The sequence below is a fragment of the Salmo trutta genome, chromosome 30 (genome assembly GCF_901001165.1).
Source record: "Salmo trutta chromosome 30, fSalTru1.1, whole genome shotgun sequence".
NCBI classification, from domain to species: Eukaryota; Metazoa; Chordata; class Actinopteri; order Salmoniformes; family Salmonidae; genus Salmo; species Salmo trutta.
In genome coordinates this window covers 35,494,149-35,565,729 of record NC_042986.1, presented here as the reverse complement: position 1 = coordinate 35,565,729, position 71,581 = coordinate 35,494,149, and the positions used below count along the sequence as shown (strand labels likewise).

General features: G+C 41.4%; 4 protein-coding genes across 9 annotated transcripts; 1 reads left to right on the top strand and 3 right to left on the bottom strand.

Moving 5' to 3' along the window:
- Window positions 1-1,126: 1,126 nt before the first annotated feature.
- On the bottom strand, window positions 1,127-3,031 carry uxt (ubiquitously-expressed, prefoldin-like chaperone). The gene is made up of 7 exons (XM_029723967.1): window positions 2,930-3,031; window positions 2,656-2,795; window positions 2,465-2,546; window positions 2,081-2,148; window positions 1,884-1,991; window positions 1,600-1,663; window positions 1,127-1,425 (listed from the first exon to the last, which is right to left on the bottom strand). The coding sequence occupies exons 2-7, from the start codon at window positions 2,739-2,741 to the stop codon at window positions 1,363-1,365; spliced, it is 471 nt and encodes a 156-aa protein (XP_029579827.1). The 5' UTR covers window positions 2,742-2,795; window positions 2,930-3,031; the 3' UTR covers window positions 1,127-1,362.
- An 8,581-nt stretch (window positions 3,032-11,612) lies between these two features.
- Window positions 11,613-15,286, top strand: zgc:86609 (TMCO1/EMC3 family protein). Its single transcript, XM_029723962.1, has 9 exons — window positions 11,613-11,709; window positions 12,075-12,258; window positions 12,385-12,442; window positions 12,526-12,619; window positions 12,770-12,874; window positions 13,082-13,163; window positions 13,640-13,719; window positions 13,981-14,063; window positions 14,332-15,286. Exons 2-9 carry the CDS (start codon window positions 12,110-12,112, stop codon window positions 14,458-14,460), a joined length of 780 nt encoding a protein of 259 aa, XP_029579822.1. The 5' UTR covers window positions 11,613-11,709; window positions 12,075-12,109; the 3' UTR covers window positions 14,461-15,286.
- Window positions 15,287-15,428: 142 nt separating this feature from the next.
- On the bottom strand, window positions 15,429-29,895 carry usp11 (ubiquitin specific peptidase 11). Its single transcript, XM_029723961.1, has 21 exons — window positions 29,667-29,895; window positions 27,861-27,970; window positions 27,642-27,772; window positions 27,061-27,178; window positions 26,821-26,966; window positions 25,915-25,976; window positions 25,597-25,696; window positions 25,325-25,498; window positions 25,042-25,200; window positions 24,693-24,917; window positions 24,519-24,602; window positions 24,298-24,392; window positions 23,983-24,189; window positions 23,725-23,852; window positions 23,017-23,604; window positions 21,475-21,545; window positions 21,248-21,360; window positions 19,805-19,954; window positions 18,783-18,898; window positions 18,622-18,710; window positions 15,429-18,521 (listed from the first exon to the last, which is right to left on the bottom strand). Exons 1-21 carry the CDS (start codon window positions 29,774-29,776, stop codon window positions 18,351-18,353), a joined length of 3,147 nt encoding a protein of 1,048 aa, XP_029579821.1. The 5' UTR covers window positions 29,777-29,895; the 3' UTR covers window positions 15,429-18,350.
- A 2,144-nt stretch (window positions 29,896-32,039) lies between these two features.
- Window positions 32,040-71,036, bottom strand: grm6a (glutamate receptor, metabotropic 6a). 6 transcript variants are annotated; one of them, XM_029723956.1, is made up of 12 exons: window positions 66,063-66,214; window positions 64,307-64,921; window positions 49,593-49,809; window positions 48,038-48,173; window positions 46,532-46,686; window positions 46,003-46,143; window positions 45,675-45,875; window positions 41,829-41,968; window positions 41,022-41,645; window positions 38,632-38,943; window positions 37,518-37,763; window positions 32,040-34,589 (listed from the first exon to the last, which is right to left on the bottom strand). In XM_029723956.1, the coding sequence occupies exons 2-11, from the start codon at window positions 64,868-64,870 to the stop codon at window positions 37,518-37,520; spliced, it is 2,736 nt and encodes a 911-aa protein (XP_029579816.1). In that variant the 5' UTR covers window positions 64,871-64,921; window positions 66,063-66,214; the 3' UTR covers window positions 32,040-34,589. The 6 variants fall into 6 exon arrangements, with proteins under 6 accessions (XP_029579816.1, XP_029579820.1, XP_029579818.1 ...); XM_029723960.1 differs by having other exon boundaries at window positions 37,522-37,763; XM_029723958.1 differs by lacking the exon at window positions 32,040-34,589 and adding an exon at window positions 36,414-36,483.
- Window positions 71,037-71,581: the final 545 nt, after the last annotated feature.

Genomic DNA, 71,581 nt, shown 5'->3' with positions numbered 1-71,581 from the left:
GGTACTCAGCTCCTGCGCAAGTCAAGCACTGGTAGTATAATTTCTAGCTTTATATAAACATTATGTTCTTTACAACAAGACCATCATTTTAAGATTCAGAGGCCCAGTGATATTATTTATTGAATGTTTAACTATTACACTCTATTAGCTTACATCTTTCTTTTTAACCGTATGTCACATTTTCTTCAATTGTAAATCTTTAAAATGTATTAAGAGTGGGCTAAATATCTTAGCAGCATGAATCTTTCTTGTTCCACATCAAACTAACACCGTTTCGTTTTAAGCAATATGTACCCAGAAAAAATATATCTATTTTGAGAGTCAGGTCTTAACATCCAGTTACCATGGAAACTGTTTCTGGTGTGATGGGGTATCAGTCAAACAGAGATCCGATGAAATTACTTTTAAAAAATACAATTAATTGTGAGTATTCCTAATTTTATGGTCACAAAAGACTTTGGAATAAAAAAAAAAGAGAACAATTTATTTCCCTTATATAATTTATTAATGTGAGTACATGGTAACTTGTCCAAAGGGCCAGAATTAAATGAGCGGTTTTGTAAAGCGATGGTGACTTGATGGCTTCAAAAGTCATAATTTAACAAGTGATAGTTTAAAAATACAGAATTACAAAAATAAATTAAGTGAAAAAGTGGATATGGTTCCTGTGGATTTGGTTCCTGTTGCCGTATAAGTCAAGAGACCAATGTCTCTGATACTGGGAAGTATTAACATTGAACAGGAAAATCCAGTTTCTCAGCATGAGAAACTAATATATAGAGTACTCTGAACGTTCCCTTCACAACAGCACTTCACCATGCTATTTGAAGATGAAAGTGCTGGTGGCTTTGAAGAGATGACATTTATGCGAGATACCATACGAAGATCAGGCATGCATGTTCAACCGCAAGCTTTATTTTCTTCAATATTTAATTGCGTTATTGATGATGACTTCAGGCATTGAAAAGAGAGGTCAGGATACCAAAAATGTGAATATATTTTGGATATATTTTAGATATTATTGGAAAGAGTTGTAGGAATATAGTTTGTCAACATATGGTTTGCTTGATCTAGTAATACAATGCAGAAAAAAATGCATCAAACATAAGCAAGCCACTGAAACTGGTTAACACATTTTGAAACTTCTTTCCCCATTTTATTTTATACAGAATTACAGTTTTAAAGCAACTTCTAAACAGTACAACCTGTTCAGATGCCAAGTTTGTATCAAAGGTTTGGTTTACACACCATTTATATTGCTTCAGATAAACCAAAGAGCAATGGAAATAATACAGCCTTATCACTATTATGAACGTGATAGAAAACTGATAACTAAAGGTCAGAACAGAAGCACTACTGCAGCTAAAGAGCTTCTCTCGTCCTTTTCTCTGGAACATCCGTAAGACTTTGAAGCTCTCTTAATCCCTGTTAGTTAGAAAAACATTTACATCATTAAAAAAAAGAATCTTCCATTACATTTAGTTGTGAAATATTTCCCACATTGTGTAATATTGTACCATGCTCATAATACCATCATAATAGTTTGCAAGTAGTAAATACCACTGTGCGAGCAGGAATACCATCTTTTCAATCACTCACCTCCAACACCATGCGAATGTTGGCTTTGATTTTAGCTGAGTCTTTGGTCAACACTTCAGTGTGTCTGGAAAAGGAAATAGAAATGAATGAATCCTTATAAATTGTAAGGTTTATCCAAGATTTGAGAGCTTGAAACATGGGCCTAAATACAATGCTGTATCACAGTAATGTAATAACAAAACACATGTGCCCTCTAGAAGCAATCATTTTGACAGATGTTTACAAAATACTGTACAAATGACTTATGTGTGTGTGTTTTAATGGATATTGCTGGTGCTACTCACGCTGTAAGCTGATTTGTCTTTTTCTCAATGAACTTCAGAGCTTCTGAGTGCGTTAACTCAACAAAAAAGCCATATCCAACAGCAACAAAGATTTTTGACGAGTCCTCCCTGAAACAAAACAACTCAGTCAAGGCCTCAATCAAATCACAATCAAAATAAAGTAATATGGACAACTTTCAATAAGCCTAATCACTTACACATGTGCCTGGACGTAGAAATTACAGCCAAGATCTATCTCTGTTTTGAGTCCCTTCGTCTCAGATTCCTACGAAGACAATTTGTTAGTACGAACAAATATAAAAATGTATGCACTCACTACTGTAAGTCGCTCTGGATAAGAGCATCTGCTTAAATTACCAACATGTAAATGTTCTAAATAACTGAGGAAAAGCACAACAAAACACATTTTATTATACAACATTTCTGTTATACAATATGTATATGCCACAACATAGCTACATTAATATACATGTATAGAAAATGTAGAAATGTTGATGGCCCACTGTTTGGTCACATCTATTCATCATGGTGTTGGCCCATAGATATCCAATGTAAGTTGGTGCTATGGTGGTAACTTATACCTTTAGGCTTTCAATGGTATTTTTCAGTTGTAGATATTGTGCGATTTTTTCATACACTCCATCTCTTTGCTCCAATACCCTCCTGTCAGAACATAAAAAATAAATAGAAATTGTGCACATGCGCGAAAATGTTGCGCACATCTGAGTTAGCGAATAAAATGACACTAGTCTAAGGAAAATAGACTACTTACTCCAAATCTCGTTTCAACACATCGCTAATAAACGTTTCATACTGCAAGACCTTTTCGTCAATGCTGGGTTTTCCAGCATGTGCCATTATGAGTCGTGAAAGCAATCAGTTTTCGAAAACGAGGCAACTTGATTCTGAATCCTGAAAACAAAATGTTCCAAAGATATTAACCATATGATGTAGTTAACTCTGCATTCGCCTTATTATTGTTAGCTAGCTGACTATCTATGTTTAATAACAACATAGTCCACAATTTTGTTGTAGCTTTGGCTTACCTATCTCAACAGCACAAAAAAACTGCAGCTGTCTTATGTAACCACTGTGTAGCTAGCAGGTATGAATAACTAAGTACTTCCGGGGTCACGGATTTTTGGAATTATTCAGAATAAGAGTTGTGTCTTGTATGCTTTGTAAAGGAATAATTAGGGTGAACATTTGAACAAGTATCGATATATTTTGTGCTAGTTATCATACAAATAATCATTTGAAGTTTTTCAATTAGATATTATGTGATTTTTGGAGAAAAAAATTCAAGCCAAAATGGTCAACAATGGTTTTTGTGTGTCTACTAATATCATTCATTGCGCCGTACACACTTTTCTGTACGTTGTGTCACAGTAAAATGTGGTCAATTCTACTCAGGCGCACTTCTAGTTTCCAAATCCATAGAGTTTACATCAAGAAGAGCTTCACTGCTCATTCTGCGGACTTTAAAGAGTGGCCCATCAGCTTAAATCCAATATGGTTTTCATGTTGAACATACATATTGCACCGTACGCAATTTTATATATGTTTTGTCACAGTAAAAGGGGGTCCATTGTATTTAAGAGCACTTCTAGTTTCCTAATCCACAGAGTTTACACTCCAAGGAGTGTCAGTCATTCTACAGGCAAACAATATGTTTATTCAAAAAGACAAGAGAGATGCAATTTGGTTAAAAAAAGCGTACTATATTCATAACAAATATCACAGTGAAGTTAATCAACTACTTTTTGTGAAATTGATCATAAACAGTATAACAGAAATTTGAAACGATATGCAAGATCCTCTTCATCTCATGGGTAGAGTCAGTCCACCGAGTCAACATTTTTTCCAAATCATTTTAAGCAAAAAATCTATGCAATGATTGGGGTTCCACTAACCTACAGCAACATGATCTTACTAGCATACTGCCTCAAAAATATATATTTTATTTGTCTAGCTAAAACACTAGACCGATGCACGTTTCGGCACCTAAAATGTGTAAAGTCTGTAGCCTTCTCATCATTAGGATAATGTAAGTCATTATCAGGTACAGTGGCTTCAGAAAGTATTCACACCCCTTTACTTTTTCCACATTTTGTTGTGTTACAAAGTGGGATTAAAATGGATTAATTGTAAATTTTTTCAATGATCTACACAAATACTCTGTAATGTCAACATGAAAGAAAAATGCTAACATTTGTAAAAAAAAGAAAGAAAAATAGAACACTAATATATATCTTGATAAGTACTCAACCCCCTGAGTCAATACATGTTAGAATCACATTTGGCAGCGATTACAGCTGTGAGTCTTTCTTGGTAAGTCTCTAAGAGCTTTACACACCTGGATTGTGCAACATTTGCTCATTATTCTTTTCAAAATTCTTCAAGCTCTGTCAAATTGGTTGTTGATCATTGCTGGACAACCATTTTCAGATTTTGTCATAGATTTTCAAGCAGATTTAAGTCAAACTGTAACTCGGCCACTCAGGAACAGATTTGGGCTTGTGTTTTAGGTTATTGTCTTGCTGAAAGGTAAATTCATATCCCAGTGTCTGGTAGAAAGCAGACTGAACAAGGTTTTCCTCTAGGATTTTACCTGTGTTTAGCTCCATTATGTTTATTTTTTATCTTGAAAAACTCACCGGTCCTTAATGATTACAAGCATACCTACAATATGATGCAGCCAACACTATAAATGAAAATTTGGAGAGTGGTATTCAGTAATGTGTTTTATTGGATTTGCCCCAAACATAACACTTTGTATTCAGGCCAAAAAGTTGCAGTCTTTTTTGTTGCAAATAGGATGCATGTGTTGGAATATTGTTTGTTCTGCACATGCTTTCTTCTCTGTCAATTAGGTTAATATTGTGGAGTAACCACTATGTTGTTGATCCATCCTCAGTGTTCTCCTATCACAGCCATTAAACTCTGTAACTGTTTTAAAGTCCCCATTGGACTCATGGTGAAATCCCTGAGCAGTTTCCTTCCTCTCCGTCAACTGAGTTAGGAAGGACGCCTGTATCTTTGTAGTGACTGGGTGTGTTGATACACCATCCAAAGTGTAATTTAAAACTTCCCCATGCTCAAAGGGATATTCAATTTCGGCTTTTTTTTTGTTTTTACCCAACTACTAATAGGTTCCCTTCTTTGTGAGGCATTGGAAAACATTCCTGGCCTTTGTGGTTGAATCTGTGTTTGAAATCCTCTTCTTGACTGAGGGACCTTACAGATAATTGTATGTGTGGGGTACAGATATGGGGTCGTCATTCAAAAATCATGTTAAACAATATTATTGCACAGATAGTGAGTCCATGCAACGAATTATATGATTGTATGGTAAGCCTAAATAAGTTCATGAGTAAAAATGTGCTTAACAAGTCATATAACAAGTCATATAATACGTTTTTAATCCTGAACGTATTTAGGCTTGCCATAGCAAAGGGGTCGAATTCATATTGACTCAAGACATTTCAGCTTTTCATTTTTAATTAATTTGTATACATTTTGAAAGGCATAATTCCACTTTGACTTTATGCGGTATTGTGTGTAGGTCAGTGACAAAACATCTCAATTGAATCTATTTTAAATTCAGGCTGTAACACACCAACATGTGGAAAAAGTCAAGGGGTGTGAATACTTTCTGAAGGCACTGTATGCCAGTCAGTTAACACTCCATCTACTGATCACATTATTTCCATTGTTTCTCTTAAGCAGTTAGCTTCTCACCTAATCACATGCTAATAGTCGGAATTTGTCACCTCCATTATAAGGCAAGCCAATAGTGAAAGTCTGTTATAGAATGGCATTTTATTTTACACTGGAAGCAAACAAGCTAAAATAGTTATTTTATTGTTTTGTAAATAAAATATTGTCCTAAATTAGTCAGTGGGCAGAGAGTTAAAGCGACAGTACAGAAGTCAAAGCTGTGTTCGAATGCCCATACTAACATACTGTAGCATAACATACTGTAGCATAACATAGCATAATGAATGACTAGCTAGACATTTTACGACTTCATTAACAATGTCCACTGAGAATGCACAATGACTATACCACTTAGCTAAGCTAAGAATGACGTGAATAATCAAGTCAATAGGTTGCGTTCGTAAATTCACTCTGGCTATCTACTCCGATTTCAGCTTTTGGCATACTAACTATATCCATACAATGACCAATAAGCATACTACATACTCAATTTACGTCGCAAATAGTATGGTTAGTATAAGTATTCGAACACAGCTAGTTTTTCCTGTAAAGTGCTATATTTGTACCATATAGTGGCCCCATGCAAACCTATTTGACCACAGTAGAAGTCTAGCAATACTTCCTGTGTCCTAGCTTTTTGTTCAAACTCATCTATTTTATAATCTACGGACTCTAGTATGTAGACTGGACCCTGGTTTCATGGACACACAATCGATTGTTTTTCCTGTACAGTGCTATATTTGTGTCCAGACACCCCACATTAAGCTGTTTGACTACAGTAAAAGTCCAGCAACACTTCCAATGATCTATATTTTTGTCCAACTCATCTGTTTTGTACAGATAAAAACATACTCCATTTCAGCTGATGAGCAGCGACTCTCCCCTGGGTGTAAACTCTGTGATTTTACATACTTGGGTTGCGTTCTAAACACTTAAAAGACACACCCTATCCCCTCAGTCCTCAAATTAAGAGGGCACTTCTAATGACTTATTATGTGTTATATGAATTAAGTTATCAATGTTCTTAAACCGAACTTCAATTAAACTACTCAGTCTACCCCACCAGACTGTGTAATATTCTGGTTGAATGAAGCAGACGGATAGGCCAGCCTACAATGGTTAAAACGTTTATTTATGAGAGCTCTGAAAATCCTTAAAATGTACAAAGCCTTTTATATTAACACACAAACACACACACACACACACACACACACACACACACACACACACACACACACACACACACACACACCAGTAGAGAACTCCACCCTGCTTTAGGCGGCTGTATTTTTCCACAGTACCCAGACCACCTGTCTCCTTATCTTTTGCCAGCCTAGCTGTTCCCAGGCCGTTGTTTCTCTCCCTAACTTAAGGAGGCCCCTTCTCCTGTTCCTTTCCCAAGGTCGTCTTATCAACTCTGCCCTGGTCATTTTTTGAAGTGGTTACAGTGTCTTACTCACACACAGTATTGCATTATAGTTTTTAACCCATTATTATAGCCTTATTTCGAATACATTTCAACAGGTTATAAGGTTATAAGGTTTCTGACATAGAGTTTTCCTTGATGGCCAAAAAGCAACATTTTTGTCTCATCTGACCAGAGTACCTTCTTCCATATGTTTGAAAAGTCTCCCACATGCCTTTTGGCCAACACCAAACATGTTTCCTTATTTTTTTCTTTAAGCAGTGGCTTTTTTCTGGACACTCTTCCGTAAAGCCCAGCTCCGTGGAGTGTACGGCTTAAACTGGTCCTATGGACAGATACTCTAATCTCTGCTGTAGAGCTTTGCAGCTCCTTCAGGGTTATCTTTGGTCTCTTTGTTGCCTCTCTGATTAATGCCCTCCTTGCCTGATCTGTGAGTTTTGGTGGGCGGCCTCTCTTGGCAGGTTTGTTGTGGTGCCATATTCTTTCCATTTTTTAATAATGGATTTAATGGTGCTCCATGGGATGTTCAAAGTTTCAGATATTTTTTTATAACCCAACCCTGATCTGTACTTCTCCACAACTTTGTCCCTGACCTGTTTGGAGAGCACCTTGGTCTTCATGGTGCCGCTTGCTTGGTGGTGTCCCTTGCTTAGTGGTGTTGCAGACTCTGGGGCCTTTCAGAATAGGTGTATATATACTGAGATCATATGACAGATCATGTGACACTTAGATTGCATACAAGTGGACTTCATTTAACTAATTATTTATATATTTTTATTTCACCTTTATTTAACCAGGTAGGCTAGTTAACAACAAGTTCTCATTTACAACTGCGACCTGGCCAAGATAAAGTAAAGCAGTTCAACACATACAAGAACACAGAGCTACATATGGAATAAACAAACATACAGTCAATAATACAGTATAAAAAGTCTATATACAGTGTGTGCAAATGAGGTAGGATAAGGGAGGTAAGGCAAGAAATAGGCCATGGTGGCGAAGTAATTACAATATAGCAATTAAACACTGGAATGGTAGATGTGCAGAAGATGAATGTGCAAGTAGAGATACTGGGCTGCAAAGGAGCAAGATAAATAAATAAATACAGTATGGGGATGAGGTAGTTGGATGGGCTATTTACAGATGGGCTGTGTACAGGTGCAGTGATCTGTGAGCTGCTCTGACAGCTGGCGCTTAAAGCTAGTTAGGGAGATATGAGTATCCAGCTTCAGAGATTTTTGCAGTTCGTTCCAGTCATTGGCAGTAGAGAACTGGAAGGAAAGGCGGCCAAAGGAAGAATTGGCTTTGGGGGTGACCAGTGAGATATACCTGCTCGAGCGCGTGCTACAGGTGGGTGCTGCTACGGTGACCAGTGAGCTGAGATAAGGCGGAGTTTTATCTAGCAAAGACTTGTAGATAACCTGGAGCCAGTGGGTTTGGCAACGAGTATGACGCGAGGGCCAACCAACGAGAGCATACAGGTCGCAGTGGTGGGTAGTGTATGGGGCTTTGGTGACAAAATGGATGGCACTGTGATAGACTGCATCCAATTTGTTGAGTAGAGTGTGGGGGCTATTTTGTAAATTACATCGCCGAAGTCGAGGATCGGCAGGATGGTCAGTTTTACGAGGGTATGTTTGAGCAGCATGAGCGAGGGATGCTTTGTTGTGAAATAGGAAGCCGATTCTAGATTTAATTTTGGATTGGAGATGCTTAATGTGAGTCTGGAAGGAGAGTTTACAGTCTAACCAGACACCTAGGTATTTGTCGTTGTCCACATATTCTAAGTCAGAACTGACCAGGGTAGTGATGCTGGACGGGCGGGCAGGTGCGGGCAGCGATCGGTTGAAGAGCATGCATTTAGTTTTACTTGTATTTAAGAGCAGTTGGAGGCCACGTCAGGAGAGTTGTATGGCATTGAAGCTAGTTTGGAGGTTAGTTACCACAGTGTCCAAAGAAGGGCCAGAGGTATACAGAATGGTGTCGTCTGCGTAGAGGTGGATCAGAGAACCACCAGCAGCGAGAGCAAGTATGTGACTTCTGAAGGTAATTGGTTGCACCACATCTTATTTAGGGGCTTCATAGCAAAGGGGGTGAATACATATGCACACACCACTTTTCCATTTATTTATTTATTTTTTTACTTTTTTTTTTCATTTCACTTCACCAATTTGGAGTATTTTGTGTTTGTCCATTACATGAAATTAAAATAAAAATCCATTTAAATTACAGGTTGTAATGCAACAAAATAGTAAAAACGCCAAGGGGGTGAATAATTTTGCAAGGCACTGTATGTCCAATATGAAAAAGCTATTACATTTAAGGTTATTGGCCACTCTTTAAGGAAAGTAAAATGTGCAGTGACACTCCTCTAGGTGTAAACTCTGTGGATTTGGAAACTAAAAGTGCTCTTGAGTAGAATGGACACCTTTTTACTTCAAGACTACTGTACATTCAGGGAATTATGTACGATGGAATATGTATGTACAAAATGAAAAACGTAATAAACATTGTGCAGTACGATGGGATAATTAGCAACGTTATTAATATTGTTACTATAATTTATAATTAATAGTAGCATTATAAATAATGTGTTGTTATTTGTATTATCGTTGTTACTCTGATAACTATCTAGTAATCATTACGTGTATTGCTGTTAACAATAATGTCAACGCTATAATATTATTTGTGTTATAAAGGTGATTCACTTTTTTTCATGTTTCATTAAAGGAAAAACAAATCTATGTCTGCTAAGATTTACTCATAACATGTTACGAATTTCGACCATTTTATTTTTTACAATCTTCATTGTGGGACTTTTAAGGGAAATCACCGAGGTCACGTCCATATTCTTGCTAGGTCTTGCTGGCGGAACGGATTTTCACATGCCCATGCATGTACCGGAAACGGAAGTAGCTAACTCTTCTGAACTTTTCAGTTTTTCGATGGTTAGTGCTATCCGACTTCCTTGGGACGTACCTACCCTAAACCCTAACCTAACCTTATCCCTTACCATTTAAAATGTCAACTTCAACAGAGAGTAAGAGAGAGAGAGAACAAATCCAATTTTGATAAACTCCCATTGGGTGAAATACCCATTAAATGAAATACCTCAGTGTGCCATCACAGCAGCAAGATTTGTGACCTTTTGCCACAAGAAAAGGGCAAACAGTGAAGAACAAACACCATTGTAAATACAACCCATATTTATGTTGATTTATTTTCATTTTTTTACTTTAACTGTTTGCACATCTTTACAACGCTGTATATAGACAGAATATGACATTTGACATATCTCTATTATTTTGGAACTTGTGAGTGTAATATTTACTGTTAACTTTGTTGTTTATTTCACTTTTGTTTATCCATTTCAGTTGCTTTGGCAATATAAACACGTTTCCCATGCCAATAAAGCCCTTGAATTGAATTGAGAGCGAGAGGGCCAACTCAGCGGAAAATCTCCCTCCAGCAGGTTGAGTTTTTACGCACACAAAGCAGGGAGTTTTTGTACAGAGTTCAATGAGAGTGTTGAATTTGGTGAACAAAAACATTTATGGCTTATTTGCTATGTGAGGTTTATTTAATCGAATAGACGTTTCGTAATGCTTAAGTTGTTAAGAGTGTACTGATATAAGTAGGACACGTGACATCGCGGCATCTTTGAGAAAAAACACTTTTTATCGGAGTTGTCTGGAGATGGATATGCACATTCATGGCATGAGGCTAGTAGCATAGCATCACTCTCAATTTAATACATAAGGGATAATCAAAGAGGGGCTATACGTTCTATGGAAAATGAAAGTGGTGGAACTAACCCTCCACGGAGTTGTATTATTTTCCTGAGGATGCATAACCCCAATTTGATTATCCATTTTATACCATGGCTATAATTTGGCCACATTTGCTGATTGAAATGTGTTCAACATCCACTGAAGTAGCTAGCATTTACTAAATAGCTACAGTTGTTGTCTTGGTAACGAAACAAATTTGCTAGTTTAGCTAACCAAAACATCACTCCTAGTTTGCTTTCATGAAAATCGAATTCAACAGTGCCAATAAGGTTTTCAATTCGACTTTTGTTTTCAAATGCAGTTCAAACAACATGTGGGAATGAACTATAGCCATTGAAATTCTACTGTGCTGATATACTGTGTGTTATAGGGAAATAATACACGTTCTAGAGTTCCCTTAAAGCCAATCAGAAACAAGTATTCAACAACGCCGTGGTATACAACCCTCATCATATATTTCAAAAAGGATTACAGTAATGAGATGTATCCACCAATCCAAAGAAAGTATAAGCGGGAGCTAGAAAGCCCAACATACCGCTATGTGGACAACGACTCTCCCATTGCTAAAGGCGTAGAGAGACCTGTATCTTGTCAGTATTTCCATAAATACTTTACTTCAACGGGGTAAGGACGTCTCAAGGATCCCTAATAGCACGCATCGTTTTTCGACAGCTGAAACTACATTAATTAGATAATTAATTGGTTGAACTAAAATTAATTATTGATTATTTAAATGTGGATGCTTTCTATTTTCAGAAAATACATAATATAATTCCGTATAAATGACCGTATTTGATCATACGTCAGGGGTCAAAGCGTTATGGAGTTCAAAGGTTAGAAGAAAGAGTGCTCGCTTCTCTGATGGTCGGAGAATTGGACTTAAAAAAAGGTATAAACGCGTTATTTGAGCTTATCATTCAATTCATATATTAATGTATGTGAAAAATACGGTTGCTGTTTGGATGGCTACACTCACTCCTTTCAATAATATGTGGTTGGAGACGGTCTGGTCTTATTCAATTATTTAAGGAAACCTATTTGGGTAGCATGCTACATGCGAACTAGCAGCTAGCTAAGTTAAGTTACAGGAAGCCCCCTAAGGGCCGTCGTGTCAACTAAAGATCCGAGCCAAAGATAGTAAGCAACGCTTACATGACAGCCTAGAACGAGGAAGTTATTTGTCTAGTGACTTGAGCAGCTCACAATCTATTAGGGTAACGTTATTTGTTCAACTGTCTCTTTTTTCCTTCACAGAATAGTCCTGTAGGTAAGCTAACCAGTTAAAAAACATGGCTGAGTTGCTTCTGGATTCAAGTATCCGAATATGGGTGGTTTTACCAATTGTATTGATTACATTTTGCGTTGGAATTATCCGTCACTATGTCACCCAACTCCTGCAAAGTGACAAAAAAGTTGATCTGGAGCAGGTGTCAGACAGGTGAGTTAACTGACTGAAATACTGTTATCCCATGGTATGAGAAACTTTAGGCAAACTGTTGTAATTATGATTACTAAATATGTAAGCTTATTGCTTACTATAACCTTAAATTGACTTTTTTTGCAGCCAAGTCCTTCTGCGTAGCCGCATATTAAGAGAAAATGGAAAATATATCCCTAAACAAGTAAGATTTGCATAATATTTTTTATATTCTTAAATGTTCTATTCCAAGTGTGTTAGAGACTAAATGTTTATTTTTTTTGGTAGTCATTTAACATGCGAAAGCAATATTTCAATGATGCGGAAACTGGGTTCTTCAAGAAGGTCAAGCGAAAGGTGACTCCCAAAAACCCAATGACTGGTGAGTCAATCTAACTATTTGTGTTCTTTCCATTCTTATAAATGAGATTAGCAACACATTTTCTCACTCTCAGAGATGCATTAAAATGTGGTAATTTTTTTTTTTACCGCTGTGCTAGACACAATTATTCAACAACTCTTCCTTTTTCAGATACCAGCATGCTGACTGACATGATGAAGGGAAATCTGACCAATGTGCTTCCCATGATTGTGATTGGAGGATGGATCAACTGGGCGTTCTCTGGCTTTGTCATCAGTAAGTTCAGCTTGTTAGGGACATTGACTGCCCTGCATAACCTCATGTTAGATGTTGAACTTGCAAAATTGGTCAAATAATTAGATGGGAAATAATGCCTACATAATATACAGTAGCCTGAATTGTTTGCAATATAATTACACCACAGCCACTTACTATTGTATTGAAGTGGTATTGAACACTGTTAATAATAGTTTTCCCCCACAGCTAAGGTTCCCTTTCCTCTGACATTGAGATTCAAACCAATGCTGCAGCGTGGAATTGAACTGCTGTCTCTTGATGCATCTTGGTACAGTATTCCATTCATTCTGTTGTTTTCAACCAGCCTTTTAATTACACCAGCAAAGCAAAAATATAAACATACTTTGGGTAATTCAAGGGTAATAGAATTACGCAGAAAATGTATACCTAACAAAAACCTTTGAAGTTTAACAAACCATAGACCGGAACTCTATGCACAACTTCTAACAATTTCCACTGAACATTTTACAAAAACACATTTACAGGAAGAATTGTGCAGATACAAAGTTTGGCAACAGAATACAACTGAGGGAGATTTTACTGTAATTCTGGTACCAAACTTAGCATCAGCACAGTTAATTTTTTTTACTGTGTAAATTGTTAAAATTAATCATTTTGCATGGAGTTGTACGGTAGGAATTATCCAATTGCATTCTTGTCAAGACAATCTTTAGGATGTGATTCAGTATATTCTTATGTTGAGGATGTGATTCAGTATATTATTTTGTTTGTAATTGTTTCTAGGGTGAGCTCAGCCTCTTGGTATTTCCTTAATGTTTTTGGACTGAGGAGTATGTACAGCCTCATTCTTGGACAGGACAATGGTAAGCTGATAATGCCAAGTCTTTGCCATTTTCATAGTGTATATGTTTAATAAGAATGCAGAAAGACTTGGTACCTTGGTGTTAATGTAGAAAACATGTTGGAACAACTCGTTTTAGAACTCTGTTAACAGAATGCTGTATCTACCTGGTGAATGCATTTCAGAGTTGTTTACTGTACTTGTCCCAGTTGCAACCCAACTGAGGTACGATGTGGGGGGCACATTTTCGTATTACATGATGACTGTTGGTCTTGTGTCCCAGCTGCTGATCAGTCGAGGATCATGCAGGATCAGATGACTGGCGCTGCCATGGCCATGCCGCCTGATCCTAACAAGGCCTTCAAGGTGAGAAACAAGCAGCCTTGATGTCTGTCTCTCAGCATTAGCTAGCTGTACTTCGACGATCACCGTCAATCATTAAGCTTAAATGTCTAATCTCGCTAATATACTTTCATCTAAAGTCATGAGGATATATATGGTTTTGTTCTATCCTGGGGCAGTTAGTTATTGTGTAATGATGTTGGACTTAAATCAAAGACATAGGGGTTGTTGGAGCCAGTTTTCCTACAAGTAGGGGTTTTCTTTTTTACGCCTGTCTCCCATGTTCTTTCAGAGTGAATGGGAGGCGTTGGAGATTGTTGAGCACAAATGGGCCCTGGAGAACGTTGAGGAGGAGCTGATGTCTCGAGACCTGAATTTTTGTGGAATCTTCAGTCAAGAGATAAAAGCCACAATGTTCTAATGAGGTTATTGACTTAACTGCTGCTGTAGAGCCAGCCAGTTTCTGTGATACAGTGTATCATCATGGTTCTCTGAGGCAGTTGTAAAAAAAAAAGTCTTAAATATGATTGTGATACCTAAACAGTATATTTTTGGCTCAAGGCAATAAAAAAACAATAGAAAGGCAAACATATTTAACCTCTGACATTAATTTAATGACAACTAATGCCTATTTGTTTTGTTGTGTGAAAATACTGTAAGTTGAATGTAAATTATGCATGTTCTCAGCTTAGTTTTATTGTTGCCTTGCTAATTTTTCACTGTTACGCCTTACTGTTAATTGATTTCATTCTGCATTCATATAACAGCGCATCACACAGATGTATTATTTGTAGAAAATAGTTTGGTTGTGTTGATTAATTTCAGACATGTTTCTCCTCTGAACATTTCTGAATCAGCTTGTTCTCTTTGTGTGTGAACCAAGGCCTCATCTCTGATATTGTCTGCATTGCTTGTGTTTGTTTTTAAGTTCTAAGGTTCTTAGTAGTAAAAAAAAAAACGTTTTTTCTTCAGCTGTTCTGTGCCCTGGGGTCTCTGTCAGAGGTGCACTGGTGTTACCTGATTAGCTCCCAGTACCATTTAAGCATTTTTTAAAACATAGAAAATCTTGCCTAAACATCCGCTTTGGCTGTACTGTATAATTGAATGAGATGTAGCCTGTCCGTTGGAGCTGATGTTTTTGTATCTGTGCCAGAAGAAGTGATGATATGGGGAGACGAGGATGTATTGGATCTATACCATCTGCTTGGCTGTGGAGATTTAGAAATAAATTATCTGAAGACTTGTAATGTGTGTTTCATCAATCACGTGGAATGCCTGATCTCCGTGTAGAAAAAGCAATGCGTAGCATGTACAGTACATCTGAGGACTGCATAATTAGATGTTTAGCCATGTCATCCTGAGGCAGAAGTATTATACACATACAATGTATAAGAATGAATCAGAATTTTTATTTCACATACTCATCACAAAGTAGCAACTTCACTGCATTGTGTCAAAGCAACATTGGAACAGAAGGGAAGATGATGCAGGTGTGAAATGCCCATTTTCATTAAGGTATATGAAAATGTCACCTTATGTAATAAAGTCTCTCATATAAGAAAGTGGGTACAGTATACAGTGCACTGCAACATCCTAAATGTGGACATTCATGTACTGGATGTTAAGTAGTTTTGGAGGACCAAGGAATGCGTTTGGGATGGCAGCTTGGCCTCTTCCAGATCACTCAGAAAACACTAAACTACATTGGAGAGTGCCTCTGTTTCCACTAAAAGCCCAGACATTTACTGCAACATCACCAATCGTGTGTTGATACAAGAATATAATCATTGCGGTCACTCCATTGTACAAAATGGCTTTTATGTTTTGAACAGCAATTTCAGACCAAACGGGTGTTGGTGAATAAGATAATTGTGTAGTCAGGCTGGCTGGCATTAACCTTGTGTGTGCTGACCTTCTGTGCCTGAACATATTGTACCAATGTGATTCTGACAAACAAAAATATGAAGATTGACCTTTTACAGGTTTTTAGGCAGTATAAATGGCCTTCCGCTTCTGTTTCTATAAACTGCATATTGACAACTACATACTGCATATTGCTCTCAGGGAAATAATGAACATCCCAAACTAAGCAGGCCTTGCCATTCAGAGCATGGCCACAGCCCAATCTAAACTACATCTCTAAAGAAGGGCTCGAGTTAACCAGCTCTTACAGCCACCTTAGATTGGATTATAAATCCTGATCATTTACAGGTAAAAAAAGATAAGGAAAGCCAGGATGTCATGTAAAAGTGTAAAATCTACCTCATGCCTACTGGCTATAGTCGTCATTATCATTTATTAATATCAAAAGATGAGTATACAATAAAATATTTAATCTATTAACAAAGTAAATTAATTCACCCTGCCCCTGTATCTGAATCAGATGACCAAAGACAATACATTTATTACAATAGAAAAATACTGTACAGATGCGCTTTAAAAAATCATTTAAGAGCTCTCTATCCATTTCTCGTCATTAAGAAATTGGACAGAATAAAACTAATATCTAATTTTAAAGATGTAGCCATTTATTTGCTTCTACTAAGAGAGTACAAATTATATTTGAATCCGAAAAATATGCATCTGTTTATGTCCTGCACCAGAGAGTCTATCTCAAAATCACTGTTGATAGTGGAAAACTAATCCTAACCAGAAATGAAATATCTCCCCGAGCACCAAGATGCCCAATTTATGTGTGTCTGATAATTCAATGAAAAACAAATAATGGATCACAAGAGAAAATGTACAATGCCACGGCACCTCCAAATGTATTCAAAGTGTCTGCATCTAATACTATGGTTTTCTTTACCTTTCTGTTCCATATAAATCACATTGCAATGTTTCGGTTAATGCAGTTCTTGATATAAAGAAATCAGAGTAATAGGAGAATGTAATCTAATTTTAAAAACAGGAGTTAACTGAAACCAGGTTATCCATGCTGTTAATGTAAATCCACAAAAAAAAAAGAACTATCTTTTGGTGTATTTTTTCAATAGTACACTGTTGACACAGTCACAAAATGTTTTCCATGTCAGCAGTCAAGTTTTCAAGATATTGGACAATCAAGAAGCAAAGTGTCACTGACCACATCATCATGATGATGCATTTTGATGTATCAACAGCGGACTAATGGAAAAATACTAAAAGATAGCTTTTGAGTGGATTTTCCCTTTAAAAAAGGTTCAATGCAGCTGTAATGATCCGAATATCAAATCATTTCTGTGTAACAATTAAGTACCTTACTGTGATAAAAAAAAAAAAATGTGGGTGGGGGGGGGGGGGGGGGGCGCGAGGTCAAATCATGATGTCAGTGATCTTCAGGTCAGACAGTCGGAGTTCTAGAAAGATGCCACAGTTTCCGATTCGGAATTCCGAGGTGGATGACCGTTCAAAACTATTTTTACCAGTCAGAGTTTTTACTTCTTCTCTGAGTTCTCAGTTGTCTTGAAGGCACTGAAGTCAGATATTTCCGAGTTGTATTGAACACGCCATAATTGGAGGGATATGTATCCTGAAAACTAGCCGTTATTGGTAGGGAGGTTTGAAACTCTTATTGGTCTAACTTATAACGCCTGGTGATGTCACTAGGCATGCCAAAACTCCACCCATGCAAAACAAGCAGAAATTCAGGTCTTCTTTTCAAAACAGCTTACACCAAAAGGGCATAATGTTCACAATTTCACAGTATTATTCCAACCTCATAATGAGGAAATATATAAAACACAGGAAATCAAGTTTTTGACTGCATTGGGCCTTTAACCTCATACATTGTGATTTACCTTCTAGAGCAAAATGCATTCAATTCTATTCAAACAGCCTCAAGGAAATCTGCCTCAATTTGAGCTCAATTGAGAAGCACAGCAGTGGATCAAAGTTAGAGGTCATCTTTCCAGCAGTGCATCACAGTAAAGATAGATAGTGGTGCACAGATATTCACAATTCATAGGTCTTGAATCATCTAAATTATGATTGACTATATCCAATCACTAAGAGGTCCATTTGGCATCAGCATAGACAGACACTGCATACCTTAGTCTGATTAAGCAATGACAGATTTCATCATTCAATGTTCTACTATATTGGTCTCCCCAGATTTACTCGATAATCTTTCAAAAAAATAAAAAAAAGAATAAATTGTATTCCTCACTCTTCTCCACCGGCCTGAGAATCTAGCCTCTCACTCCTTGTTCAATGCAGAACAGAGGAAGAAGGTTCAAGTTTTTTTGGAATAGAAAAGAAATAAAACAATACAAAATCAAAAAGCCCCATCAACTCAGGAAAAAGAGAAAAAAAAAAAAAAACTAATCTGCTTCAGTCTGTTTCCATGTTGACACAGGGAGTGGCTCCCTCCATCCCATCGTGTTTGGGAGAAGTGACATCATTAGCAGGCTGGGTGGGAGAGGAACTGTCCAAGGGGGCAGGTAAGGTGGGCTGGCGAATCTTATCTTGTCGGTGGTAGAACAGGAGGTAGGCAGCATTGGTCTAGAAGGGGAGGGTATAGGCAAAAGAGGGGAGATCATGACATTGCAAGACAACAAAAAAATGTATAAATAATTCTCAGCTGTCATTTAGCTAAACTTACCACAATTTGTTCCTCCCTTGCATATGTCACCTTGCTGTCATCGAAGTAATACCATTGTCCGTTGTCTTTGTTCCGGGCATAACTGGTGTCTGTGGAGAGAAATGTTAAACACTGCCTTGAAGGCATATATCAAAGTATGACATACAAAAGCAGTGTCTCACAATGTCCATCTCTGAGTCCGCCGTAGTGGTTGGATACTGCTATCAGATCATATCGGCTCGGCGGCTCTCCGTTTGTACCGGTCTTCCTCAGCAGACAACCAGAAAAGTCGAGGTGTCTGCAATAAAGAGCAACAGGGTTGGATTAGGATAGCTCCTCTCAACACTAATAACTTTGTAGCGGCTTAGTGTTTTTACACTAGTCACACTGACATCCTTCCCACTTAAAACATGTGGACAGAATGTTTATTATTATACTGAACAAAACTATAAATACAACAATTTCAATGATTTTATTGAGTTACAGTTAATATAAGGAAATCAGTCAATTGAAATAAATTCATTAGGCCCTAATCTATGGATTTCATGACATGGTAGGGGCACAGCCATGGGTGGGCTTGGGCGGGGGAGAGCATAGGCCCACCCACTGGGGAGCCAGGCCCAGCCAATAGACAGAAATACTCCTCAGTTTCATCAGCTGTCTGGTCTCAGATGATCCCTCAGGTGATGAATCCGAATGTGGAGGTCATGGGCTGGCTTGGTTACACGTGGTCTGCGGTTGGACGTACTGCCAAATTCTCTAAACGACGTTGGAGGCGGCTTATGGTAGAGAAATTAACATAATTGTATCTGTCAACAGCTCTGGTGGACATTCCTGCAGTCAGCATGCCAATTGCACACTCCCTCAAAACCTGAGACATCTGTGGCATTGTGTTGTGTGACAAACCTGCACATTTTAGAGTTTTCTTTTATTGTCACAATGTGCACCTGTGTAATGATCATGCTGTTTAATCAGCTTCTTGATATGCCAAACCTGTCAAGTGGATGGATTATCTTGGCTAAGGAGAAATGCTGATTAACAGGGGTGTAAACAAATTTGTGCACAAAATTATAGAGAAATAAACTTTGTGTGTATGAAAAAGTATATTTTATTTCAGCTCATGAAACATGGGACCAACACTTTCTTTACATGTTGCATTTATATTTTTGTTCAGTATAGAAGACACAGACAGGATGTAACTAACCTGAGAGGGAAGTCGACGATGATGTCCAGCTTCTCCCTGGAGTACTTGGTGTAAGAGAAGCGCTTCAGGTGGATGATGAGAACCTCCGGCAGTGACCACAGGTCCAGTTTCTTAGTGGCCAGTTGGTGTTTCTTACACATTGGGCAGTACCTGCAGCAAACACATGCAACACATCTTTAGAAGACCATTGCGCACAAATCACAACAGTATTTAGCAGTAAGTTGCAATATGTTACTGAAAATATTAAGTCTTCATCTTTTCCTGGGAAAACGGACATTTTAACTCTATTCAGCATCATTCTTGTTAGACAGATCGATAGATACTGTAGATGGACAGATTCTACTTCTTTAACTTAGATACATACTACAGTATGTATCTACAGTAGATATCTATATTATCTAAGTTAAAGATGAAATAAAATCTACAGTATACAGTAAATAGATAAATACTGTAGATATATAAATACTTAAAAATAGATCGATAGTGTAGATAGATAAATACTATAAATAAATACTGTAGATCTAGATACTGTAGATATATACATAGATAAATACAGTAGATAGCTAGATACATATTGTAGATAATGTAGATAGATAGATACTGTAAAGCTCTAGGAAGAATCTCGGTGGTTCCAAACTTCTTCCGTTTAAGAACGATGGAGGCCACTGTGTTCTTGGGGACCTTCAATGCTGCAGAAATGTTTTGGTACCCTTCCCCAGATCTGTTCCTCGACACAATCCTGTCTCGGATCTCTACGGACAATTCCTTTGACCTCATGGCTTGGTTTTTGCTCTGTACTGTCAACTGTGGGACCTTATATAGACAGGTGTGTACTTTTCTAAATCATGTCCAATCAATTGAATTTACCACAGGTGGACTCCAATCAAGTTGAAGAAACATCAAGGATGATCAAAGGAAATAGGATGCACCTGAGCTCAGTTTTGAGTCTCATAGCAAAGGGTCTGAAAACTTATGTGAATAAGGTATTTGTTTTTTATGTTTTATAAATTTGCTGAAAATTCTTAAAACCTATTTTCGCTTTGTCATTATGAGGTATTGTGTGTAGATTACTGAGGATTTTTAAAAATGTATTTAATGAATGTTACAATAAGGCTGTAATGTAACAAAATGTGGAAAAAGTAAAGGGGTCTGAATAGTTTCCAATGGCGATAGATAGATAGATAGATAGATAGATAGATAGATAGATAGATAGATAGATAGATAGATAGATAGATAGATAGATAGGGTGGGGTAGGATAGATAGATAGGGTGGGGTAGGATAGACAGAAATGACAGGATAGATAGATAGATAGATAGATAGATAGATAGGGTGGGGTAGGATAGATAGATAGGGTGGGGTAGGATAGATAGAAATGACGGGGTAGGATAGACAGAAATGACAGGATAGATAGATAGAAATGACAGGTGTGGGGGCAGTAGTACCAAGGGTTTTCTTCCTCCAGGGTCTCCACAGTGGTGAAGAGCTCAATGCACTCCTGCAGCTGCACTGTGGTCTGCTGGTGAGGGACCTCCATGCTTTGGTGTTTCACATACTTCTGTGGATGGAAGGAGTTCTGGAGTTAGCTAAATGACCAGCAAGCAGGCCCAAACACATTCAACACCTTCACACTTTAATAACACATATACTGTAAAGCATTATTCACACATACCTCTGCCTCATTCTCGTTGTAGTATTTCTTCTTCATGTCAGGATCCCAGTCCATGGCTACATATGGTTGAGCTGTGAAAGAGATACAGTAATATTAAATCAAATGTCCAGCTAATAAGCTCCAAAACAAAGGAAAAAGTACACTACATGGCCAAATGTATGTGGACACCTGCTTGTCGAACATCTAATTCCAAAATCATGGGCATCAATATGGAGTTGGTCCCCCCTTCGCTGCTGTAACAGCCTCCACTCTTCTGGGAAGGCTGGATGTTGGAACATTGCTGGGGGGGACTAATGCCACAGGAGCATTAGCGATGTTGGGCGATTAGGCCTGGCTCGCAGTCTGTGTTCCAATTCATCCTAAAGATGTTTGATGGGGTTGAGGTCAGGGCTCTGTGCAGGCCAGCCAAGTTCTTCCACACCAATCTCAACAAACCATTTCTGTATGGACCTCGCTTTGTGGGGCGGCAGGTAGCCTTGTGGTTAGAGCGTTGGGCCAGTTACCGAAAGGTTGCTGGATTGAATCCCCGAGCTGACAAGGTAAAAATCTGTCATTCTGCTCCTGAACAAGGCAGTTAACCCACTGTTCCACGGTAGGCCGTCATTGTAAATAACTGAATTGCATAGTTAAATAAAGGTTACATTTAAAAATGTAAAAACATTGTCCACAAAGCTGGAAGCACAGAATGGTCTAGAATGTCATTGTATGCTGTAGCATTAAGATTTCCCTCCACTGGAACTAAAGGGGCCTAGCCTGAACCATGAAAAACAGCCCCAGACCATTATTCCTCCTCCACCAAACATTACAGTTGGCACTATGCATTTGGGCAGGTAGCATTCTCCTGGCATACACCAAACCCAGATTCATCCGTCGCATTGCTAGATGGTGAAGAGCGATTCATCACTCCAGACAACACGTTTCCAGTGCTCCAGAGTCCAATGGTGGTGAGCATTACACCACTCCAGCCGACGCTTGGCATTGCACATCTTAGGCTTGTGTGCGGCTGTTCGGCCATGGAAACCCATTTCATGAAGCTCCTGACGAACAGTTCTTGTGCGGACGTTGCTTCCAGAGACAGTTTGGAACTCGATGGTGATGTTGCAACCGAGGACAGTTTTTACGCGATATGCACTTCAGCGGTCCTGTTCCGTGAGCTTGTGTGGTCTACCACTTCGCGGCTGAGTCGTTGTGGCTCCTAGACATTTCCACTACAAAATAACAGCACTTACAGTTGCCTGGGGCAGCTCTAGCAGGGCATAAATTTGACAAACTGACTCGTTGGAAAGGTGGCATTCTATGACAGTGCCACGATGAAAGTCACTGAGCTCTTCAGTGAGGCTATTCTACTGCCAATGTTTGTCTATGGAGATCGCATGGCGGTGTGCTCGATTTTATACACCCGTCAGCAACGGTTGTGGCTGAAATAGCCGAATCCACTAATTTAAAGGAGTGTCCACATACTGCTGTATATACAGTGTATATGAGTCTAGCTACAGGAGTGATAAAGCAGTTGGCAGTGTGAAAGTGATGTTTGAGACTCACAGCTAAAAGAGAAGGCACTGCCGTCCTCCCCCATGCCTCTCTCTGTGGTGCCATTGGAGTTGACTGCCTGGATGGAGAAGAGCAGCTTCCTCCGTCTGGCCTCGCAGCCCTTTCTCTTTGCCTGCCTCTCGTTGGCCTGTGGCAGGCAGGGGGGGCACTCACCCCTCTCCTCCTCCTCCTCACATGGCTGCTGCTGCTGCTGGTGGCCTGCACCCTGCTGGCTGTCTGTTGGGCCTGTAGCACTGGCATCAACACTAGCACCACCACTGGCTCCAGCACCACCACTGGCTCCAGCACCACCACTGGCTCCAGCACCACCACTGGCTCCAGCACCACCACTGGCTCCAGCACCACCACTGGCTCCAGCACCACCACTGGCTCCAGCACTGCAGGATGCCGAGGCACTGTCCTCTGTGCTACACCCTGCCCTGACCTCACTGCTGGCCCCCTCGTCAGCTTGTGCCTCTCCTCCAGACTCCTGGGTCTGGTCTGGCTGAGTCTGGGTCACAGCAGGCCCTTGGCCGACACCATCACAACAGTGATCTCTCTTGGAGGGTTCTGGCCTCTCACAGTCATCCTCACCATCATCTGTGGAGACAGACAAAATTGTGGAGTGGAGACACTAAGTAAAATCGTGAGTTTGTAGAAATCCATTCTGTCCAGCGTAGCAATTATTTGCTAAGTGAGATAATTTTAGAGCTCAGTTACCGTAGCTGACACCATTGGTCTGGGTCTTGTACAATTCTTCCTCCTCATCGTCGTCATCATCATCTTCACCCTCCTCCTCATCCTCCTCCTCCTCCACCTCTGAGGGATCTGGTGGTCGGACATACCGCCTGTGAAAACATCACCGCACCATCTTTCAGACACAGCATTTTTACAACCAGTTATCACAATCAAACTTGATAAGAACCTCCATTATAAAGCATCGACTCTTAACTGATGTTTGGTCTGACAGTAACTCACGCTAGCCGCTGCAGGAAGAGATGATAGAGAGCGTCGCGGCTGCACTGGCCTCGAGGAACGGTCATGAGCAGTGGGTGTCCGAACAGGGACGTCCCGTAGCTGCTGCTCCCCGAGCCGTAGTCCCTGTAGTGGGAGCGCTCCCTCAGGTACAGAGCCAGCACCACCTCATCCCCCTCCTCCTCCACGGAGCCTCTGTTCAGCTCATACCTATCAGGAAAACACACAGACAGGTGTCAGGGGAGATGCTGAAGCTAACAGGAAAACACCCCAAAAGTATGTTTTTGGTGTGGAGGTAGATGCTGTTTTTTTACATACACAAATATGTCATCCCGGTCCAGGATGCAGCTTAGAGACTCATCAGCATGGTACAGCTTATAGAAGCGATGGTTGAACACGTCAGCCACAACCATCTGAAATTGGAAATAAGGAAATGAGAGAGGCACAGGTCAGTATCAACTCAACATTTCATGTGACGAATGACAAAAGAGTTACCAGAGGCTACTGTTTATTTCACAGTGACTTTAAAACTGTCTTACTTGATTGGCTGGGATTTTGGTCATTTCCGAGAGAACGGAGCACAGGTCAAACACTTTGCCAGCTTTGGGTACAACCAAGCGATGCTGGTGGGAGAATAAACAAATAAATCAATACACATGATCACATATAACAAGCATGATGTAGGGCCAACTACAGGAAGATGAATCTTGTACCTGAACAGGTTTGGCCACAGGGTCCAGAGAGACGAAGAATACTTCCATTACCCGGTCCTTGCTAACAGGCAGGGGCACGCTCAGGTAGCAGAAGGGGTCAAAGGTGACAGACACTTTGCGGCACTCGGGGCAAACCAGGGTGGACTTGAACAAGCCGTGGAAGGTGTCAACAATCACGGAGTCGTTCCGTCTCCGGTGGTTACGCCACGCCTCCTCTGCCACTTCCTGAACGTTGAGGTCAAAGGGTGAGTGTGAAAATGCCTTTTAGGTCTACTACAGCTTACAGAGCCATGGTGGTACAGTATTTTACTATTATTCTCCCTGCCCTCTTTCCACTACAGGTTGTTACCTGGTCAGGCCTGCCAGCGGCGTCCCTCAGCTCGATGTACTCCTTGTTCTTGACCCGATTAAGATCCTCATGAAGCCCGTCCAGCAGGAAAGAGAGCAGCTCCTGGGAGTCATGCTGCTGGTAGCCCAGAAACTGGGAGGCAAAGTGACCAACCTTGGTCTGGTATGAAAAACAACACACAAGGTTATCAAGGTACGCATGGTAACACCTTAGCATGACAGACTGACAAGCCTCTTTAATTTATTATAACATTGTGGGCAGAGTGTCACACACTGATAACTACCTTGAAGATCCTGGGAACCACAGAGTAGTGCCTCCCCGACCACATCTGTTTGATGACGTCAGCGTAGGCCTCCGCGATCTCCCCCTTCATGCCCAGGGGGTTGGTGAAGTTGAGCTCCTCCAGATAGGCATTCCTCAGGAAGTACTCCGTCAGTGGAGGAGTGTTACTGAGACACTGGACAGAGCAGGGAGAGGAACACAATCCATCCATCATAGACCAGGTCCCTGCATTTAGGTACAGCATTGACACATTATGTAGTAATGATGACTTACCTGCAGTGCAGAGTTCATGAAACATGTGTTTCCCAGATTGGTGAGGCCACAGACTCCTGGCTGGCCCCGGTAAGAGTCCTGCTCCTCCACAGAGTTCCTCCTACAAGACAGGGAAGGAGAAACATATCATCTACTGAATAATACAATAAGACAAAAGGTAGTGTACACTCCTACAGATACAACACGTTTTCTTATCCGACATATGGGAATCACCATGACCACAAAACTGCTTTGCTACATTAGCAACAGTAGATTCTCTAATGACACACTGATAATATTAGCAAAGAAAGAAAAATGGTTAAAAGAAAGAACCCCCACATGATCTGCGGTCTGGAGCTGGGCCAGGTACCATCTGCATTCCTCATCTCCATGATCACCGTCTGCAATTCAGGCAGGACATGTTACAACACAGCTGCCATTGAAACACACTACCACTGTATCTCAGCACTGACCGTCAGGGGAGCAGGTAGGTGTGGGGAGGGGTGGGATGTGGGGAGGGGTGGGATGAGGGGTGGAGCGCTGACAGTCAGGGGAGCAGGTAGGTGTGGGGAGGGGTGGGATGTGGGGAGGGGTGGGGTGGGATGAGGGGTGGAGCGCTGACCGTCAGGGGAGCAGGTAGGTGTGGGGAGGGGTGGGATGTGGGGAGGGGTGGGATGTGGGGAGGGGTGGGATGAGGGGTGGAGCGCTGACAGTCAGGGGAGCAGGTAGGTGTGGGGAGGGGTGGGATGTGGGGAGGGGTGGGATGTGGGGAGGGGTGGGATGAGGGGTGGAGCGCTGACAGTCAGGGGAGCAGGTAGGTGTGGGGAGGGGTGGGATGTGGGGAGGGGTGGGGTGGGATGAGGGGTGGAGCGCTGACAGTCAGGGGAGCAGGTAGGTGTGGGGAGGGGTGGGATGTGGGGAGGGGTGGGATGAGGGGTGGAGCACTGACAGTCAGGGGAGCAAATAGGTGTGGGGAGGGGTGGGATGAGGGGCGGAGCGCTGACAGTCAGGGGAGCAGGTAGGTGTGGGGAGGGGTGGGATGGGATGTGGGGAGGGGTGGGATGTGGGGTGGAGCACTGACAGTCAGGGGAGCAGGTAGGTGTGGGGAGGGGTGGGATGTGGGGAGGGGTGGGATGAGGGGAGGGGTGGGATAAGGGGTGGAGCGCTGACAGTCAGGGGAGCAGCTAGGTGTGGGGAGGGGTGGGATGAGGGGCGGAGCGCTGACAGTCAGGGGAGCAGACATACCATGCCAGAGCTGAGGCAGGAGTCGAGGACTCTGACGTGGACATTCCTCAGCCTCTCACAGCTGGTGTCTGAGCTCTTCATCCACAGCCGGGTCTCTGCCCCCTCCACCACATCAAACTGCTTCATCATCACCTTCTGAATCGTATCTGAAGAGGAAAACATGAACAAACACACATATATTGAGGTGCACAACGACTCAGCATAGCTACTAACGCATCTTCTGGATGCGTTTCTACTTACGGATGTGATCTGCACGGCTAAACTGTGCCGTCACAACATTTTCCATGTTGCTATGGAGGCACAAGAAGATTTCCACAGGGTAGACCTCAACCTTGACTAGGCTGGGCAGATCCACCACCTGAAACAGACCACGCACAGACCAACAGTCAATGTATTGCCTAATACAAATGAAACACTTCAATGGAAGTTGTGTCTTTTCATAGCCATAACATGAGTCAGTACAACATGATATGACCGTAGGTTCTGCAGGTTCTCTGCATCTCTGTGACCATTCTATTTTGGGGCAATTCCACGGTAACAGAGTGACATTTTACAAAAATGTATTTACTTGAAGAACAGTGCCAATGCAAAGTTTGGTCCCAGAATGACGGTGTGAGCTGTCATTTTGTTACCAAACTTTGCGTCTGCACTGTTCTTCAAATAAATGTGTTTTTGTAAAATTGTCAGTGGACATTTTTAAAAGTAGTCCTTGTGCATAGAGTTGTATTGTTTGTTTAACTTTGCAATCATTGGTTTTTGTTTGACATACATTTCATAGTGAAAGATCTGAGTCTCAGTGTCACTGTGGAATTGCCATTTACCTTCCGCTCCAGGGCAGGCTGGACCTCTACCATGCCATACCAGGCCAGAAGCTTATGCCATGCTTCAGCAGGGATCAACACAAAGTCCTCATTCTCCACCAGACGCTCCTTCAGATGGTATGAATCCAGTTCTGTGGGTATCATAATCAACATGAAACGTCTCTGACTTAATACTGTGTCTTCTGTTGTTACAGGACCTCTTTGTGATGTGACACTCACCCTCAAACAGCTCTGTGTTGTCAATCTGTCCAGGGAAAGAAGAAGAGTTCTGGTCTCCTGTTTCCACATACTCCTTCCACTGCTCATACCATCGCCTCTCCACCAGGTACCTGCATATGTTAGTTATAAGAACAGCTAAATTGAAGACATATTTTGCCTGCCGACATTAATTAACCAACAACTCCACATCATATCCTCCTAGACTAGTATTTTATCATTACAGCAATCTCTTTTCTGATTGGGGTGCATTTGGTTTATTTACTGATACAATTCTAGCTATAATGGAAAATTCACAATTGCATGAATGGATATTTCAAAATTAGGGCAGCTAACACTTCGCAAATCATGGCTACCTAGCTAACGTTAGTTGTCTAATTCCCTTTTTAAATTGAGTTTGTTAGGACAAAAACAGCACTTGAATGGTGTTTCATTCCTTCACACAGATTACCTGGCCTTTATATAACCACAACGGATCATTCCTCATCTGGGTGTTATACTGATAAATCCAGTGGTGCAAAGTACTTAAGTAAAAAATACTTTAAGGTACTACTTAAGTAGTTTTGGGGGGTATCTGTACTTCACTACATTCCTAAAGAAAATATACTTTTTAACTCCCTGACACCCAAAAGTACTTATTATATTTCGAATGCTTAGCAGGACAGGAAAATGGTCCAATTCACACACTTGTCAAGAGAACATCCCTGGTCATCCCTACTACCTCTGATCTGGTGGACTCACTAAACACAAATGCTTTGTTTGTAAATTATGTCTGAGTGTTGGAGTGTGCCCCTGGCAATCTGTAAATATGATTTTTTTTTTTTTTTAATCAAGAAAATCGTGTCGTCTGGTTTGCTTAATATAAGGAAAGTGAAATTATTTATACTTTTACTTTTGATACTTAGCAATTACATTTACTTTTGATACTTAAGTGCATTTAAAAACAAATACTTTTACTTTTACTCAAGTAGTATTTTACTGGGGGACTTTAACTTGAGTCATTTTCTATTAAGATGTCTTTACTTCAACTCAACTATGACAATTGGCTACTTTTCCTACCACTGGATAAAACGAAACTTTGCTGGCAAAAACGAAAGTACCAGCCAGCTAGCTAGCTAGCTAGCTAACGGGTATGAAGGAACGCAAGCGTAGCCAGCTATGCAGTTAGCTAACTTAGATGGCGCTCACTTTCTCAAAATAATAGGGACAACACAGAATAATCAGCAAGTTTTAGAAAACAAACAGAATGCCAACAATTTGACACTAAACCGAAAGGGTTGCAAGTTGCTAGATAGCTGTCCCTCTCCTAGCTAGCGTAACAGCTAACAGGCGGGCTAGCCTGCTGGCAGTGTAGCTAGCTAATGTTACAGTAGTAAGCTTGCTTCCTACAGCCAAAACTTTGACATGATATGTCCCAACAGGCTATGTCAGCTGGGAGTCGGGGACGTGATGTTAATCGTAATAACCGTATCACAATCCAACTAACTAGTTGGTTAACCAAACAACTACCGTGAGCTGACATAACGTTAGCTAGCTAGTTTTCCGCATCATGCTCTCCCTAAAATGCTAACTTGCTAACGCAGTGATCAAACGTCATTCCACAAACACCAGCGCATATATTTCAGGCAATAGTAATAACACACATTTGGCAATTAAAAAAATGCCATTTTATAAAGATAATGCTGATTACGATATACGCCATCTAAGCAACAGCAAAGACATCACTGTCATTATTTGTTGTCGGTACATCAGTGTAGGGTTTAAATTCAGAGCAGAGGGCGGGTTAGTTATAAGTATCTTTAGTCTTACCAAGTATCCCCTGCACGGAGTTCATGTTTCTGAAGTAAAGACTCGATTTCTTTGCGTTGAGTCTCTAATCCAGGAGGTTCTGTAACCGCAGCTGAAGTAGTAGTAGCCATGATAACTCATAAATATCAGAATTCTGCAAGAAAAACACTGAAGTCAACCACCGCATAGATTATGAAGAAACCCTTGGTGAGATGATTCAGGAAGCAGGAAGTATTTTGATGGTGACAACATCCTTGAATGCAAAAGGTTTTTTTTGTTGCTTGTCAGTGTTTTCCTTCCAAGCAGGTGATATTGTATCCAGAGGTCACACGTTCAATATGTCAAGAATTATGAATCCAATCGTCACTTCATTCTCTAATGTTAGTGTTTCCCATATCTCCTTGGGGACGGCCAGAATGGTTTATGCTGATCAGTTGAATTAGTTTTATCAGTTAAGGGCAATAACAACAACGAGGACCACCTATTGGGCCCACGGGGTTGGGAAACTGTATACCTGTACTAGTGTATTACTCAATGATGTGTATAAACCCACAGGTTTAGTGCAGCTTGAACCAGCCACCTTGTGGTTATGGCGCTCCAGGCCTCTTGATTGTCCGTAATATGCATGCCTACAGGGCGGCTGTCATAGGCTGTTCTGGTGTAAAATACGTTTTTATAAATTACACATGATTTATGAAGTGTGGTCAATGGATGATGATATTGGAGAGAATATCATGGAGGAATGCCATTTTCATAATAGGCACAAGATGGCACTATACACTCACTTGGTAAAAACATTTGTAAGTAAAAACATGACCTATTTCCTCTGTGGTTGAAATATAAGTAACAAGGCCGTTTTGTATATTCCTATCTTTCCTTCTTTTAGGGTGCATTCTATTAACATGGTGTAGTTATGATCAGTTGTAAGTGCTGCTTCAGAGTCTGGCCAGAGTTATCTAAAGGTGTTATTTGATTGCATTTGACACAATGAACCCAAACCTATGACTATCCTAGTTACATTCATCTCTAATACCTGCATCCATAATTACACAGTTACCTAGTGAGGACTAAGTCTCAGTTTCCCCACTGTAGCACGCTGCAGAAATTGACTACCAATTGCAATCACCATGGATGTGGTGACAGCTTACATCCCGCGTGGCTCAGTTGGTAGAGCATGGTGTTTGCAACGCCAGGGTTGTGGGTTCGTTTCCCACGGGGGACCAGTATGGAGAAAAAATATATGAAATGTATGCATTCACTACTGTAAGGCGCTCTGGATAAGAGTGTCTGCTAAATGACTAAAATGTAAATGTATGTCCAAAGCCTCAGGAAGTATTGGGGCTGAGGGTGCTGCGGCACCCTGTAATAAAAATCAGAATAAGTAAAGAATGTGGAAACTATTATTTTCTCAAAAGTGGTACACTGGGCCTTTACTAGTCCTGTATTAGCAGATCGATATAGCCACCTGTAGTGCGGGAATTATTTTTCAGCAGTTTGGTCTCATGTCTGTCTGCCCTTATTTGTTAAATATGCAAACAAGCTTTGGTGTTGGTCTGAGAATGTTAGGCTTGCAGAACCCCATGTGTATCTTTTGCAGTGTTAGAACTCTGGGGATATTAGAATTCACTAACACCTCATGGCCATGCTGCCTTTTTGTATCCATAAATAGTTCACATCCTCAAGAGAATCTGCACACGTTTATGGCAAATTGATATCCTATCATTTCCTGTATGTCAATATTCTTCCTTACAGAGGAAGGCATAACTAAGATGTTGGTCACACCTGTGTTTCCAGGTAAAGTTGTTGGTCACACCTGCGTTTCCAGGTAAAGTTGTTGGTCACACCTCTGTTTCCAGATAAAGATGTTAGTCACCTGTTTCCAGGTAAAGATGTTAGTCACCTGTTTCCAGATAAAGATGTTGGTCACCTGTTTCCAGGTAAAGATGTTGGTCACCTGTTTCCAGGTAAAGTTGTTGGTCACCTCCGTTTCCAGGTAAAGATGTTGGTCACACCTCTGTTTCCAGGTAAAGATGTTGGTCACCTGTTTCCAGGTAAAGATGTTGGTCACACCTCTGTTTCCAGGTAAAGATGTTGGTCACCTGTTTCCAGGTGAAGATGTTGGTCACCTGTTTCCAGGTAAAGATGTTAGTCACCTGTTTCCAGGTAAAGATGTTAGTCACCTGTTTCCAGGTGAAGATGTTGGTCACACCTGCGTTTCTTTTACTAGTAGACATCGGATGAATGTCATAATTATGAATCTGATGGATCACAACAGTTATTTATGCAGTTATGTTCCTTACCTTTCAGGGTAAAACATTGATTAACTGTACATCACTTAAAAGGCATACCGTACTAATGTCTGCAATGTGCACAAATTAAAGTCAAGCTGAATCATTTCATTGCAATATTAAAACATTTATTCCAACATGCATCATCATAGGCATTTTTTATTCGATTTTTTTTATTTAACCTTTATTTAACTAGGCAAGTCATAGGCATACATTGAACATAATACCTTTATGCCTAAATCTTGTATCTGTCCTAAGGAAACAGCTTTCTTTACAAATAGGAACTATCCATACAGAGTGTGACATTTACAATGAGAGATTGTCCTTTATCCAAATGAAAAATAAAACACCTGAGTTTCGTGTAGAGGAGGACATTGCAGTCTTTGCATGTATAAACAACTAAGTGGTTCTTCCTAATGCCTTATTTGGAATCACTAATGGTATTGTGGCATATTTATAACCTAATTGAAACATATTGATAAATAATAGGTGATAGCACCATACAAAAAGCATTACATAAATAATGAAACTTGTCACAATCAACATGGTTTCTACTTTTATTCTACTCTTATGCCATACTTGGCACTGTATGTAGAGAGCAGAAAACCTTTTAATGTATAAAACATTTCCTTGTTTGTTTTAATGCATTGATTGCATGAGCTATTAAAGGCTTAAACCAAAATATAACTGAAGCTGCTTCTCCACACATTATGAACCTAGTTTATTTTTTGTTATCGGTTTTTGTGCTTTAATTTAAGATCCGTCTGTAGATCTTCTGCCAATCCTAGAAGTAGCCGCCATGATAATGTATCAATGCCATGGATTCTGTTAACCACCACATGGGTATAGTGAACTATTCTGTCAGGTAAAGTATTATGAATATTCACCCAGATATTCAGTCTGCCTCATGTCTAAAGTGTATGTGCCACAATGACATGTACAGTACTTTGTTCCTTCTGGTAATGGGAGAGAACCCTTTTTTGGATTAATAGATGTCCTGTCATCAACAATGCACATTGCTTCCTTGTCAATTATGTTGAGATTCAATTTAGATGCCATTATTCAAGCAATACTTTTGTCATCTGTGATCACCATATATGCAAAGACACAATGTTCCACCACAAATAATTGATGACAACTTTAACTGAAAATGAAGCTGTGCTGTGCTCTATATCAGTGCTGATATGATTTGATAATACATGGGAACCCACCGGATATGAGGAATGGCTGCTTCTCCTTCATTAGCTTTCTGTGAAGCGGATTTTCTAGGACTCTGAGTCTTGTGCTTAAAGACATGAAGATCATATGCATGCTCTCATCTGCATCACACATACAGTACATTTAATTCAGACATAAGTCAGACATGTTTTTGCCATGACCTTTATACACACCCTATTTACATCATTATCTGAATCAAGTCTATAATGTGTATACTTTATCATATAAAAATGTCATATTTTCTTCTGTGCACATGCAAAAATGCCCAAGGAACCATGAGAGGTGTACAAATGAAAAAGTAATTTTAGGATTTCCCTTTAAAAAATAACATTGTAGTTATGGTTTGGATGAGGGAGAAAATGAAAATCCATTCTGTACTTTAAATTGTACAGTATGAATACAAATTGGTTACTCTGTAGATACGACCTTATAATAGATCATCCTGTGAACAACATGTGGGTCTTTTGTGAGAAAACATCAGTAAATCTTTGGATAAGGTGATAAAAAGTGCAAACGTGAAGAAGAAAAGCATCTAAATTAAAGTAAATCAGGGAAAATAAGGATATAAAGATGAATAAAAATCAACACGGTTTATTGAATGAGTTGATAAATAACTATATTGATCCAGGTACAGTCTACACTACAGCTTTGTACATTACTTCCACATACATACAGTAAGGAGACAAAATAACACAGGCAAAATATTGTTGGGGCATCTCAAACAACATATAACCTAAGTTAAGTTTGAAATTAAGCAAACAAAGCCAAATAGTATCACTGCATTTTGTTCACTACAAAAGAGTTCACTGTCATTTAGGTCAGTTTCTAACTGGGGCATCTGTGCCATTTATTGCAGTGTCTGAGCATCTCTGCAGAGCTCCACTGTAGATTCTTATGGACACAAATATTCACACAAAAACAACTCATGCTGATATGTTGATGAACAAAGAATACAAATGATCCAATGGAGACAACATGTCCTCTGGAACAAGTTTGAATATCAAGGTAATAGAGCAGTGAGCAAAGAGATTAAAACAGCACAATATTTAGAAAAGTACATGATCAGTCTCACATTGTGGTGGCCTTGGTCCATCCCTTTTTCTCTGTCTTAGTGTCCAGATGTGTTTCAATGTGATGATCGTTGTGATGCTGGTTGATAACGGAGGGGTACAGTTTGACTCAACCCCCCATTATTAATGTGGGCTTTTGGAAGTCTTTAACATTTTGACACCAGTTTAAGTTCATTTTAGTTCTTGTTGAAGGGGTGTAAAACTTCCTTGTTGCAGTTTCATTCCATTGACATCCAGTGGACCAGTGAGGTACCTAGTTACTGTTAAAGACCGGCCTCCTCTCCAAACTGCATGGCCTTCAATAACATCTCCTGCTCCTTAGTGAAATGTAGGTCCTCTGGACAAATTATTGGCCACACTTCAGTTACCTGTTATGATAAAAGGATAACGACTAAGTCAGAATGATTCATAATAATAACCTCATCATAAACAAACTCACATGCATGATTAAAAAAATGCGTAGAACGTACATTTAAAAACACTTTCAGTATTTCAAAGTAACAGTCAAATAGTTCACTAGAGAAACAATGAAATAGCTCTGCTATTTCCACAGTCGTGATGACCATGTTATTCTTAGTTAGTCCAACCACATGACACTTTTCACAATGAGTCTGGACAACAGAGTTAACACAGCAGTGAATATGCTGTGTGACTGAATGAGGCTAAGACATGGTGTGTTCCTATAACCCTCTCAGATGATGGGCTTGGAAGATAATATTCAGTGTTGGGTCTCTGGTCTAAGTCAAAGTAGATTTTCTTAAGTCTGTAGAGAGGGATGCAAATGAACTAAGACTGTCAAGAGGAAGGAAGAAACTGAATGAATTGCTGTTTCTAATTAGTGGAAAATAGATTACAAGACCTGTCAGACCTTAATGTTCAAGAGTCACTGGTACTCTACAGCTATCCTGTTTTGTTGGAACAGATATTTAATTAAGCTGGCCCATTATGTGCATGAAGGGCAATCCATTTTGGAATTTCCTGCTTTGACTAAATTCGATATGTGCTCTAACTTGTTTCATGGAAACGGCCCATTGTTTCATGGGCATAGCAATGTGTTTGACTGATTAATATGATCTGTTGTTGAAATAGTGAAATAATTATTGCAGTTCCAATGAACATGACCAAGAACAGTTGAGCAAAAAAGGCAATAGCTTTGATATTCACTCGTACTTGAAAAGACGAGTTAAAAATAGGCGATTCATATGCTATCCAGTACTTCAATATCCTGCTCCAAGATGAAAGTGATATGATTCATAATCTCAATAAAAGCTATACTGACTCATCATACCAAAACTCCATGAAAGCAATTATAGTGTATGATAAGGATTATACTGGCTGAAAGATTCACCACCTAAATATGGACAGAAATGTAATTTCCTTTTTCTAAAATTCCATTCTTGATGGGACACTTGAAATGATTATTGACTATACTGTATATGATAAACAAAAAGCAGAGAGCATTGGAGACTGGTCTGTGCAATATGTTTAAATCTGATTAAAATAACCATTGTTGGGGAAGCTACTCTGAAGATATAGTTAGCTAAGCTACAAGCTATTCCTCAATGGACTTGCTACATCACAACAAATACTGTTAGAAACACCTTCATGAATCTATGTCATGCATCAAAGTAGTGATTTTATTTTAACCTTTATTTAACTAGGCAAGTCAGTTAAGAACAAAATCTTATTTACAATGACGGCCTACACCAGCCAAACCCGGACGACGCCTGGCCAATTGTGCGCCGCCCTATGGGACTCCCAATCACGGCTGATTGTGATACAGCCTGGATTCAAACCAGGGTGTCTGTAGTGATGCCTCTAGCACTGAGATGCAGTGCCTTAGACCGCTGCGCCACTCGGGAGTGATGTGACTCCCAGAAGCACGTCAACCAAGAGCTAAAATACTCTGTTTATAATACACATTGTTAATTTATAGAGAAATCATGACAATTGTCCCAACAGCAGTCTGGAATTTCAATAAAGTACTATATGTTTACTTAAGAAAGTTAATGAAATGAGATACCCCACTAAATTGTGATAAAATTAGTGAAATACTAAATGACTAAGGTTTAGCTGCAGTAATGCCATGGAACTGTAAAATGCAGTAAACTAGTGAACCTTGTACTCCCAGTTTCTGTGCATCCAAGAAATCAAGTCTTTGAGTAGGTTTTACCTTGAACAGACTGAAATGTATGCAGCTCCATACAAAGATGTGATGTCAACTGAAAACTGGAGGGAAGCTGAAATAAATATGAAGCTTCACTGGAGGAGAAACAAAAGTAACTCGATTTACGGAAAGGAACATTATTCATTCGTACTCTTTTTAAAACATCAACCTACTCTCTGTATATACTATAGTATAGCCTCAATAACATCAAACATTTTTTGTAATGTAGGGGGAAAGATATATTCTTATTAATTAAGAAATTCAAAGGTGAAGGGAGGGATAGATTAATTGCTGAATCAGTTCTTCTTAAATTTACCTCCAGGTATTTTTCTTTCCTTTCATGATTCGTCTTTAATAAAGTTTCTTGCATGTGCTTCCAAATGTTCACTGTGGGAATATCCATATCAATAATTATCATTTTGGAATTGTCATGCTAACTTAGCAATATTTTGCTCCAAAGACCCGATAATAGGGTTGTAATGAGATGAACTGCCTCAAACTGCCTGAATTTTCCTTTGGTAATGTAAGGGAGTGTGTTCGGTCGAGATAGAGGACCGGTGGAAATAAACCCATAAGGCTTTACAGAGATTTAGGAGGGAGAGAAAGGACAGAAGGGAAAGAGAAAGAAAGAGAGAAAAGTGGAGTTGGATATTGCACAGATAAAGCTTCAGAGCAATGTGTGGATGAAAAGACTGGCCATGGGGCATTTATAACAGGCAACTTAAAAGACTTCAAGTCACCTTATAAATGTTGATTCTATAGATACATTAGGATCAGCTCAAGAGGTCATCCTTTAGATTCGTTCTGCTATGAGGCAAAAGGATTCTGACATTTCATGGTACTACAGTGTGGTACTGGTAAGTCATGAATTCAATTAGCTCTGTTTGTTACTTTAGCTGTGATGGCCAATACATAAGAAATATATTGTATGTGGATGCTTAGCAAATGTACAGAGTTTAGTGTAGTTACAGAAGTGAAGTCACAGTGCAGGAGACCAGTGTGTGCCAATGAGAGACCTACTGTGTTCTGTCTGACTCGACAGCCTCTTGAGAGCTACTGTGTTCTGTCTGGCTCATCAGCCAATGAGAGACCTACTGTGTTCTGTCTGGCTCATCAGCCAATGAGAGACCTACTGTGTTCTGTCTGGCTCGATCTTGTTCTGCGTCTCTCCGTTCTGCTTGTCGTTGGACTTCTGGGAGAGCCGAGTAGACATGGTGGCTGCCTGCACCACGGCTTTGAAGCTGCGCTTTCTTTTCTGTACGTTCTGCTCTGGGTGGAAGATAATGACATAGACCTTGGGTATGTAGAGCATCCCCAGAGACACAGAGGCACTCAGGCTCATGGAGACTGTCAACGTGGTGGTCTGGATGAACATCTAGATAGGAAGAGGAACACAGGGAAGGGTCAGAGAAACAGATACAGAGATCCCATATTCACATGGTATCACATTCAACCTGGACACATAGTAGACTAAGGACAAACGAGACCATGGAATGTGATCCTAGCTGTTCTATTTCAGGGAACCTGAGACCATGGAATGTGATCCTAGCTGTTCTATTCCAGGGTAGGTTTTATGCATCTTCCCCAGGGGAATCATATATTTGTTTCTGAGTAATTCCTGATTTTCACACATATGAACAAAATAATACTTCTCCCCCGCCCCTTTCTTTTAATCAATAGTCTTTTGTGGGAGGCCACCTGGCCACTAGGTGGTAATACATGCTAATGCAGTAATTCCATATTCCCATCACACAGATTTATTAAGAGGGTTAAAACATTGTTCCCCGGTCTCCCACACACTTCCCTTATCTTCCTGCTACCACAATAAAATTCCCCCAAAGCATGCGGTTGGTAAGAGCAGCCTTTGTCTGTGTGTCATGGTGTGTCGTCGTATGATAAAAAGGAACAAAGCGTTCCTGGCGTTTCATCCCCCTCCGTGTCTCTCCTCATGCCCATATCAAAGGCTGGCTATAAAGAAATACTGTCTGCTTTGGAACTTCAAAATGTTATCAAGAGCCGGGCAGGTTGTTTCCCAATTTAATGCTCTCATTTAGACAATGGTTCATTTGCATAATTTCCGTGTAAAGAACAGGGTAAGAAAGTCAGCGTGAGCAAGTGAGCGTGGGAATACTTCCTGCTAAATCTTTTTTTTACAGAGCAATTTCTATCATATTAAATAATGCAAAACAGCCCATTTCAAAAAGTTACAGTTACATCAGTATCATGTCACGGTAGAATTTCACCTTCTCTGTAGACTGTGCCGTGCCAAAAAAGATGGGCACGAAAGCTAGCCAGACAATGCATGTGGTGTACATGGTGAAGCCAATGGGCTTGGCCTCGTTAAAGGTCTCCGGCACCCCTCTGCTCTTGACTGCGTAGACAGTGCAGGTCACCATAAGGACAATGCTGTAGCTCAGGCAGCAGATTAGCGACAGGTCGGACATGTCACACTTGAGGACGCCCCGGGCCATCTCCGGGTTGGGAGGCCTCTGCTCCTCGTAGTCTATGATGGTATGGGGTGGTATCACAGCGAACCAGACGAACACCCCTAGCAGCTTCATAAACACACACACACATAGAGACCCACACTATGAATCATGCCTCTCAAATGATTATACGTTTTTTTATATGTTTATCTGTTCTGCATGTCTATAATTTTATGCATAATTTAATTGCAATTACACAAAACAATATACTTTTACATTCAAATCTCAACAACATATATTCTTCTTCTATAAAAGTTATTTTGAGGTGTGAGTGGGGGACAGAGGAGATAGAGAGAGAGAGCAATAGAGAGTGAGAGAGGGAGGGAGAGAGAGAGAGAAAGGGAACGAGAGAGAGGGAGAGAGAATGAGAAAGAGGGAGAGAGCGAGAGGGAGAGAGGGGGAGAGGGGGAGAGAGCAAGAGAGAGCAGATGTGTCCTGTCAGACTGAGTGGTTAAGTGGCTACTCATTCATCTGTTATGTTACGCTGCTGAGAGAGAGAGAGACCAAGGCCTTGCTGCTGAGGGAGCAAGAGAGAGAGAAGCCAAGGCCTTGCTGCTGAGAGAGAGAGAGATGCCAAGGCCTTGCTGCTGAGAGAGAGAGAGAGAAGCCAAGGCCTTGCTGCTGAGAGAGAGAGAGAGACCAAGGCCTTGCTGCTGAGAGAGAGAGAGACCAAGGCCTTGCTGCTGAGAGAGAGAGAGACCAAGGCCTTGCTGCTGAGAGAGAGAGAGAAGCCAAGGCCTTGCTGCTGAGAGAGAGAGAGAAGCCAAGGCCTTGCTGCTGAGAGAGAGAAGCCAAGGCCTTGCTGCTGAGAGAGAGAAGCCAAGGCCTTGCTGCTGAGAGAGAGAGAGAGAAGCCAAGGCCTTGCTGCTGAGAGAGAGAGAGAAGCCAAGGCCTTGCTGCTGAGAGAGAGAGAGAAGCCAAGGCCTTGCTGCTGAGAGAGAGAAGCCAAGGCCTTGCTGCTGAGAGAGAGAAGCCAAGGCCTTGCTGCTGAGAGAGAGAGAGAGAGAGAAGCCAAGGCCTTGCTGCTGTCAATCCCAGGCAGGCAAGCAGACAACTTTCATAATCTGGCCTTGCTTCCCACTGACTAATTCACTATATGGTGGCACTAAACTCAAACAATAAATTCTTTAGGAGGCTCCTCTATGCGATGAATAATATCAGACATGCTGAAGCAATAGTGTGTAAAGCAGTGACCATAGATTATGTACTGTTTTCAATTAGATCAATTACATTTGACCTGCAGGCCACCTACAGAACATCCATGCAGAACATCAATGTAGAATATCCATGCAGAACATCCATGCAGAACATCCATGCAGAACATCCATGCAGAACATCTATGCAGAACATCTATGCAGAACATCTATGCAGAACATCCATGCAGAACATCCATGCAGAACATCCATGCAGAACATCCATGCAGAACATCCATGCAGAACATCCATGCAGAACATCTATGCAGAACATCCATGCAGAACATCTATGCAGAACATCCATGCAGAACATCCATGCAGAACATCCATGCAGAACATCCATGCAGAACATCTATGCAGCAACCTGCTCTTCTTGGAATTACATTTATTTAGAGCCATTTTCTAAATACCTCTGGCCGACATCTATGATGAACAAGCTGAGTTGATAAGCACTCACATTGATGAGGTTTATCAATTTGCATTCAAATCAATCACTATGTTGACATAAAATTATAATCTTTTCACCGTATTGCCTTAAAACAAAAAGACATGTATTTAATATATCTCACAGAGTTTATCTTGATTGACAAGGTAATTACTGAACTTTTCAAGTTCTGGATATGACATGTTATTATTTGTTCTTCTTTATAATGAATTTACTACTACAGTACACGAATAAATCAATATCTATCCTAAAGAGAGCTTGATGTTGTAGCTTAAAAAGCATTGGAGGATATACGTATGTAACATTACCATATACGAAACACACTACCACTACATACTAATCAACACCAGTACATGAAAGACCTTGATGTTGAAGCTTGATGAGCACATAGAGCTAGTGCTAGCTACAGTGAGAGCAAGTTGATGCCCAACACATCAAACCTGATGCAAATCAATACACCAGGGGAACCAACTAGAGTTGCCTCGCTCTGAGCCTGCCCTGAAACTCACCTGTACAGACATGAGGATGAACGTGATGGCCAGCTGAGAGGTGGGGCTAATGAACTTAGGTGGCGACACAGATTTCTTGCCCTGCTCAAAGATGCGGTAGATGCGGTTGGTCTTGGTGAGCATGGCGGAGTAGGTGATGGCCATGCCCAGGCCCAGCAGCAGCCGGCGGAACGCACACACCACTGCGCCTGGCTCTGCGATCATGAGGAAAGTGATGAGGTAGATGAGAAAGATGCCCGTGAGGAGGACGTAGCTGAGCTCCCGGCCAGAGGCGCGGACGATGGGCGTGTCGTTGAAGCGGATGAAGGTGATGACCACAAAGGAGGTGGCCAGGATACCCAGGATGGCTAGGAACACAGGGATGATGGCCCAGGGGGAGTGCCACTCCAGCTTGATGATGGGCGTGGACCGGCAGCTCGTCCGGTTAGGCGTAGGGCGCATGTTGAAGGGGCAGGTCTCACAGTTCATCTCATCCAGCTGGTATTGGTAGCCGTCACACAGCTCACAGTGCCAGCAGCAGGGCACACCCTTCACCATCTTCTTCCTCTCTCCAGGGTTACAGGGGAAACTGCACACTGAGTCAGGGATCTGACGGTCCCCACCTGACCACTGCATTTCCTCCATCTACAGTAGAGAGAGAAAGAGAAAGAGAAAGAGAAAGAGAAAGAGAGAGAGAGAGAGAGAGAGAGGACAGTATGAGGTCTGTAAATGTAGTTAAAAATATATCTTTCTTCTCACAAATCATCAACAATGTAGCAAAATGTTCAGACAGACAATGTAATTGTCCTTAAATATGACTTGCGTTACATTGAGTCGCAGATTGTTGGTCCATTGACCTATGACTCTGTATCCAGGAATGGTAGTGTTCGACATCTGGTACTGGAAGATGTCATATCGTCCTGGTGCATCTCCATTCTCATTGAATAGAACTCCTGTCCCTGCGCTGCCTGTATGAAAACACAACAGAAAACTAGTGAGACAAACCAGCAACATATCATATTGAGGGAAATAACATATTTACCGATAGTAATGCTGAAATCGCTGACGAGTAAGTACCGGTAAGATAAATTCATTCTATGAAACATTAATGCATAATGCACGTGAAAATCGGTGTCAATGGGAAGATAAAGTATAATCTGATCACTGATACATGACAACATTGCCTCCAAACAAGTCCACCAGTCATAAATAGTAAGCAGGGAACACACTACCATCATCCTTTCAAGAAGATTGTATTGCCTTTTACAGCTAAACACACCGTTTTGGTCCATAAAGAGATGACTGGAGAAGAGTCTTAAAAAGAGATGACTGGAGAAGAGTCTTACAAAGAGATGACTGGAGAAGAGTCTTACAAAGAGATGACTGGAGAAGAGTCTTACAAAGAGATGACTGGAGAAGAGTCTTACAAAGAGATGACTGGAGAAGGGTCTTACAAAGAGATGACTGGAGAAGGGTCTTACAAAGAGATGACTGGAGAAGAGTCTTACAAAGAGATGACTGGAGAAGGGTCTTACAAAGAGATGACTGGAGAAGGGTCTTACAAAGAGATGACTGGAGAAGGGTCTTACAAAGAGATGACTGGAGAAGAGTCTTACAAAGAGATGACTGGAGAAGAGTCTTACAAAGAGATGACTGGAGAAGAGTCTTACAAAGAGATGACTGGAGAAGAGTCTTACAAAGAGATGACTGGAGAAGAGTCTTACAAAGAGATGACTGGAGAAGGGTCTTACAAAGAGATGACTGGAGAAGAGTCTTAAAAAGAGATGACTGGAGAAGGGTCTTACAAAGAGATGACTGGAGAAGGGTCTTACAAAGAGATGACTGGAGAAGGGTCTTACAAAGAGATGACTGGAGAAGGGTCTTACAAAGAGATGACTGGAGAAGAGTCTTACAAAGAGATGACTGGAGAAGAGTCTTACAAAGAGATGACTGGAGAAGGGTCTTACAAAGAGATGACTGGAGAAGGGTCTTACAAAGAGATGACTGGAGAAGAGTCGAGGGGATATAATTCTTAGTGGATATACAGCCAGAGGGTATGATGTAAAAATTTACTTGAGTGATTGTGAAGCATGTCAATTTGATTTTAACTCTTTAGTTAAACCAAGGTTTGCGTGATTGGTCCTTTCAACGTATTGAGGATAGACCAGAACCAAAGTAGAAGACAGGCTTTATGCAACAGAACTCCTAAACCAAGGTAGAAGACAGGCTTTATGCAACAGAACTCCTAAACCAAGGTAGAAGACAGGCTTTATGCAACAGAAATCCTAAATACTCCTAACCACTTTGTGCATATTCCTCTGAGCTTTTTACAGTCCTGTACTTCAACCCAACCAGCTGTTACATATGTATTATTCATTCACACACTTTCCTTCCCTCAAATACCACACAGAGACACATTTCCTTTCATTTTCTAAACAAGGACAAAATAAAAACAGATGGATTTTGAATTGCATAAAGGACAATCACTGATTTTGGTAAATCAAAGGACAGAAAATTAAAAAACGTGATTGTGAAATACAATTGTTAAATTAGCCAAGGTCTTTTATCTTCAATGGATGAGCAGCTGTTTCATTTGCATTAGTTAGCTGAACTGTACAGCACCCTCTGACCGTTAGTTAGCTGAACTGTACAGCACCCTCTGACCGTTAGTTACTGAAATGTACAGCACCCTCTGACCGTTAGTTAGCTGAACTGTACAGCACCCTCTGACCGTTAGTTACTGAACTGTACAGCACCCTCTGACCATTAGTTAGCTGAACTGTACAGCACCCTCTGACCGTTAGTTACTGAACTGTACAGCACCCTCTGACCGTTAGTTACTGAACTGTACAGCACCCTCTGACCGTTAGTTAGCTGAACTGTACAGCACCCTCTGACCGTTAGTTACTGAAATGTACAGCACCCTCTGACCGTTAGTTAGCTGAACTGTACAGCACCCTCTGACCGTTAGTTACTGAACTGTACAGCACCCTCTGACCATTAGTTAGCTGAACTGTACAGCACCCTCTGACCGTTAGTTACTGAACTGTACAGCACCCTCTGACCGTTAGTTACTGAAATGTACAGCACCCTCTGACCGTTAGTTAGCTGAACTGTACAGCACCCTCTGACCGTTAGTTAGCTGAACTGTACAGCACCCTCTGACCATTAGTTAGCTGAACTGTACAGCACCCTCTGACCGTTAGTTAGCTGAACTGTACAGCACCCTCTGACCGTTAGTTAGCTGAACTGTACAGCACCCTCTGACCGTTAGTTACTGAAATGTACAGCACCCTCTGACCGTTAGTTAGCTGAACTGTACAGCACCCTCTGACCGTTAGTTACTGAACTGTACAGCACCCTCTGACCATTAGTTAGCTGAACTGTACAGCACCCTCTGACCGTTAGTTACTGAACTGTACAGCACCCTCTGACCGTTAGTTACTGAAATGTACAGCACCCTCTGACCGTTAGTTAGCTGAACTGTACAGCACCCTCTGACCGTTAGTTACTGAAATGTACAGCACCCTCTGACCGTTAGTTAGCTGAACTGTACAGCACCCTCTGACCGTTAGTTACTGAACTGTACAGCACCCTCTGACCATTAGTTAGCTGAACTGTACAGCACCCTCTGACCGTTAGTTACTGAACTGTACAGCACCCTCTGACCGTTAGTTACTGAAATGTACAGCACCCTCTGACCGTTAGTTAGCTGAACTGTACAGCACCCTCTGACCGTTAGTTAGCTGAACTGTACAGCACCCTCTGACCATTAGTTAGCTGAACTGTACAGCACCCTCTGACCGTTAGTTAGCTGAACTGTACAGCACCCTCTGACCGTTAGTTAGCTGAACTGTACAGCACCCTCTGACCGTTAGTTAGCTGAACTGTACAGCACCCTCTGACCGTTAGTTAGCTGAACTGTACAGCACCCTCTGACCATTAGTTAGCTGAACTGTACAGCACCCTCTGACCGTTAGTTAGCTGAACTGTACAGCACCCTCTGACCGTTAGTTAGCTGAACTGTACAGCACCCTCTGACCGTTAGTTAGCTGAACTGTACAGCACCCTCTGACCGTTAGTTAGCTGAACTGTACAGCACCCTCTGACCATTTGCGAACGAACCATTTTCAGTAAATACAGATGCGGTTCTCCTCTTCCTTAAAGATAAAGGAAGCCTCATTTGAAATGCCTGCATGGAAATAAGGACTTTGCAGGTTCCCTGCAGTAATGCATATTGCTTGTTCGGTAGGTCCTTTAGGCATTCCCTTCACAGAGTGTTTTCAGATGACAGAGACACTGGCACAGAGGGGAAGTCTAAATGGGAATGCTTTTCATAGAAAGCTTCCGTCCCACCAAAGCAACACAGGACAAAAATGGTCTGTTATGAGATGAGAAGCCCAGGGAGGGACAGCGGGGAGGAGAAGGGGATTTTGTGCCTGGACAATGGTGGTGGGATTGGGGACTGACAGTGGCTTAAAGAGATGTATTCTCAGAACCACAGCACGCTAGCATGGAGGAGAAGGATGGCCACAGTGTATCGCCATCAGACAACTCTACCAGTCAGCCAGCCAGCCAGCTCTTCCTGAGTAGATGCAGTAGTTAGCTGAGCTAAATCCCTCACAAGTTCAAAATAAACATCTGCTGTGTCAGTAATGCACAATAATAACCCACCGTTAAAGTTCACAGAACGAATATAGTTGAGCAGCAACCTGCCCTCCACGGGATCCATCTTGTCACAGACGCCCATGGCGCCGGGGCACAGGTCCAGGTGCATGCTGTGTAAGGCATGGGCCATGGCGTAGACCGCATCGATTACAAACTGCACCTTCCCCTCCTGCTCATAGGCAGTGTCACGATTTATCCTCTCCTCTCCTGTCACATGGAGAGAGAGAGTAGGGAGGGGTAGAGAGCAAGAGAAAGATACACTATTGCCAGTGTCCTCCTATCACTACAAAATAGAGTAACCAACGTTGATGTTTAATCAATGCTAGGTTCTGACCTGTACACTTTTTCTTTTCGCTGTCTATTTTGATGCCTGGCCTTGTCAGTTTACACCTGAAATCGTCCTCCCAGAACTCAGCGAACCAAATGTTTCTACGGTTGTTCTCTAATGATCTGGAGGTGAAGTACTGGTCGAAGCCTGAGCCATGGAAACAAAACATCCAGTCAGAGGATTAGTGAAGTGGCAAACAGTGGCATCTTATCCCAGTGATCAACCACCATGGCAATGATACATAGGCATTGTTGGATTGTAATGTAGGGTTGTTGAAATGTGATGTATGGTTGTTGGCTTGGGATGTAGGTTTGTTGGATTGGGATGTAGGTTTGTTGGCTTGGGATGTAGGTTTGTTGGATTGGGATGTAGGTTTGTTGGCTTGGGATGTAGGTTTGTTGGCTTGGGATGTAGGTTTGTTGGATTGGGATGTAGGTTTGTTGGATTGGGATGTAGGTTTGTTGGATTGGGATGTAGGTTTGTTGGCTTGGGATGTAAAGGTGGTTGAATTGGAATGTAGGGTTGTTGGGGACACCTTCAATAGAGGCTCTCTTGGGTAAAATGGTGACAGCTCCTTCAGCCACGTCCTCCTGGTCTAGAATAGGGGAGCTCTTGGCACCCCAGCTGTCAGAACCTACAAACAGGAAGTGACCCGTGAGGTTGGCCCTCTTCGCTGCCTCCAGAACCCGTCTACACACACACACAAGGGAGGAAATGGAGTGGGTTAAACTCTAGTCTAGGGCACATTAGCCTAGACTATAGCAATCAGAGACATGCTTTCCTGTTTTTCACATTCAAATTTCATACAAGACGTATGCCAAAGGTACTTTGTGTGTTAGAATAATAAGCAACCAAGTCTCTGAGGTGAGAATAGAATCAACAGTGGAAGAGGCTTAATCTTATCGTACAGAAGGAAATGAAATATATTCACACAAATCTTTAGGCAATTTACATAATGCCACCTGACAACTCCATATTCCATATGGTGTGCTGATATACGTTTAACAACTGGCAGGCAGACATGACTGCATCTAGGCAAGTAGATGGAATCAATCAGATGGATTGGCTGCCAACACACCATATAGAGATGTCAGACCACAACATATACTGTAGTACATGTCTTGTTTGTCCTTCCTGCAGCACACACACACACACACACACACACACACACACACACACACACACACACACACACACACGCACGACAAGTGGCGCAATTAGATAAAACATGTGACCTACATGTGACCTACAGTATTGTGCAATCTGAATGAAATTGGTAGGTCTTGTGTTAAAAACGTTCCACATGGAAATCCTACAGAAACATGGTTGGAAAAGAGACTAACATGAGTGCTTTCCAAGAGAGTCTGATTCTGTTATACTGTACGTGGCAAGAGCAGAGCAGCAGCAAAAAGACATGAGTCATTGAGTACATTAACTCATGCAATTGTGTCCTTGTAAAACCATGGTAATTTAAAAGAAAGGGACGACTGATCCCGTATGACACCTATTCCATAATATTTTAATCTCCTTTTTCTGGTTCAATGGTAACCTACATTTACCTTATATTTAAATCAGATAATACAATCTATGTTTCTATTCATGTGTCACGTGACAGGACAGTGGTCGTTTTTCATCCTTGAAGATGTATGGTTCAATTTGAACACACAAGGGTACTACACATATTTTCACATTAAGTTCATCTCCTTTTCCACCCAAGCTTGAATCAACTGAACCCATAGTTTGGATCAGTTCAGGCATGAAACAGACATGTCTCTCACTCAATCAATGCAGATTCCATTTGAGCTCCACAGACATTTAATCCTCAAGTACCACATAGATGGATTCACTAGCGGGTCAGTTGGGTTTTCCTTTTTTTGAATCCCCCTCCTTAAATACCTAATAGAACACTTCTAGACAGTGTTCCATTCATACTTCTGAGCCTCATTCATATGGAGACTGCATTCTAATTACAGTGAACCATCATTGAAGAGAGGAGAATCTAACATGCAGTTCTCTACGGCGTAACTTCTCTATCACTTACTTGATGTCATCCTCATTTGCAAAGATGATGACCCCCCGGGCATTGGAAGTTTCCATCAGCCTTTTAATGATCTTGTCAAACTCTCCCGGCTTGGGCTCCCGTGGGATCTTAAGAGACTGTGCGATACAGAGACCTCCTTCAGAGAGAGAGAAGACATGGACATTGGTGTTGATACTGAACAAATAAAAATGAAATATGAATGAGAATAAAACATGACGGCTACCAGCAATAATCCATATTTGTGCTCTCAGAGATCTCATTATTAATTGATGATGGCCACAGGAAGAACGTGTTGACCACAGAGAGGAGACGATAGACTTCAGAATGGTTATTTTCAGCTACAGCAGCCAATACATGTATTATGATGGACAGCTGATTTTTTTTATTTTTTTTATTTCACCTTTATTTAACCAGGTAGGCCAGTTGAGAACAAGTTCTCATTTACAATTGCGACCTGGCCAAGATAAAGCAAAGCAGTTCGACAACATACAACAACACAGAGTTACACATGGAGTAAACAACATACAGTCAATAATACAGTAGAAAAAAATAAGACTATATACAATGTGAGCAAATGATGTGAGACAAGGGAGGTAAAGGCAAAAAAATGCCATGGTGGCAAAGTAAATAAAGTATAGCAAGAAAAACACTGGAATGGTAGATTTGTAGTTTGAAGAAAGTTCAAAGTTCAAATCTAAATAATATGGTGCAAAGGAGCAAAATAAATGAAATAAATAAATACAGTAGGGGAAGAGGTAGTAGTTTGGGCTAAATTATAGATGGGCTATGTACAGGTGCAGTGATCTGTGAGCTGCTCTGACAGCTGGTGCTTAAAGCTAGTGAGGGAGATAAGTGTTTCCAGTTTCAGAGATTTTTGTAGTTCGTTCCAGTCATTGGCAGCAGAGAACTGGAAGGAGAGACGACCAAAGGAGGAGTTGGCTTTAGGGGTGACCAGAGAGATATACCTGCTGGAGCGCGTGCTACAGGTGGGTGCTGCTATGGTGACCAGTGAGCGGAGATAAGGGGGGACTTTACCTAGCAGGGTCTTGTAGATGACCTGGAGCCAATGTGTTTGGCGACGATTATGAAGGGAAGGCCAGCCAACGAGAGCATACAGGTCGCAGTGGTGGGTTGTATATGGGGCTTTGGTGACAAAACGGATGGCACTGTGATAGACTGCATCCAGCTTATTGAGTAGGGTATTGGAGGCTATTTTGTAAATGACATCGCCGAAGTCGAGGATTGGTAGGATGGTCAGTTTTACGAGGGTATGTTTGGCAGCATGAGTGAAGGATGCTTTGTTGCAAAATAGGAAGCCAATTCTAGATTTAACTTTGTATTGGAGATGATTGATGTGAGTCTGGAAGGAGAGTTTACAGTCTAACCAGACACCTAGGTATTTGTAGTTGTCCACAAATTCTAAGTTAGAACCGTCCAGAGAAGTTATGCTGGACGGGCGGGCAGGTGCAGGCAGCCCTGATTAATAATCTGATTAACGTAACAGATTATATATATATTGTACCAGGAAGAGAGGAGAGGAGCTTGTTGACTGTACCTGCCTCTCTCGAGATCTGCTGGAAGGAATCCACTCCGCTCTCCCCGTAGCTTCCCTCTGATGCCAGTGTAGACACATAGTTCCAGCCCATTGCCTTGACTATGTCCACCATAGCCTGGGCCTGGTACGAGTCAGGAGGGACCACACGCGAGAAGAAGTCGTAGCGGTTATTGTCACTCAACTCTGGGGCTGTGGAGGCATAGCTGATCTGGGGAATCTGAACAGAGAACATGGTAAACCAGTAAACTTTCTCTTTATAATTCATCTGTACAGCTGTTCATCTACACAGCCAATAAAAACACATTTTATCTGCATCAACTCATTTTATGTGCCCTGTGGTTCAAATATCTAATTAGATATACATGTATGCAGTATATACAGTATATCTGGAAGGCATTTCCCGGTTTTATTGCAAACATACGACAGTCCCAAGCCAATGCTTTATATTAGGATATCAACCTGATAGAACGGTGGCTGTCAATGCATAAACTGACTCTGTGCTTATTTCCCAAGGCTCTCTGCTTGTATAATGGTCTTAATGTCATGGTCACTCATTCCAGTGTTGTCTAGGCATTTAAAAATATGTTTTTTTTCATAGTAAGGTTTAGACAGATACAGAGGGATGTAAATAGAAAAGGAGAGAAAACATTGGACAGATTATCTGGTTTGGATTAGAGGGGTTTTTAGTATAATTAAGTTAAGCACAGAGGGAGAGAGACAGAGATCAAGAGGCAGTGGTGTTGTTTCTCAGCTTTACACCACACAATACATTTAATACTGACCATGTGCCGCTTAGCATTCAAAGTCTGACCATGTGCCGCTTAACCTGCATTCAAAGTCTGACCATGTGCCGCTTAGCATTCAAAGTCTGACCATGTGCCGCTTAACCTGCATTCAAAGTCTGACCATGTGCCGCTTAACCTGCATTCAAAGTCTCAACTCATTCTACACATTTACACACAATGTGTGTGTGTGCCATGCCCTATCCCAATCAAAGTAAATAAATATTAGCACTAGGAGAAATGCAAGTGTATTTTGTTTAACAATTAAAGGCTATGTTGGTAAGAACCAATCATATTAATTAATTAATTCCTTAATGATTTCACATGGGATCAGCCCAGCCCATGGATGAAATACTGGCGGACTAACCAGACAGAGAATTTAATTCTCGTTTAGCTGAGGGGACCCCAATCCAAATCCAATATTTTAATCACCATAATGGTTTCTATCTCTATCATACTGTTGTTGCTTCGTGACTGTGAAAGCAGACTATCTGTATCTACACGGAACAAAAATATAAACGCAACATGTAAAGTGTTGGTCCCATGTTTCATGAGCTGAAAAAAATTATCTCAGAAATTGTCCATACACACAAAAAGCTTTTTCTCTCTCAAATGTATATCCCTGTTAGTGAGCATTTCTCCATGTCACCCATTGAGCAGGTTTGGGATACTCTGGATCGACGTGTACGACAGCGTCTTCCAGTTCCCACCAATATCCAGCAACTTCACACCGCCATTGAAGAGGAGTGAGACAACATTCCATAGGCCACAAACAACAGCCTGATCAACTAAAATGAGATGTGTCACGCAGTATGAGGCAAATGGTGGTCACACCGGATACTGACTGGTTTTCTGATCCCACGCCCCTACATTTTTTTAAGGTCTCTGTGACCAACTGATGCATATCTGTATTCTCAGTCATGTGGAATCCATAGATTACGGCCTAATACATTTATTTCAATTGACTGATTTCCTTATATGAACTGTAACAGTAAAATATTAGAAATTGTAGCATATTGCATTTATATTTTGGCTCAGTATATATATCTACAGTACAATGTCTGTCTGTCTGCCTGTCTGTCTGTCTGTCCCCCGTCTGTCTGTCTGTCCCCCGTCTGTCTGTCTGTCCCCCGTCTGTCTGTCTGTCCCCCGTCTGTCTGTCTGTCCCCCGTCTGTCTGTCTGTCCCCCGTCTGTCCCTCTGTCCCCCGTCTGTCCCTCTGTCCCCCGTCTGTCCCTGTCCCTCTGTCCCCCGTCTGTCCCTCTGTCCCCCGTCTGTCCCTCTGTCCCCCGTCTGTCCCTCTGTCCCCCGTCTGTCCCTCTGTCCCCCGTCTGTCCCTCTGTCCCCCGTCTGTCCCTCGTCTGTCCCTCTGTCCCCCGTCTGTCCCTGTCCCTCTGTCCCCCGTCTGTCCCTCTGTCCCCCGTCTGTCCCTCTGTCCCCCGTCTGTCCCTCTGTCCCCCGTCTGTCCCTCTGTCCCCCGTCTGTCCCTCTGTCCCCCGTCTGTCCCTCTGTCCCCCGTCTGTCCCTGTCCCTCTGTCCCCCGTCTGTCCCTCTGTCCCCCGTCTGTCCCTCTGTCCCCCGTCTGTCCCTCGTCTGTCCCTCTGTCCCTCGTCTGTCCCTCTGTCCCTCGTCTGTCCCTCTGTCCCTCGTCTGTCCCTCTGTCCCTCGTCTGTCCCTCTGTCCCTCTGTCCCTCTGTCCGTCTGTCCATCTGTCCGTCTGTCCATCTGTCTGTCTGTCCATCTGTCTGTCTGTCCATCTGTCTGTCTGTGAGACAGTTAAATGAACAAAACAAACATGTGTGCTTCCAACAAAGGTAATGTGGAGTTCAGGTGATGTTCCCAACCTAAAGTATTATCATGAGGAAAATAATGTTATGATAATCATTTACACTGAACAACCTATTACAGCTTCAACAGACAACTCAAATAGTCCCCTATGTGCAGACTACAGACACTGGTTATGCTCTCAGACAGCCCTGAAAGAACTTCATTGGACTCTATGTAAACTGGAAACCACATATCCTGAGGCTGCATTTATTGTAGCCTGGGATTTTAACAAGGCTAATCTGAAAACAAGGCTCCCCAAATTCTATCAGCATATCGATTGTGCTACCAGGGCTGGCAAAACCCTAGACCACTGTTATTCTAACTTCCGCAACGAATATATGGCCCTCCCCGCCCTCCCTTCGGAAAAGCTGACCACGACTCCATTTTGTTGCTCCCAACCTATAGACAGAAAGTTTGCAGACGACACTACAGTGGTAGGCTTGATTACCAACAACGACGAGACGGCCTACAGAGAGGAGGTGAGGGCCCTCGGAGTGTGGTGTCAGGAAAATAACCTCACACTCAATGTCAACAAAACAAAGGAGATGATCGTGGACTTCAGGAAACAGCAGAGGGAGCAGCCCCCTATCTACATTGATGGGACTGTAGTGGAGAGGGTGGAGAGTTTTAAGTTCCTCGGCGTACACATCACGGACAAACTGAAATGGTCCACCCACACAGACAGCGTGGTGAAGAAGGCGCAGCAGCGCCTCTTCAACCTCAGGAGGCTGAAGAAATTTGGCTTGACACCAAAAACACTCAAACTTTTACAGATGCACAATCAAGAGCATCCTGTCGGGCTGTATCACCGCCTGGTACGGCAGCTGCTCCGCCCATAACCGCAAGGCTCTCCAGAGGGTAGTGAGGTCTGCACAACGCATCACCGGGTGCAAACTACCTGCCCTCCAGGACACCTACACCACCCGATGTCACAGGAAGGCCAAAAAGATCATCAAGGACAACAACCACCCGAGCCACTGCCTGTTCACCCCGCTATCATCCAGAAGGCGAGGTCAGTACAGGTGCATCAAAGCAGGGACCGAGAGACTGAAAAACAACTTCTATCTCAAAGCCATCAGACTGTTAAACAGCCATCACTAACATTGAGTGGCTGCTGCCAACATACTGACTCAACTCCAGCCACTTCAATAATGGAAAAATGTATGTAATCAATTTATCAATAGCCACTTTATATAATGTTTACATACCCTACATTTCTCATCTCATATGTATATACTGTACTCTATACCATCTACTGCATCTTGCCATCTTGATGTAATGTATCACTAGCCACTTTAAACATTGCCACTTCCTATAATGTTTTCATACACTACATTACTCATCTCATATGTATATTCTGTACTCTATACCATCTACTACATCTTGCCTATGCCGTTCGGCCATCACTCATTCATATATTTTTATGTACATATTCGTATTCATTCCTTTACACTTGTGTGTATAAGGTAGTTGTTGTGGAATTGTTAGGTTAAATTACTTGTTAGATATTACTGCATGGTCGGAACTAGAAGCACAAGCATTTCGCTACACTTGCATTAACACCTGCTAACCATGTGTATGTGACCAATAAATGAGATTTGATTTGATTCACTAGAAAGAACATCATTATTAAGTCGTGATACAATTTTCTGAGGGAAGTATCACAATATTTAGCTTTTTACCATTTCGTTCTGCAGAAAATATCAGGACTGAATAGAATAGACAGGACCTTAGCACAGAATGGGCTGGATTACGGTAATCAGTGTTATAAAACAATGTTAGTGACCCTACATTATGAGGTAATTTCACAGTAGGGATAAACAGCTCTTACTGGGCACAGCTGGATCTCACTGTTCTGTCTGTATCTGGGTCTGTCTGGGGAAATGAGTCTATTCCCTTTTTACCTGCTGGCATCGGCTTTCACCTAGGGGCAGCGAAGCAGTGGACATGTCGACCCTGATGTCCACCCCTCTACACAACCCTCCCCTCCATCAACATTTGACATCTAGCTGGAATTAAATTGCTCTCTGGATATTCAATAGTTGGGTTTTTCTGAACTTACATTCCTATCTGAAGATAAAATCCAGCTGCTCATGATTTTTACATTGGAATAAAGCTCTATTTAAGGAAGAGGAACCGAGTCAGAAGTCATGTATGATTTAGTGTTTTTTCTCTGAGGAAGAGGTTGAGTGGCCCAAAGCGTGAGGAGTCACCACAGACGGGGGAAAGTCTACTGTAGACTACCTTTCAACTCAAACCACCACCCTGGAGACCGGCCAACTGGGCCAGCCCTGATAGACTACGGCACTATTCCTAAACACACTGAGCAGGTATGCATAAGAGCATCTGAACTCCCGAGACCGACTCCTGCATGGGTATTGCGTGACATTTGTTCATGGTTATGCACTCAAAGACACTGCTAGGCATACTGATCATCCTGAAGGAAATGCTACTGTTTATTGAAGAGAAGAGTGAGCCATTGTACAGTGAAGACAAAACACAACTTGATTGCAGCTAGGGTTGCACATTTTGGGGAATATTGGTGGAAACCTTCTGTGGGAATTAACAGGAATATGGGAATTAACGGACATATATGCAAATTAATATTAACACCATTTAAATGTAGATGTTTTTTGCAATGGATATATTTACCAAATCATATTTACACCTGTGTTCTCAGTTTGTCCGTTACCAGTTCGTCTTGTTTGTCAAGTCAACCAGCGTTTTTGTTCTCAGCTCCTGCTTTTCCAAGTCTCTCCTTTTACTCGCCCTTCTGGTTTTGACCCTTGCCTGTCCTGACTCTGAGCCCGCCTGCCTGACCGCTCTGCCTGCCCCTGAGCCTGCCTGACCGCTCTGCCTGCCCCTGACCCTGCTTGCCGATCTGTACCTTTGCCCCACCTCTGGATTGTTGAACTCTGCCTACCCTGACCCTGCCTACCATCCGGTACCATTGCCCCACCTCTGGATTGTTGAACTCTGCCTACCCTGACCCTGCCTACCGTCCGGTACCATTGCCCCACCTCTGGATTGTTGAACTCTGCCTACCCTGACCCTGCCTACCGTCCGGTACCATTGCCCCACCTCTGGATTGTTGAACTCTGCCTACCCTGACCCTGCCTACCGTCCGGTACCATTGCCCCACCTCTGGATTGTTGAACTCTGCCTACCCTGACCCTGCCTACCGTCCGGTACCATTGCCCCACCTCTGGATTGTTGAACTCTGCCTACCCTGACCCTGCCTACCGTCCGGTACCATTGCCCCACCTCTGGATTGTTGAACTCTGCCTACCCTGACCCTGCCTACCGTCCGGTACCATTGCCCCACCTCTGGATTGTTGAACTCTGCCTACCCTGACCCTGCCTGCCGTCCGGTACCATTGCCCCACCTCTGGTTTACTGACTCCTGCCCGCTTTGACCTGTCTATTGCCTGCTCCTGTTGGACTATTAAACCACTGTCAATTCGACATGTCTGCATCTGGGTCTTACCTTGATTCCATCATAGAAATATTGAATGATCCCCAATGATCCATCGCATCTCCCAAAAACGGATTTGAAGGATGATGGAGGCAACAGGAAAAATAACCTCAGATCCACAAAGTCCCTTCCACCAGGTGGCTGATGAGATATGTTGGCACGACTGCCATATTGCATCTCCATCCCAAAGCCCTTGCTTGGAAGCGTACTTTGCCAGACCGCCAAGAACCTTGCCCTCATCCAGGCCAAGGTGGCGAGACACAGTAGTGATGACACCATAGGCCTTGTTGATCTCTGCACCAGACAGGATGCTCTTGCCAGCATACTTGGGGTCCAACACGTACGCTTCGGCGTGTATGGGCTTCAGGCAGAAGTCTTCACGCTTTTTGATGTATTTCAGAACTGCAGTTTCTTCTGCTTGGAGCAACAGTGAAGTGGGCAAGGCAGTACGGATTTCTTCTCTTACATCTGCAGGCAAAGTCTGAACATCCGACAGGATGCCATTGTCTCCCTCAATCCATGCAATGGCTACTGCTATAGGTTTCAGGAGCTTCAGGCTTCTTACCACTCTCTCCCAAAGTACATCATCCAGGAGGATCCTCTTGATGGGGCTGTCCATATTGGCAGACTGTGATATTGCCATTTCTTGGAGAGACTCCTTCCCCTCCAGGAGACTGTCAAACATGATGACAACACCACCCCAACGGGTGTTGCTGGGCAGCTTCAATGCGGTGCTCTTATTCTTCTCACTTTGCTTGATGAGGTAGATTGCTGCTATAACTTGATGACCCTTCACATACCTAACCATTTCCTTGGCTCTCTTGTAGAGTGTATCCATTGTTTTCAGTGCCATGATGTCCTTGATGAGCAGATTCAATGCATGAGCAGCACAGCCAATGGGTGTGATGTGAGGGTAGGACTCCTCCACTTTAAACCAAGCAGCCTTCATGTTCGCAGCATTGTCTGTCACCAGTGCAAATACCTTCTGTGGTCCAAGGTCATTGATGTCTGCCTTCAGCTCATCTGCAATGTAGAGACCGGTGTGTCTGTTGTCCCTTGTGTCTGTGCTCTTGTAGAATACTGGTTGAGGGGTGGAGATGATGTAGTTCATTATTCCTTGCCCACGAACATTCGACCACCCATCAGAGATGATTGCAATACAGTCTGCCTTCTCTATGATTTGCTTGACCTTCACTTGAACTCTGTTGAACTCTGCATCCAACAAATTAGGAGATAAAGCATGTCTGGTTAGATGAGTGTATGCTGGGCAAAGAACATTCAGAAATCTCTTCCAATACACATTGCCTGTGAGCATCAGAGGTGAACCAGTTGCATACACAGCTCAAGCAAAACATTCATCAGCATTTCTCCGACTACATTCCTCCATTGAGTCAAAAAAAACTTCTGATTCCAGGAGGACCATGAGCTGTTGCTATCGATAAGGTGTCGGATTCATCATTTTCACCTCGAATAGAAGTAGAGGGACTTTTGTCAGAGGTTGCTTGTTGTCAGCACTGAGGGAACTTTATGCACATGGCCAGATGATTCTGAATCCTTGATGCATTCTTCACATATGATTTGGCACAGTATTTGCAAATGTGCACAGCTTTTTCTTCTACATTAGCTGCAGTGAAATGTCTCCACACATCAGATAGTGCCCGTGGCATTTTCCTGTAAAGATTAGAAATAAAATCAGTAAAAAAACAAGAAATACAATTCCATGTACAGATAAATAGTTAAGCAGTTAGATTAAACACGTCATTTTGTAAGATAAATATTTTAAAAAGAAACATATATGGAAACAGGTGAATTAACACTCCTCGGTTTGCAGGCTCAAGCAAGCTAAAACCCAGATGGTAGCAAAAACTAACTAGCAGAATTTTTTTTTAACAAGTTATAAATGATTTAAACACACTTTGCTGTAGGCTACTATTTACTAGTTAACAAAAACTAATGTATGTCATATAAAACATATTCACCCCACCCAGTATTGTAATCAAAACTTACCAGAAAGCGAGTAGTCCTTGGCTCAGACAGTGTAGTAGTGTGGGCTCAATAGCATCTCATTAGTGTGCAAGATCTTGAGAATCAGCTGTACATGTGATGGAAGAGTACACTGTACATGTGATGGAAGAATGCACTGCGCATGCAGAGGGTTGCAATTCCATTGATTGTGGATAGTTTAACCAAAATATGCCACAAGACCTAGAATTGCCTTATCCCACAAAAAAGGTTCACTGTTATAAGCTAACTTTTTAAAATTAATTTAAGCAAAATTCCCCATATTCCAGGGCTTAACTTCCCATGGAAAATTTCCGGGAAAATGCTGGAAATTTATCGGAAAGTTTCTGACCCTTTGCAACCGTAATTGCAGCACTCATAACCATAAATGAAGCTTATTTGTTGCACTTCGTGGCCTTCTGAATCTGTTTAACATGTTAAACCTTATCCCAAGTAGCGATGGCTTACTCTCCACAATATCTTCACTCGTCACGGGCCATTTATAGTTGAGTAAATTGCACAGTTAAAACGCTTCCCACAGTTCTTCCTAATTTGCTTAATTCCCTAAATGTATTTTCTCTATCAAACATTTGCTATGGTTGGTTAGAGAAGTGTATCCTGGAGCTGAACGTTTTTCTTCTCATTTTTTGTCTCTTCTCTTCCCTGCTAGTGCTCTATATATAGCCAGGGGTCTGAGCGGTGGCCAGGGGCTTATTGTCCCGGAATGCTTGCCTAATTCTCTGGCTAACAGCTGCATTGTATGTTATCTGGTTTCTCAGCTACTGTTAAATGGCTTATTGTGAAGGAAGTGTCATTAAGAATGTGTGACAAGCAGTCAGTGAGTAGATGCCCAGGCACTGGAGTTCTGTTAACTCACGAGGAGTGGGGAATTAGAACTGGCCATTTACTGGAGGCAAATAAAGAAAGGATCAGATACTTATAGAGGGGGCTACTTTTCACTAAAAGATCCTGTGACAAGTTCTAGACAAAGACATTATGAACTGTATGTAGAGGCAGGCATACATAATGTCGAGTAGACGTCAGTGATGGATACATGTTCAGTTCAAGTAAGGAAACTGGAAATCATTTTAGAGTTGCTTCTATCTAATACATTCTGAGGCGAACCAACATATTTATATATATATAAAAAAAAGGTTAAAAAAATCAGTCTGAGGCAAAAAGCAGGGTCCAGAAGGACTATTAGCATGGCCATGCCACAGCGCTGAATGCTAAAAAATTGAGTACCTAAAGATGTTCCTTGAACCAAAATGCAATGTCTCTTCATTAAATAAACATACACTGCGTTCAAAAGCACATCTCCACAAGAGTCCACGGCGTAGCATTCTGCAATTATGCAGCTGGCAGGTCGCTGAAGTGCTGTAGCCTCTGTTTGAGTGGAATTGACAGCGCTGTTCGGTGCTTTTTTGTCACTTCATGACCCGTTTGTAATCAAAATAAGTGCGGATGACAGTGATTATGCGTGTGGCTGTCTGCCTCTCTTTAGCTGGCTCTTTGATAGATTAGAGACAGGGGACTGAGACATCTGAGGACCGTGGCCATACATTGCTGTAGGTACAGTGTGTGAATGTGTCTCTTGTTTTGAGCGAGGAAGAACATTGGCAGCTAGGGCCACTCAGACAGTCACTGAACTGACATAGGGCTGAGTGACAATAGCCTCACCAATCACAAAACACAATATCCCATCCTGACATGTTTGATTGTTAAGAGGATTTACTGGAGCAAAAAACTGCTGGACAGGCAGACAGGGCTAATGCTCAATTTACTGTGCTGTGCTGACAATTTGGACGTAACTTAACACCACTCAAATCTGACTTAAATCTTCCACAACTAATTTAAACTAGCCCTGTTTTTTTTAATCAAAAGTACCTCTATCTGAATATAAATAATAATTACAACATTGTTTGCCTACCTTTTAACAGCAATTCAGACAAAGCTCCCACTGGGCAAAAACTGTTTGAATCAATAGTGTTTCCACTTAATTTCAACCCCAAAAATCTGTGATGACAATGAATCAAGGTGGAAAACTGCTTGGATTGGCAAAAAGTCATTAACATAAGGGCATTTCATATATTTTTCAACCATATATTTACCTAAATCCAATGACTTGGTGACATTTGTTGTTGTTTTCACATTGAATTCACGTTAGTTGACAACAACCAAATGTAAATCCAAACTAGACACACAAAACTAGACACAACTGGCATCTGTGTCCAGTACTTTAAAAAAATGGCTGCAACTTCAAATAAACTCAAAAACAATAGTTCATAGTAAACCTTTGTTTGCCCCCCACTGAACAATGCTCAGGCCCAAATCATAACAAGTTGTGTGGTTCAATGGTTTTCATCTCTCCAATGCAAAATGTGCTTTTAATGAAGGTGCACAGGCTGCGTTGAGCAGTGTTCCTCTTTTGTTCTCGTATCGTCTGAATGTGGAAGGTTTAATTAGTGTTTTGTCTTCAGACAGCTGTCCCACTGCATGCCCATTGCCCAGTGCCTCTTTACAAATCTATTTTCTATTTGAAGGGATTGCTTCCTTTCATAACGAAAACAATCTACAGCGTATTTGTCAGTTGAGTGTGAGTTGATATTTCGCACCATGTAGAATACAGTTCTCGGCTGAATAGATGGATTAGGCTAACAGAAGCCAGTGGCCTTTTAGAGCTTAAATAGCAATGTAGTTGTTTCACTGTGCGTTTGTTTTTGCTTTGAAATTGATACCCAACAGAAAGCAAGTCAGGAAAGGCCACTGAGAGAATGGACACAAAACGTACACCATTGTAAAATAGCTTGTCTAACAAAACATTTGAAAAAGGAAATGGGCTTTGCCGACATATGATGGATGTACAGTTGAAGTCGGAAGTTTACATACACCTTAGCCAAATACATTTAAACTCAGTTTTTCACAATTCCTGACATTTAATCCTAGTAAAAATTCCCTGTCTTAGGTCAGTCAGGATCACCACTTTATTTTAAGAATGTGAAACATCAGAATAATAGTAGAGAGTTTTATTTCTTTCATCACATTCCCAGTGGGTCAGAAGTTTACATACAGTCAATTAGTATTTGGTAGCATTGCCTTTAAAATGTTTAACTTGGGTCAAACGTTTCAGGTAGCCTTCCACAAGCTTCCCACAATAAGTTGGGTGAATGTTGGCCCATTCCTCCTGACAGAGCTGGTGTAACTGAGTCAGGTTTGAAGGACTCCTTGCTCGCACACGCTTTTTCAGTTCTGCCCACACATTTTCTATGGGATTGAGGTCAGGGCTTTGTGATGGCCACTCCAATACCTTGACTTCGTTGTCCTTAAGCCATTTTGCCACAACTTTGGAAGTATGCTTGGGGTCATTGTCCATTTGGAAGACCCATTTGCAACCAAGCTTTAACTTCCTGACTGATGTCTTGAGATGTTGCTTCAATATATCCACATAATTTTCCATCCTCATGATGCCATCTATTTTCTGAAGTGCACCAGTCCCTCCTGCAGTAAAGCACCCCCACAACATGATGCTGCCACCCCCGTGCTTCACGGTTGGGATGGTGTTCTTCAGCTTGCAAACATCCCCCTTTTTCCTCCAAACATAACGATGGTCGTTATGGCCAAACAGTTCTATTTTTGTTTCATCAGAGCAGAGGACATTTCTCCAAAAAGTACGATCTTTGTCACCATGTGCAATGGCAAACTGTAGTCTGGCTTTTTCATGGCGGTTTTGGAGCTGTGGCTTCTTCCTTGCTGAGCAGCCTTTCAGGTTATGTCAATATAGGACTCGTTTTACTGTGGATATAGATACTTTTGTACCTGTTTCCTCCAGCATCTTTACAAGGTCCTTTGCTGTTGTTTTGGGATTGATTTGCACTTTTCACACCAAAGTACGTTCATCTCTAGGAGACAGAACACGTCTCCTTCCTGAGCGGTATGACGGCTGCGTGGTCCCATGGTGTTTATACTTGTGTACTATTGTTTGTACAGATGAACGTGGAACCTTCAGGCATTTGGAAATTGCTCCAAAGGATGAACCAGACTTTTGGAGGTCTACAATTGGAGGTCTTGGCTGATTTCTATGGATTTTCCCATGATGTCAAACAAAGAGGCACTGAGTTTGAAGGTAGACCTTGAAATACATCCACAGGTACACCTCCTATTGACTCAAATTATGTCAATTAGCCTATCAGAAGCTTCTAAAGCCATGACATAATTTTCTGGAATTTTCCAAGCTGTTTAAAGGCACAGTCAACTTAGTGTATGTAAACTTCTGACCCACTGGAATTGTGATAGTGAATTATAAGTTAAATAATCTGTCTGTAAACAATTGTTGGAAAAATGACTTGTGTCATCCACAAGGTAGATGTCCTAACCGACTTGCCAAAACTATAGTTTGTTAACAAGAAATTTGTGGAGTGGTTGAAATACAAGTTTTAATGACTCCAACCTAAGTGTATGTAAACTTCCAACTTCAACTGTATTACTATGCAGTCGGACAAATAGGTGTCGTACAATCAGTTTCCCTCTTCATAGATTCAAAGCACATAAACACGAACAAGGATCCCTAACAATGCTGTTCCGTTTCACAATTCACTTTTACATAAGACCCATGTAGGATGGGATTTTATTTTCATGGAGGGCCAAGAAGAAGAGGGAAATACTCAGTAAGCTTACAGTATGGTGCAAATCTGACAATTAGTTACAGAGATTGCACATTTTCTGTTCTCTGGCACACTATCTAAACAGAGTAAAGAGCTCTTGAGCCTGACTGCCAACAAGGCCCAACGAAGCGGAGGAGACATGATAGAGCATGCATTGCAAACCATACTGAGGTACACTGTCATTAATACTACTGTACAACAACACCTATTGACCTGAAGACTCTTGTTTAACAAACCTTTTTCAGTGATCGGTTTGCAGTTTCTCCTCAGATTTTGCATTCCATTTGTTCAGCTTTTTAGACGATCACATCTCCATATGCCTTCTGACTTCAGATGAAAAGCCCAGGTCTGGCAGCAGCAACAGAGAGGTTGTTCTGTGTTCTGTTTACCTGGGGCTTTTGACTTCCCCTCCAATACATTTACATGTTCCATCTCATGCATGATTTGTGTCGTTATTCTTTGCCGTAATAAAGCATAATCCATTGACTGCATTACCTTACGCTACAAAGGACACATTTTGAGCTTTAATCATATATTCATTAATTCAGTTTACCCATACATATTCATAATTTTAATGTTCGCTAAATGTCAGTGTGAACACAAGGTTGTTTTGTTCCCTAATCAGAGCCATACCTTTTATTCTGTTTCATGGTGTATTGTATACTACAGACCCTGGTTTCATGGTGTAGTGTATACTACAGACCCTGGTTTCATGGTGTAGTGTATACTACAGACCCTGGTTTCATAGTGTAGTGTATACTACAGACCCTGGTTTCATAGTGTAGTGTATACTACAGACCCTGGTTTCATAGTGTAGTGTATACTACAGACCCTGGTTTCATAGTGTAGTGTATACTACAGACCCTGGTTTCATAGTGTAGTGTATACTACAGACCCTGGTTTCATAGTGTAGTGTATACTACAGACCCTGGTTTCATAGTGTAGTGTATACTACAGACCCTGGTTTCATAGTGTAGTGTATACTACAGACCCTGGTTTCATAGTGTAGTGTATACTACAGACCCTGGTTTCATAGTGTAGTGTATACTACAGACCCTGGACCTAATGAGTTACCATGGTGATAACTGTATCATTCTGATTATGGCAGAAGCATACCATTACATTTGACATTTTAGTCAATAAACAGACGCTCTTATCCAGAGCCTTGTACAGTTACTGCATTCGTCTTAAGATAGCTAGGTGGGACAACCACATATCACAGTCATGGTAAGTACATTTTTCCTTAATAAAGTAGTTATCAGCAAAGTCAGAGCTAGTAAGGGGGAAAAAAGTCAAGTGTGAGTGTTAGTTCACAAAAGGCTTTATTTTACATTTTTACTACCAATCTTATGGTACAGTCTGTAGCCTAATAAAACATATGACCACAGATCATATCTGACCAATTCACTAGAAAGTAGATGATTGAGTCCCATAATGAATTAAACTCAGTATATTTCCATTCCATTCACAATTCAATTTGTGAGTAGATTATTGGCCTTCATAACTTTTCCCTTGACACCAAATGTGATGAAGAGATAAAGTACAAAAACTGTCATGGAAAGTTTGTTGTTACTCAACTCCTACCCAAACTCAATCCAGCAGGCTCAATCCAGCCCAGAGAATACAATACCGGAACCTTTAGGCTGATCAAAGCCATAAACATGATTAGCTCCACTGTCTAAATCCTTATTGTCAATTAACTGTAGCTCTAAGTCAGCTGAATGGACTGTCCCAGAGCAGCCCCATGTGACTGCCCTCTCTCAGAGGGGATTGTGGGAGAGCGATGGCATTCCACAGCCACAGCGCCAGGGTCACCCTGACCCCGTGTATCGCCAAGAACAGCCATACACATTGTCTAACATGATAACACACTGGTCCAACATCAAAACACTAACAAATGACTTACAACCACAAACAAACTGGCCAATGGCAACTCCCACCACGTATAGGACATTCACATTGATCTCACCTCAAATAGACGCAGCACGTTGGCAACCATGATGGACACAGAGCTGGCTGAGGCCCCGATCACCCCTATTACACGCTCAGGCTTGCGGATGATGGGCGGCTCTCCGTTGGAGCAGCGTATGTCCGAGGTATCCTTCTGGATGAGGGCCTGGACGAAGGTGAGCGACTGTTCCAGGGCGTAGGTGTCTCTAGAGCAGGTGTCCAGGATCCTGGCCCCCAGAGTGATGTTGGGGAGTAGCTCAGGGTCACTGTTGATCTGGTCCAGGGCGTAGAGCATGGCCTCCATGCGGTGAATGCCTTTCTCCTTCTTGATCTCCCCACAGGGCAGGCCATGAGGCCCCCTGGCGTGGATGGGGAACAGGCCTCCAAGGGTGATGTCTCCAGGGATCTTGATGGAGTGGGGATGGAAGTGCTGATGGGAGGCCCAGGACCCAGGGCTCATCCCCACACACAGCATCCATAGGAGGCGAGGCCACGTGGTGGAATGACAGCCACCCCATCCAAACGGCCAAACCATGCCATACTGGCAGTGGTAGTGTAGAGATGGCGGGGATTTAGATGTCATGATGCTATGACTTTATTGGCACGAGTCTTTACCCTCTACTTGAAGCACCTGCTAACAGAATAGATAAGGAGAAGGGAGTAATTGGGAGGCCTTGATTCAAGGCTTTACATTTCCAAGAGAGCATGAATCAGATGTATACCTTATTTCTTATGAGAGTACAAAAAACGGATATAATTGAGAAGGAGATAGCACAGACCAATCAGGGAGCTCAGAATATATAAGGATGGAGGACAGTCACACAAGCCAGGATTTACTGTTGAATACAAATCTGCGAGATGCCAGTAACGGCCAAACAATATTTGTGATTCTCAAGCTAATATTGTATTCTTTTCAGCTATAAATGGTTACATTTTCCATTCAGTCAATTGCTCAGGGCACACTCCTGTTGCAAAATTGTACAGTAATCCCCTCACTCTATAGGAATGAAATGTGGAATGAGATGATACAGTATGTAGCTTGTTTTCATTGCAGAAAGTGGATTTGACTGGTTCTTAAACTCTTAGAAAAAAAGGTTCCAAAAGGGTTCTTCGGCTGTTCCCATTGGATAACCCCTTTTGGTTCCAGTTAGAACCATTTTGGGTTCCATGTAGAACCCTCTGTGGAAAGGGTTCTACATGGAACCCAAAACAGTTTATACTTGGAACAAAAAGGGTTCTACGTGGAACCAACAAGGGTTCTACCTGGAACTAAGGGTTCTACCTGGAACTAAGGGTTCTTCAAAGGGTTCTCCTATTGGACAGCTGAAGAACCCTTTTAGGTTCTAGATAACACCTTTTTTTCTAAGTGTAGCGATTGTATGACTGTGACCATCTGTGGCCCAATAGGGTTAAAGCTTTTTATAGAGATCACAGAAGTTGGGGCATCAGAATGGATGCACGATTGACAGCATTGACTCATTGACTGCATTGCTGCATAAGCCAAGGCATTTGTACACAAGTGGATGGTCAACTGATCATAAAAGGTTGCTTACATGGAGGCAAACTCTTATACATGTAGGCCTACTATATGTACTGTTACGTTCCCCAGGAAGACACCAACAATTGTTACTCATACAGAAGGCGGAACTAACAATGAGTCACTGACAACAAGCAAAACAAAACAGGTGTGGTTTTAGGAGAGGTTCTGAAAGACACTCATGGGGGTGTCCTCTGAAAGTTGATCAGCAACAACAACTAGAACCTAAAAGACTCACCATGAGACCCATTCACTTGCTCAAGAAGAGGCAAACAAAAGAAAACCACATCAAACCAAAAAGCGTAGCTAAATCAAAACAGGAAAGATTAGATAAAGTATTGTTTTTCTACAACTGAAATAGGGAGAGTCAATTAAACATGTTAACCCTCCACATCTCTCAAGACCACTGGAGCACTGGGCCAGCCACTCTTAAATAGCATCTGGTCCAGCGCAGGTGAAACAACTTCCCACTTACGAGATGGCAACCAGCACAGGTCTAACACATACTGACTAACGAGGTGACACCAATCGGTGCGTCCCATGTCAAATCAAATCTAATCTAACCTAATCTAATTTTATTTATCACATGCGCAGGTATAGACCTTACAATGAAAATGTTAACTTACAAGCCCTTAACCAACAATGCAGTTTTAAGAAAAATACCTAAAAAAAAGTACGAAAATAAGTGCTATGGTGATAACGTCCAACCTCAAAATATAAATGGAAAAAAACCAAGCCTGTATCAGTAGGAACAGAAGTATATGTCCCTAAACTGCAATTATGTGTGATTACATGGAAATTGAGTGATAAAGCTGTCCGTCTTACATATACAATTCATTGCTGCTTTGTAATGCAGGGGTTCCTTGTAAAAGATATGTTAGTCTCAATGGGACTATCCCCTGCTTAAATAAAGGTTAAAAATGGCCCTTATCTACAATATGTGATATTTCAGTAACTTTGCATTTCTGGGAAAATTAGCACTACTGACACTTTCCACTGCCAGATTGGTGAAATCATAACGGATGCCACTTTCCACTGCCAGATTGGTGAAATCATAACGGATGCCTAAAGGGTTCTCTGCCACGGCTTCTTCTCTGAGTAGCTGATAACAAGCCAAGATCAGACTTACTATCAAATAGGCTTGAAATATGTCACCCCAATTATCTATGTGTAATGAAAAGGCCTTTACTTGAAGCATGACTTTTCTCTAACTCGTTGATTAAATTGCTGGCTCGAGCTGACAACTTTCCTTAGTCAAATTCAAAATGTGTACCCTAATTACGTTTTAAAGCAGGCTCTTCATTACATAATTTGATTTGGAGCATGCTGTAAAATGGCAGTGGTGCAACTTTGGATGTTAAACACGAGAGACAAGCACTCTCTAGGTTACATTCCAGTAGATCATGGAAATGTCATTCTGATGGTTATAAACACCACTTAAACCTGTGAGCCTAATGGTCAGTATCAATAACATATAGAAACACTCTTGTGTTGCTCTAATTACAGTGTAAATGAGAGAGCTCTAATTACAGTGTAAATGAGATATCTCTAATTACAGTGTAAATGAGAGAGCTCTATTTACTGTGTAAATGAGAGAGCTCTAATTACAGTGTAAATGAGAGAGCTCTAATTAAAGTGTAAATGAGGTCAACCATCATAGATGTGCAGAATTGACAGCAGTAGGCTCAAGCCCAGCAGGCAAAACTGATTGCAATGACATGACGCTGACATTTTTTGTGATGTCAGGGTATATACTGATGGAAGAAAGTCATTTTTGGCGACCAGAAAAAGACGTAACTACCTGGTTGCAATCTGCTTACCTGTTATCATCTCAACCAGATTTCAACCAAACGTGACGTCATTATGACGTCTGATGCAAAAAAATGTCCTCCTGCCGGGAGCTGCTGTGTGTTTGTGACCTGTGATGTAACTTTTCAAAGAGAGAGTAACTGTTGTTTTGCACTAGAAAGAAAATCATGATTCAAATGCTGCTCATGACATCCACAGGCAGCACTGACTCATCAGTCAAACAAGTAAACAAGTAGTCTGAATGTATCTGAATGCATGATTACACCAAGGTTAAACTAATTATCAAGTTTGGTCTGACTACAACCACCGCTTGCTATATTTGAATCTACTTCTATAATTTGTTGATGTATACTTTAATCTTCCCTACGTTTGGATTATCCTCATCCCTAAACTATTTTGGGAATATTTCATTGAAATATGTCAACAGACACACTGAGGATGATCCTACGTTGACACACATGTATGAGTGAGTTTCTCACTGGCTTCAAATGATGGACAGTCACCTCCACAGATGAACAAAGGCATTATAGTTCTAGACAGACTAGTTCCAGAAATAATCATCCTATATTCTCATCCTATAAGACAACGCCTCTGGATATGGGACGCTGCTGTTGTCTGATTATGGATTGTGATGTGCTCTCATCAATGCTTGTCCAGGAGGACAAAAGGGTCCCAAACCTGGAAATCTGAAGATTACTGAACATAAAAGTGTCCAAGTGAGGAATAGAATACACCAGCACTCACAAACACCATGGTGGTTGGTTATTGAATGGCTACTGGCATGCGCGCCGAGAGTCATTTGGAACACGGCAGTAGTAGTAGTGTGGTCCATTAACCAATGGCCCCAAGAGGGCTGATAATGTTTCATTCTTTCAAAATCGCCTCCTGTAGTTCACATGGTACACACCAGGGACCAAAGCTGATACTAGATCAAACTGATCAATAGTCAGGTTCATCTCATCTCAAAATACTTACTATTTGTGTTAGTATTTTTTTTTTTTTTTACTGTTTTACTACATTTGAATACTTAATGGTCATTTTTTTCATCATATAGTAACAACATAAGTACACACCTAATGGCCTAATCAAGACCCAGGTTCGAGTCCCAGTCCGGCTACCACCACAGTTTGCTGCGTTTGCTGTCAGCAGTGGGATCAACATTTCGGTGATGCATAAATGAGAGACCACCTATTCATCACCAAAATTGAACGTGATGCAAAAATAGGCAACGTGCGCATCAATTAGCTCGGTGCTGCAGGAGGGAGATGTGTGAGTGCATGTGTGGCTGTTTTATGAAAATCTGAGAATATTTGGCCAATGAAACATTTGTGGTTGGTCTCTGGGAATGTACACAGTTAGGAAGGGAGACTTTTTTTGAGTGAAGTAGCAGCAAATATGTTGAATGTGCAACTAATGAGCATGAAGAGCCCCACAAGTTTGATGAAATTACCTTGTATCTTTCAGTCTAATACGGCTATTTGCTTACTTTTGTAGCTCTTCGTTAGACTCGCACTTTTTGTAAATGGTTAACTGTCCTCTCCAAGTTTAGCTAGAATTTAGCCAGAAAGGATTTGACAAATGTGATTGGTTGACGATATGCCATTGGCCTACGTCTCTTCTTGCACTGCACAGAATATCAGATCTTAACAACGATTGAAGAAGTGTTTAACATCACCAGCACCACATCCTTGATATAATATCTTGTCATAAGCACAACTTGACTGCAAAAGAGACAGGTTGGAATGTCAATTCTCATCAAATGAATAGGAAGTCTGACTGAAATATGGGACAAATCAACCGTTTTTGTAAATTACTGGTGTTTTAATGTGGTGATAAAATTTGGGACTTGATTGTTTGGTTGCAGGTAGCAGGACAAAGGGCCAAAATGCGTGACTATCCGGCACAAACATGTGATCACCCTACTTTGGATAGCCTGTCTCCAGGATTAGTTAGGAACCGTCAATAAATTTCACAATGTAAATGAGCCAATATTTCCATGCTGCACACTTTTTAGTTTTCTCATTAAATTATTTTAATATTTGTATATGTATTTCTACAATTTATAGTTGGTTTGAGGTTTTTAAGTCATTGAAATTTGGAGCTATTGGAATTTTAACATATTGTCCCATGTGCATTGTGCAATTTACAGATGGTCCCTAACTAGCCCCATAGGGATATCCAAAGTCAACCCAAATGTACAACTGGCATTAATATTGGGTCACCTGCAGCTGCCCCCCTGAATTGATGACTACTTGTGTGCTGCTAGCTGTGGCCAGGATGGAAACAAACCCAACTTTCATTTACATTGTGATGCAGTCATGACCACAAGTCTCACAAAGCTCAGTTTTGGAGGAGACTGACTTTATGACCAAAACTCTTTGTAGTCAATTTTGACATTAAAATAAATGTTTATAACTCATACCGATGCCACACAGGTTGTTTTCTAAATGAGAAGTTGTTTTAGGGGCAGTTTCGCTTAAATGGCTGGAAGAAGTATAGTGTAGTTTAGGCTATCATGAATCCAGAACCATTGCAAATACGCGCCAACGCAGTGCGTGAGAGATTAGGTCCAGTTCCATACAGATGAATGGACAGACAGAGGGTCGAGGTAAACCTCGTCACACTTTTCGGTTTAATTAAGAAAACTGCTAACTGGCAAACTGAAACAACAATGTATTGAGCAAGTATGAAACGCGAATTGAAGAACTTTGCGCATCATCACAACGCAAGCCCACGCGCCAAATTTCAGCTGTGTACCCATGTAATTAATTGGAGCAGTTTAACATGCAACCATTTGTAAGCTAGAACTTTTGGTGTATTATTGCAAAATCAACATATTTTTATTGTACAGTCGTTATAATTACAGTTAGGCTACTGTGGCGGATGCTGATAGAAAATGTGACTGACAGCAGAAAATCACCATCACATAATTACATCTCACTCCTAAAAAAGCTGGACAGTGGTCTACTATAATATTTAGCATAGTTATAACATTTACACGATTAAACATACAATATTTGCACGATGTTTACATAAAACAGTGAGATGTGCAATCACTTACCTGGAAATTCCATCTTGATGTTTCTTGAACTTGCTCCTAAAAATACGCAGTCATTGAAACATTCCAAAACGCAGATCAGCCTCAACAAAATATTTCACATTTTCACACTCTCCGAAAGCAATTTGCTGTTGTCATCGAGTAAACTATATCAAACATTTTGCAAAAAACAAAAATCAAGAACGACACTTGCTTGTGACGAATAGCTCTGAAAAAGATGTGTAATTAATTGGATTAAAGTCTTTATAACTTGCTTTCGAGGCTTTTGGAATTGCATCACACTAAATTGTGCAGTATTCCCCACAACCGTGACGCTTCAAATCACTATCAAATCTCTTAAAAGGCTGGTCTCTCTCTTTCGCTCTTTCTTTCTCTCTCTCTCTTTCGCTCTTTCTTTCTCTCTCTCTCTTTCGCTCTTTCTTTCTCTCTCTCTCTCTCGCTCTATCTATTTCTCTCTCTCCCAGCTACACACTAATGGTTGCATATGTGGATTAAATGTTTGTGTGTCAAATATGATTATATGACATCAGAGTGCTCATACTGGTCATCTCAAGGCTTCCCTTTACTTGGCCTTTACTGGTGCATCACCATTACATCACCATGACAGTGAAACATGGCGTAGCATCTGGAAGCCATTAGAAGGATGATATACTGTACCTGAGAGGAGATTTATTTGAGGTTATATGTGGTTATTAAGGCAAACCTAACTCTTTTTGGGTGACAAATAAGGGACACATCGAAATTTACTGGTAAACTTTTTTCACATGATCCTTCCCTTGTACTGTCAAATAAATTGAACACCCTTCCTGTCATAGAATTAACTCAAAATAATGTTTATGACCAGAAATTACAATAACTGTAGAGAGCCTGTATTTATAAACATAGATATC

Excerpts from the sequence above, each read along its gene's own strand:
- uxt (XM_029723967.1), bottom strand. The coding sequence starts at position 2,741 with ATGGCACATGCTGGAAAACCCAGCATTGACGAAAAGGTCTTGCAGTAT. Across the intron at positions 2,149-2,464 it reads ATACCATTGAAAGCCTAAAG|GAATCTGAGACGAAGGGACT; the intron begins GTATAAGTTACC and ends TTGTCTTCGTAG. Across the intron at positions 1,992-2,080 it reads TTCTACGTCCAGGCACATGT|GGAGGACTCGTCAAAAATCT; the intron begins GTAAGTGATTAG and ends GTTTTGTTTCAG.
- zgc:86609 (XM_029723962.1), top strand. The coding sequence starts at position 12,110 with ATGGCTGAGTTGCTTCTGGATTCAAGTATCCGAATATGGGTGGTTTTA. Across the intron at positions 12,620-12,769 it reads TCCCAAAAACCCAATGACTG|ATACCAGCATGCTGACTGAC; the intron begins GTGAGTCAATCT and ends TTCCTTTTTCAG. Across the intron at positions 14,064-14,331 it reads ATCCTAACAAGGCCTTCAAG|AGTGAATGGGAGGCGTTGGA; the intron begins GTGAGAAACAAG and ends ATGTTCTTTCAG.
- usp11 (XM_029723961.1), bottom strand. The coding sequence starts at position 29,776 with ATGGCTACTACTACTTCAGCTGCGGTTACAGAACCTCCTGGATTAGAG. Across the intron at positions 27,179-27,641 it reads AGCCTGCCCTGGAGCGGAAG|GTGGTGGATCTGCCCAGCCT; the intron begins GTAAATGGCAAT and ends GGTCTGTTTCAG. Across the intron at positions 25,201-25,324 it reads TGGTTCCCAGGATCTTCAAG|ACCAAGGTTGGTCACTTTGC; the intron begins GTAGTTATCAGT and ends TTTTCATACCAG.
- grm6a (XM_029723957.1), bottom strand. The coding sequence starts at position 64,870 with ATGACATCTAAATCCCCGCCATCTCTACACTACCACTGCCAGTATGGC. Across the intron at positions 41,646-41,828 it reads CCAACAATCTGCGACTCAAT|ATGGAGGAAATGCAGTGGTC; the intron begins GTAACGCAAGTC and ends TCTCTACTGTAG. Across the intron at positions 37,764-38,631 it reads CGGCACAGTCTACAGAGAAG|ATGTTCATCCAGACCACCAC; the intron begins GTGAAATTCTAC and ends CTTCCTATCTAG.